The 72,089-nt window shown below is 33.3% G+C and overlaps 5 protein-coding genes and 2 pseudogenes across 5 annotated transcripts in view; 4 read left to right on the top strand and 3 right to left on the bottom strand.

The window, feature by feature from the left end:
• The first annotated feature begins 1,309 nt into the window (after positions 1–1,309).
• LOC146884386 (uncharacterized) lies at positions 1,310–5,190 on the top strand (annotated as a pseudogene).
• A 3,474-nt stretch (positions 5,191–8,664) lies between these two features.
• Positions 8,665–10,161, bottom strand: LOC146884385 (uncharacterized; annotated as a pseudogene).
• Positions 10,162–16,099: 5,938 nt separating this feature from the next.
• AFB5 (auxin F-box protein 5) lies at positions 16,100–19,385 on the top strand. Its single transcript, XM_028084255.2, has 3 exons — positions 16,100–17,067; positions 17,172–17,685; positions 17,792–19,385. Exons 1-3 carry the CDS (start codon positions 16,448–16,450, stop codon positions 18,551–18,553), a joined length of 1,896 nt encoding a protein of 631 aa, XP_027940056.1. The 5' UTR covers positions 16,100–16,447; the 3' UTR covers positions 18,554–19,385.
• Positions 19,386–35,277: 15,892 nt separating this feature from the next.
• Positions 35,278–39,760, top strand: MSFC1 (Mitochondrial substrate carrier family protein). Its single transcript, XM_028085636.2, has 2 exons — positions 35,278–35,972; positions 39,023–39,760. Exons 1-2 carry the CDS (start codon positions 35,562–35,564, stop codon positions 39,554–39,556), a joined length of 945 nt encoding a protein of 314 aa, XP_027941437.1. The 5' UTR covers positions 35,278–35,561; the 3' UTR covers positions 39,557–39,760.
• Positions 39,761–48,084: 8,324 nt separating this feature from the next.
• LOC114195464 (uncharacterized) lies at positions 48,085–50,457 on the bottom strand. Its single transcript, XM_028085945.2, has 6 exons — positions 50,110–50,457; positions 49,821–49,919; positions 49,519–49,560; positions 49,248–49,377; positions 48,735–48,836; positions 48,085–48,394 (listed from the first exon to the last, which is right to left on the bottom strand). The coding sequence occupies exons 1-6, from the start codon at positions 50,323–50,325 to the stop codon at positions 48,330–48,332; spliced, it is 654 nt and encodes a 217-aa protein (XP_027941746.2). The 5' UTR covers positions 50,326–50,457; the 3' UTR covers positions 48,085–48,329.
• Positions 50,458–62,302: 11,845 nt separating this feature from the next.
• On the top strand, positions 62,303–66,117 carry LOC114193222 (bet1-like protein At4g14600). The gene is made up of 4 exons (XM_028082941.2): positions 62,303–62,580; positions 62,655–62,772; positions 64,976–65,032; positions 65,733–66,117. Exons 1-4 carry the CDS (start codon positions 62,519–62,521, stop codon positions 65,892–65,894), a joined length of 399 nt encoding a protein of 132 aa, XP_027938742.1. The 5' UTR covers positions 62,303–62,518; the 3' UTR covers positions 65,895–66,117.
• Positions 66,118–69,681: 3,564 nt separating this feature from the next.
• The window catches only part of LOC114193242 (serine/threonine-protein kinase PEPKR2-like), a 3,621-nt gene continuing 1,213 nt past the window's right edge, over positions 69,682–72,089 (bottom strand). The window contains exons 3-4 of the mRNA XM_085665377.1: positions 70,805–71,101; positions 69,682–70,315 (exon numbers count right to left, since the gene is read on the bottom strand). Coding sequence (XP_085521503.1) covers positions 69,963–70,315; positions 70,805–71,101 — 650 coding nt within the window. The 3' untranslated portion in view covers positions 69,682–69,962. The remainder of the gene's footprint in view (positions 70,316–70,804; positions 71,102–72,089) is intronic.

The following is a 72,089-nucleotide window of genomic DNA, read 5'->3' as shown; positions in this document are numbered from 1 at the left end:
TTAAGAATGTATGTTTACATCCATTATATATTTTGTATACAATTTCCTTACTACATTAATGATTTTATTCGGTCATAATAGTTCTTAACTTGTATATTATTAGTAGCTTGTTATTTTTCGGTTATTCTTAGTGTAACTTTTTAGTAACTGATAATCTCAATCAATGATGCACGTGGCTTGTGTGTATTGTGTATATATACCATTACTCTCGTTCATAATAATAGGAAGCTTTTTTGGATCATTTCTATTATCACTAGTGCAAATTTGACATTTTACTTCGCCTTATAGGCCTTGGTTGCCGCTGAACCGAAGCCTACAAGGAGGCAGTGGCATTTTTGCAATTTTTGTCCAATTTTTGGCCCCGGTTGCAACAGAACCGAAGCATATAAGGCAGCGTCAGTATTCATATTTTCAAAAATGCCATCAGCAGCTGCCACCACCACCACGCTCCGCCTTCGTCGTCGCACAACATCCGTCATCAACCGTCGCGCATCGTCGATTAAATCTTTATCTTCCTTTTCTTTCTCATCCTTCTCTAGTATCTCAGTCCCTTCACCGCTAGAGGTTGTGTTAGAACCACACGAGGAGCGGTCTACAGGTTTTCTTGCATTCGTTTTGTTGGAATCGGGATTCTCGGAAACTGCTTGGTTCATCTCATCATTAGTAGCCTTTGATGCGGTATTTACTTTGGTATCACCCTTCTCCTCAGATTTCGATGAAGAAACACCTGGTGAATTCGAAACCGAGTGTTGAGCTTGCAGAACTTTCGATTGTTCGGGATCCAGTATCTGATCTTGCAGAGGAGGGTTTTCTGGCTTAACCTTTCCTTGTTGGATTTTGTGTTGTGTTTCGGTGGGAGCCATGGATGGAGGTGCAGTGGGTGGTCCAGGAGGACACGCAAAGGGTGTGTGAAGTGGAGTACACAGAGGAAGCAGTCCATGGGTAGCCCACCATGCAGTTGCGGTGGCGACGATGGCTGCTGTAATAACTATCACACTCGAAAGAGTGCACACGAGAGAATTTGCGGAAGGGACCCTATGGCTCCGATTCATTTAGAACCAAGGCATAAAAAGGACTCTATGGCCTCGGTTAACAACCGAGGCCAAAAGGTACCTCTTTTGGCCTTGCCCCAATAGGCTTCGGTTCTAAACCCGAGGCAAAATGAGGAAAATAATCGGGGCAAAAAGCCCTTACTGCACTGGTGTATCTTGCTTTTTGATTGTTTTGCTACCTTTGATTGGTATCTTGCTTGTTTTGTTATGGTATTAGAGCTCTTCATTAGAAGAGCTTTGTTGTATTTCTTTTTATCATGAGTGAAGAATTAGATCAAACACTTAGTTTGCACCATTATCTTTATCTTCATCCAAGTGAAAACCTAGTTGTTGCTCATGTTTCTCCTTTTCTTGACTCCACCAATTATCATTCATGGAGTCGTTCAATGTTTATAGCCTTAAGTGCAAAGAATAAGGTTGAATTCATCAATGGAGTTGTACAACTACCATCAATTTCAGATCCTCTATACAATGCTTGGCTTCGGTGCAATAATATGGTTGTCTCTTGGATCGTTCGTTCGGTTGTAGTTTCGATTCGTCATAACATCCTCTTGATGGACAAAACAGATGAGATATGGATCGATCTGCACTCTCTTTATTCTCAAAGAGACCTATTACGAATGTTAGATCTGCTTTATGAAGCTTCTTCAATGATACAAGGTGATTTATTCGTGACTGATTTCTTTACTACTTCAGATTTTGTGGGCTGGATTCAGACCAGATTGAGTTTGTACTTGTTCTATCAAGTGTTCATGTGACGTTTCATCCATTATTACTCATTGAAAGCTTGAGAACAAGGCCATGAGGTTGTTACAAGGCCTAAATGAACAATATAGTAATATTCGTTCACATGTCTTACTCATGGATTTGCTACCTTCTATGACCAAGATCTTTTCCTATGTCATCCAACAAGAATGTCAACTTCCTGGATCAATCTCTCATCCTACATCAAATTCATTGGTGAATGATGCTACCGTTAATTCTTGCACTTATTGTGGTTGTTCTGATCATAGTACGAATTTTTGCTATCATAAACGTGGTTTTCCTACAAATGGTGATGCCAAACATGGAAAATCTTCTACTTATAACCCTCGCAGATTTGCACTCATTGTGGACGTACGTGTCACACTATTAATGCATGTTATCTCAAACATGGTTTTCCTCCCGGATATAAATCTTTTAATGCCAAGCATACAGTGGTAAATAACATTGTCATTGAAAAGGGTGAAGTCACACAAAATGAGCAACAAAAAGTTGTTGAGAATTAGGATTTTTGCTTTTCACCTCAACAGTTTCAAGCCTTATTGATGGCTTTAAATCAACAACCAAACAATTGTTCTTCAACTTCTCCTTCTTGCGTAAACAAAATAAATTCCTTTTCTTCTTTTTTAGGTAACATTCACACACAATCCACCATTACTTGGATCTTAGATTTAGGTGTTATTGACCACGTCTCTCCCTCTTTAAATAAGTTTTCTTCTTTTCACATTATTAAGCCTATATATGTCTAATTAACCACTGGTCAACAAGTTTTTGCTATACACTTCGACAATGTACATGTTTTTGATTCTCTTTGTCTTAAACATGTCTCGTATATCCCTAACTTCATGCTCAATCTTATTTCCATTTTTAGACTTGTCTTGTCACTTAATTGTGATCTCATTTTTTTCTTCTTATTCTTGTTTCATTTAGGACATGAACACCAAGCAAAATATTCGTACAATTAATGTAAATGTTTGGCTCTACACCATTGATCTTCCTTCTGGTGCAAATTGTTTTGAACATTTTACCCTTGTTCAACCTTCTTGTAATAAAATACCCATAGACTTGTGGCATTTTCACTCAGGTCATCCTTTCCATCAATGTTTATAGATCACGAAATAAACTTATTCATGCTTGTATAGTGATTAGAATTTTTCTTTAATCCATGTCATCATGTTAAACAACGAAAGTTATCTTTTCCTTTAAGTAATTCTCATGTCAATCATTCTTTTGAATTTTTACATATGGTTATTTGGGGACCCTGTTCCACTATTTCCATACATGGTCATAAATATTTTCTAACCATAGTTGCCCGCTATACATCGATTGTTCTTATGATTTCGAAAGCTGAAACATGTTCTCATATAATTCACTTGGTCACTCAAGTAGAAGAACAATTTAATACCTCTCTTAAAATCATCTCCATTGATAATGGTGTTGAATTTTCAATGTATGATTATTTTTCTTCCAATGGCATCATTCATCAAATTACATGTATAGAAACTCCCCAACAAAATGGCATTGTCGAGCGTAAGCATCAACATCTTCTCAATGTAACCCGAGCATTACTTTTTCAATCTCATCTCCCATTAAATTTTTTGTGCTTTGCATTATAGCATGTTACATATCTTATTAATTGCATTCCAATACCTTTTTTGCATAATACACCACCTTTAGAAAAACTTTATCAACATACTTGTGACATCTCTAATTTTTGTGTGTTTGGATGCTTATGTTATACAAGTAGTATCATAGAATAATGCAAGAAATTTGATCCTCATGAACATCCCTTTGTGTTAGGATTTAAATCACATACCAAAGGCTATCTTCTTTACAATTTACATTCTCGTAAACTTACTATTTCATGAGATGTAATGTTTTATGAAGACCATTTTCTTTACATACATAGATCTTCCCTCATGCCTTATCCATCTTTTTTCCTACCTATTTCTACTTCTTTTCCATCTTTAGTAGACCCTTCTAATTTTACTCCACTCCCCATTCGTCCTTCTCACCTTGACAACACAAACAATAGTTATTTTGACCCTCCAATATCTCCACCCCTTGTTCCTAGACATTCTAGTTGTCCTCGCCAACCTCCCATTTACCTCAAGGATTATCATAGTACATTTACATTAACTAGCACCTCTTCTAGAGGTATTCGTCATCATATTGTTCTTTCTTATAAACATCTTTCTCCTTCTTTTCATCATTACATAATGTTTGTTTCTTCCATATCTGAACCTAAGTCATATGTTGAAGCTTCCAAGTTTGATTGTTGGCTTAAGGCTATGCACGCTGAAATCAATGCAACAAATAATACTTGGATTCTCACTGATTTACCTCCTCATAAAGTAGTAATCGATTTCCGCTGGATTTATAAGGTCAAGGATAATGTTGATGGTACTATAGAGCATTACAAAGTCCACACTAGTGCATAATTGCATTTTTACCTCGCCTTATAGGCCTCAGTTGGCGAGGAACCGAAGCATATAATTGCGCGGTGGCAATTTTACAATTACAGGCAACTTTTATGCCTCGGTTCACATAAAACCCGAAGCCAAAAGCGGTTATAGGCCTCGGTTCAAAAAAAACTTGTGCCAAAAGGGGTTTTAGGCCTCGGGTGTTAGGGAACCGGGGCCAAAAGGGGTTGCCAGAAATTTCAAAAATGCCATTGACGTTGGCACTTATAGGCTTCGGTTGGGTAAAAGCCGGTGCCAAAAGGGGTTTTAGGCCTCGGGTGTTAGGGAACTGGGGCCAAAAGGGGTTATATGCCTCGGTTCTAAATTGAACCGAGGCCATATAGTTTAATTAGGGCACAAAAACGCGAACCCCTCTACTTCTTCCTCGCGCACCGCTACAATTCGTTCCTCTGATTCCAAGAACTCAATCCAAGAAGGCACACCCATACCTCCATGAACTCTCTCGCAATGCTTCCAACGCTCTTTGAAGAGCAGGCTTCTTTCTCATGGTAGACCTTCTCCACCACTCCCCTTCCTTCTTCAAAGCGCCCCAAAACTCAACCATCTTCACCATCAGAGACTCCGCCATCAGAAACACCTCACACCCCTTTTGTTCTTCCAACCACTCCCTCTCCAAGAAAGGTGTTCACTGGAACCGCGTCGTTCACTTGCTTCGTGCAAAGGGCTACGCTTCGTTCTCCATCGCACTGCATTCTCTGCCTTTACTTCTCTGTCGCCTCACTCAGCCGCCGATTCAGCTCCACTTCGCACGCCTCCACAGCGCCGACAATGTTGCACCACCGTGGGATTCTTCGTTGAGAAAGATTTCCAACTGCAACGAAAAAGAAGGAACACACTCCCTCCGCATCGACGATCATCTGTTTAGGCTCTTCAGAGAGCTTTTGTGGCCGTAATCAACGTGATAAAGTCGTTGCCGATGTCGCAAAAAATTTAATTAAAAAAAATATTTTTACCCTATGGCTCCGGTTCATTTAGAACCGAGGCATAAAATGGACCCTATGGCTTCGAGTAACAACCGAGGCCAAAAGGGGTACCTTTTGGCCTCACCCCAATATGCCTCGGTTCCAGACCCGAGGCAAAATGAGAAAAATAACCGGGGCAAAAAGCCCTTACTGCACTAGTGCCACTTAATGGCTAAAGGGTATGAACAAATGGAAGGTCTTGATTTTCTTGATACTTTTTTCCCTGTAACAAAACTGACCACAATTTGTACCAAGTTGAGAATGCTTGATATCTATTCCTAAGAGGGGTTCTTAAACTATAGATTATTAGCAAATTTGTTATTTTTCTGTTAGTCTCAATGTAATATTTTAGTAGCTTATAGTCTCAATCACTTATACACGTGACTCGTGTTTACTGTGTATATACCATTACTCTCTGTTGTAAATAACTGACAATTCACGAACAAAAGGTACTTCTTGAGACGTGTAAATTCACTGCCCTTAAGGACTTATCCGCGGTGTGTTACGCAAGCCCCCCAGGATACAACATGAACTTCTCGGATCTCAAAACTAGCAAGCAAGTACTCTTGAAAGAGTATTTAACCTAGATAAAAGAAGAAAGAAATATGAGAGAGAAGAGAGCTTGAAGAATGAAGGAGAAGATTGAGAGATGGTGTGTCTTGGAGAGCACCAAAACCACCTATTTATAGGTGTGAATGAAGGAAAGGATGGGCTGAAAACATAAATTTTCACCAACGTTCAAATCCAAATTTGCGACGTGCTTTGGGATATTCATGAACCAGAATAATTGCATTAAACATGGAATCAAAACAGAAGCATGATATTGCACCAAAACAAAACTGCAGCAATAAAGAATTTAGGACTGGTAGCAACATTCACATCTTTTGAAATTTTTATAACACTTGCTTCACAACAATCCCCCACACATTGCAAAAGATAAGAAAGGAAAGACTGAAAGAAGAAAACCTGGGTCTCATAAGATGTAATGCATCGGAACTGGTATAGCAAGCTATATGAACAAGTCCTAGGCAGATAAACTTATCACACAATGTAGTTGGTATAGCAAGCTATATGAACCAAAGACACTTGATGTGTGTTAGTGGTTTATCGATCACAATACACCCCCACAATCCTTGCTGCTAACGCTGTGTTGCGCTTACTAGGCCATGCGCGTGCCCGATATTCATGAGTGCTCTAGAGATCATGCCAAGATCTCATACAAGCGGCCCCACTTGACACTCATATAGGTGATTTCATCAAGTGTATGCTGCAAATCATACACTACCCATAAGGGATATGAAAATCATTAAAACTTTGTTTAAACTAAAATTCTTACACTACATAGAATTTGAATTTACAAAGTTTAACCTCTCAAAAATGCAGCCTTTAGCACTTTCACGCACACCATAGGAATGGACATAATTGATTTAAAAAATCAATTTAGTGCTATCAGAACTAACAAGTGACTTGTTTTTACCCATATGAACCTTATTCATGGGATCTCCAATCACAAAGGTTGGGTTACCATCACTTGTTTGTTTGCAAGTGGCTTAAGTCCCATTCCCCTCGATGTTTCCAAAATCATATTTCTTCTCAGGGGTTTTGTTAGGGGATCTGCTAGATTCCGTTCTGACTTCACATAATCAATGGAAATAGTTCCACTCTTTAGCAGCTGCTTAACCAGATTATGTCTCAATTGTATATGTCTATTCTTTCCATTATAGTTTTGTTTTTAGCTATAGCTATTGCCGATTGGCAATCACAATGTATAGATACATATGGGGTTGGTTTCATTCATAAAGGAATGTTTGCTAAGAAGTTTTCAACCACTCGGCTCACTACCAGCCATTTCGAGAGCAACAAACTCAAATTCCATTGTTGATCTTGCAATAATTATTTGCCTGGCTGATCTCCATGTAATCGCACCACCCCCAAGTGTGAATACATAACCACTAGTGGATTTTGTCTCATCTGAATCAGAGATCCAGTTAGCATCATTGTACCCTTCTATTATAGCAAGAAATCCACTATATTCAATGGCATAATCCATTGAACCTCTTAAGTATCTCATAAGCCTTCCAAGTCCATCTATGTTGGGTTTCTGAGTAAAACCTTTCGCTACTAATCTTACCTTATATTTATCTATGGATCCATCAAGGTGATACTTTTTCTTAAAGATCCACTTACAACCAATGGGTTTTGCTCCTTTAAGCAAATCTACTAAGGTCCAAGTATTATTTTTCTCAATTGATTCAATTTAAGTCTTAATAGCTTTATCCCATTATTTTGCATCAAGAGCACTAGTAGCCTCTAAAAAACTTGTTGGATCATTTTCAACTAGATAAGTATAAAAGTCATCTCCAAAAGAAGTTTCTTTCCTTTGCCTTTTACTTCTTCTTAAACCCTCACTCATGGCATCACTGTAAGTATCTATAGGTTGTTCAGATGTATCACTAACCTTTAATGGAAATATATGTTCAAAAAACTCAACATTTTTTGTCTCCACAATAGTATTATGTCCGATCACATCACTTTTAAGAACAAAAAACCTATAGGCAGCACTATGTTCAACATAACCCAAGAACATACAATAAGAGGTTTTAGAGCCTATTTTCCTTTTCTTAGGATCGGGTAACATTACTTTAGCTAGGCACCCGCACACTCTCAGATATTTAAGATTAGGTTGATACCCTCTCCATAACTCATAGGGAGTTTTACCCATTTTCTTATGAGGTATCCTATTTTGTAAAAAACATGCAGTAAGAAGGGCTTCTCCCCAAAGGTTATCAGGTGCATTAGAACTAATAAGCATGGCATTCATCATTTCCTTAAGAGTTCTATTTTTCCTCTCAACTACTCCATTAGACTCAAGTGAATATGGTGGGGTTACTTCATGGATAATACATTCTTTTACACAAAAGTCATTAAATAAAACATATTCACCACCTCTATCTGATATAATCCTCTTAATTTTCTTATTCAATTGATTTTCTACTTCTGCTTTATAAGTTAAAAACACATCAAAGGCTTCATCCTTACGTTTAATTAAGTACACTTTGGTGTATCTAGAATAATCATCTATAAAGGTTACAAAATAATTTTTACCACCTCTAGACATGGTTTGTTTTAAATCAGCTAGATCAGTATGAATTAACCCTAACAATTCTCTTTGACGTTCTACAGAATAACATGTTTTCTTAGTTATTTTGGATTCTACACATACATCACATCTACCACTTTGTTTATCATGCATATTAATTAATCCTAGTCGTTGCAATTTCATAACATACGAGGAATTCACATGTCCTAATCTAGCATGCCACACATCATATGAGTCAACGATATAAGCAGAAGAACATGATTCATTTATAATTTCTGAAATATTGAGTACAAAAAGACCTTGATCACAATATCCCTTCCCCACAAAAACATTATTTTTTGTCATTACAATCTTGTCAGATTCGAATGACATTTTAGCCCCCACTTTTCCTAGTAATGCTACAGAGATTAGATTAACTCTGATAGAGGGTACATGTAGAAGATCACTCAAGGCCAGAGTCTTCCCAGATGTGAGTTTTAGAAGAACCTTTCCTTTTCCAAAGACTGGATTTGTCTTGGAATCACCAAGGTAAACATGTTCTTCTCCATCCCCTACACTAGTGTAGGAGGTAAAAACATTCCTATTTGCACAGATATGCCTGGTAGCACTAGAGTCTACCACTCACTTGCTCACATTGGTCGTCATATTTACTTGAGAAACAACCGCAACTATAGTATCTTCCCCTTGGGCTATATTTGCCCTAGGAGGATTGTCGTTTCTTGCTCTACGTCTGCACTGAGGTGCATGATGGCCTGACTTCCCACATACGAAGCAATTACCCTTTTTCTTAAAGACGGGGTTAGATCCATTGGGACGAGAATTTCAAAAGTTATTTTTTCTTTTGTGATCAGGTTTGTTCTCGTACCTTTTTGAAGTAGGTTTGTCTTCTACCACGTTTGCCTTTGCAGATAGTGCTTTGGCCCTTGCAGTAGCACTCTCTTTCCTATTGGTGTCTTCTATTATGATGTGTGTAATGAGCTCTTGAAGCGTCATTTGCTTATGTCTATGTTTCAACTGTTGTTTATAGTCAGTCTAGGATGACGACAATTTCTCTATCAAAAGTTCTGAAACAAACTCATCAAGCAGAAGTATGTTCTCTGCTTTGATATCTTCAAGTAACTTGTGATATTCGTTGATTTGAATTTTTATGTCTTTATCTTCGATCATCTCCCAACGGTAATAATTCCCTACGACAAACCTTTGTCGAACGACGTCCTTAGCAGTATATTTGAGAATCAACGAATCCCAAATTTCTTTCGCTTCCTTATATGAGCAATACACATCGAACAAATCATTAGACAAGGCGCTAAGTAAGGTGTGTCGGCATACCTTGTTTGCATAAGTCCAATCTTCAACTTGTTTGGCACTGGATTCGTCAGGTTTTGAAGTTGAGAGAGCCATAACTACTCCATACATGTCTAGAAGAGTAGACACACGTTCTTGCCAGCATTAGAAGTTCTGCCCAGAGAATACCTCAATTTTTGATACATCCGAAAATGGTTTCGCAAAGATGGTTGGAGTTCCGGAACTATTTTGATTCTCCAGCGTAGTAGAGTTGTTGTTGTTGTCAGCCATAAGTCCTTAAGATTGTTGTAAATAACTGACAATTCACGAACAAAAGGTACTTCCTGAGGTGTGTAAATTCACTGCCCTTAAGGACTTATCCGTGGTGTGTTGCGCAAGCCCCCCATGAACTTCTCGGATCTTTCGAGGATCTCAAAACTAGCAAGCAAGTACTCTTGAAAGAGTATTTAACCCAGATAAAAGAAGAAAGAAATATGAGAGAGAAGAGAGCTTGAAGAATGAAGGAGAAGATTGAGAGATGGTGTTTCTTGGAGAGCACCAAAACCACCTATTTATAGGTATGAATGAAGGAAATGATGGGCTGAAAACATAAATATTTTCACCAACGTTCAAATCCAAAATTGCAACGTGATTTGGGATATTCATGAACGAGAATAATTTCAATCAACATGGAATCAAAACAGAAGCATGATATTGCACCAAAACAAAACTGCAACAACAAAGAATTTATGATTGGTAACAACGTTCACATATGTCGAAATGTTTATAACGCTTGCTTCACAACACTCTCTCGTAATAATACGAAACTTTTGTTAATAATTTCTATTATCTTGTTTTCCGATTGTTTTGCTCCCTACAATCACTTCTTTGCTTGTTTTATTAATAATGACTATTGTAATATAAGATAATTTTGAATACGACAACAATTTAAACCCTAATATCGAAGAACAAGATCAAGTTATAATTATATTACGATCGACTACAGATTATTTGAACATATATATTTAATAGACTAGAATTAGTGAAAATGGAAAAAAGAGCAGTGTCATGCTCTATCCCATTCACATCGTTTCTTTGTCTACAGAGAAAGAAAAATTATTGAAGACGGAAAGATTAACAGCAAATAGACTGTTTTCTTTGGTTCATACTACTTTAGCTACTTCCGTTTCATGTTTTATGGAAGAATGAATGGTACTGTATATGTCAATAGCTTCTTTGAGAAAGTGAAGAAAAAACAACCTTGTTTTGATCGATGAATTTCACTAAGTGCCACGTACGTAAGATTGTATCCGAATCTGGAACCTTAAAATTGTGTTTCCATTCATAGAACACGTCAAAGGGTGTTGTCATTATCTATCAATTGTAATTAATAGTTTGAATAATGAATCATATAATCACGCTTGACAGATACTGCTAGCTTAATCAGAATATGATGCACGTCACCCAAGCCTAAAGATTTCATGAGTAGAACAACTGCAGATGATTACGTTATTGTTTTCTTAATTATTTCATAGCCTTCTGACCCTAGTCACAACTGATGTCGATATATATACATATCTATATATCTATATCTATTTATATATAGATAATTTATGTATATATGTATCTATTGAAGAATGAGCGGTGAGTCTATTAATTCGTGATTGTTACCAGACATGACAGCTTCTAACGTCTATATACTAATTAATATGAAATATCGTATTCGTATAATAAAACTATATGATAATTTGTCACTTTTATTACTTTATGTTTCTTCGTGTTTTACACTAGTAAAAGAAGTAGTATAAAAGTTAGATAGTATAAATAAAATGGGACTTGGTTCTATTTAACACCTTGAGAGGAAAATACAAAAAATATAAATATAATAAATGATATGATGTAATAAAAGTAAAACAAAGAATATATGTGAATAAATTACTTTATATACACATATATATTAATGAGTTTGGCATCTTTGGAGTTGTAGTTGTCTACTTTAGCAAAATGGTGATTGACTGACACGCACTTTGATGGATTAACTAGTAATGGAGTGGATAATGTCTTTAATGATCCCTAAATGTTAAGGATTATGGATGGTCATGCATTAAACCTATTCACTTTATATTAATAAATAAAGAATTATATATATAATATATAATGTTAGGTATAGTTGGAAGAGAGTTTTATTGTGACTTCATCCATGTAAAATTAGTCAATAACCCTTATTAAAGTGCTATTTATTTATAGGAAGATTTACAATAATTTATTTTAAATTCAAATCAATACAATTTAAACACATTAAAACTAATATTAAGACTTTATAGTTTACCATTTTATTACTGTTTAATATAAATAAATCAGAATCAATAAAAATAAAAATAATTATAATTATAATATATATAAAATCATACTACCAAATCATCACTTAATATAAACTTATAATAATAAAACAATTGATTGGATGTTAAGAGGTGGACTTTAAACCTAATTCAGCCTTATAAAACAATACACATCTTTCACACAGAGGTATATACATCTTATGTGTAAGACTAGACTTTATTGGGTGGTCTAATAACAAATGAAATAATAGACTCGACAAACAACAAAGTTCACTAAGATAAGCTCTAACTTATGGCTATCATATCATGTTAAGAAGTGAATACATTACATAAATTATCACTAGACAATGAGTGTTTGCAACTTAAGTTCAAAGTGCACATAGCACATGCTCAGAAGCAAATGTCAAAGACATTGTAGAGAGTATAGAAAACATTAAGTACACACAGTGCGAACTTGATATGCCATTCTTGTTGGTTTTAAGATGTTAAGATGTCCAATTCTTTCATTGTTAGGAGTTTTCATTGTTAAGATGTAATTGGTTTTTCTATTTTAAGCTAGAAAATTCTCATACACTAATCGCATGCAAGGAGGATACTCTATCAATCTCAAACACATTTATGGTCTTACTTTTCTCAATCTTGACATGAGTTCTTAGCGTACAAGTATGAAGACATGCAACTAACCATCACGACATAAAGAAGAAGAAAAATTACAACTCTTAAAAGAATGACACACTAAGAAAAAGAGAATGTAACAACTTTTTAACAAACCTGACACAAGAGAAACTTGAAACAAGACTCAATAGAAAATACTCAAACATGCAATAAAATTTAGCCAACATACACTAACCAAGATAATTATGATCCTACAATGGTGAAAGTAATTTGTCATATTCATCCATGCAACTTAAATGGTTCAACTCTAGAATCAAAATAAAATGTAAATTTGACAAATTTTCTTCTCCAAATAAATTCTATAGCTCTTGGTCAAGCCTTTTTCTGGCTTCAAAAGTGTTTAGAGGCTTATGCAAACAAATTTTAGGCACCAAAATGATTTTCAAAATGATTCTAGAATTGAGTTGATATTGCTATTGATTTGCTAGATGCTTATGAATACTTAACTCCTACGTTTAGTTTATATAATAATATATTTTTCTTAGAAATATAAATTGCATTATATAATAAAATTTACATAGTTATACACCTTAGGTTTTAGGATTACACCTTTTCAATTTTTTATATTTACCAATACCTTTAATTAACAAGTAGTTTTATCAACTTCAAACTTATAAATTATGAATTTATCAACTAGTTAGCTTATTAACCAATTTTGTCAATGATATCTTAAGACTTTAATAATTTATTATCAAACTATCATTAATATACAAAATTTATAATCTCAAAAATTGAATATGATTGTAGTGTATATTGCTATTAAATTATATATATTAATATAAACTTCACTACTAAAAATTCTTATATTATATGAGATTTTTTTTCAAATTTGTCAAAAAAGATTTGTAAGAAAATACCTTTTTCTACAAAATTATAAAATTCGTAAGTATTTCTTATAAAAATTATTGTGAAAAGTGTTTTATAGAAAATATTTTGCAAAAAAATTGGCAGCAATTTCCTACAAATTTTTTTCATAACAATTTATAATATTTCCTAAAAAAAATTTCAAAACAAAATTAACGCAATATATGAGTTTTTTCAGTAGTGCATATTGTAATAAAAAATAAAATTGACCGTAATGTAAAGTTTAATACCGAATTATCAACTAACATAACACATATTAATAAAAACAAACGTGATTATAATATAATATTGTGTTATTAAATTATCATTTAATATAAAAAAAACTAATACAAACCTGAAAGTAACAAATTGTGATTAAAAAACCGAAAGTAATATAATATTATGTTGTTATCATTTGGCTTGAATATGTGTTTAGTCAGTTAATTAACTTTCAATGAAAATAGAAATTAGTCCCTCACCAATGTAGAAAGAGATTTTACAGCGATTATTTTTGTCATTCTGTCCCAGTTTTAGAACTAAAGCATATTAGGATGAGGTCAAATGAGTCATGTTTTGGCCTCAGGTGTAAACGAAAGCATAAACCTCATATTCTACCTAAGCTTTTATGAGAATTAAAGCCATACAGTGCGATAAAAAATCTACCCTAGGTTCTTTTGCCACCTTCGAACCATCATGGAAGTCGTCGATCATCTTCGATTCATCGAAACCCACCACGCCACCTAGGAACCTCCACCATTCGCACCTTCACGCATCAACGAGTCCACTATCGTCTCACAACAGTCACCGAAGATAGAACTACCAACGTTCACCACAAATTTGCACCATGAACAGCAGCACTGCCACTTCGCGAGCCACCCAGGTTTCTCACGCACCTGCAACCATGAACCACCAACTCTCCAAAAAAGAAGCTTATCGGAGTAACCACATCGTTCAATAACAATAGTGAAACATCATGAGTTCATCCATTGACATCTTTCCCATTACGTTTTTTGCCATTTTTTCTCTTCCTTTGTTCAGCTTCAATCTCTCCACATATGACCCTGCATTCCTCACTATTGCTCCCAAATGACCATGGCGGCATGGAAGGAGGCTCGGCAGTGGCTAATAGCGCAAAGGAAGGTTGGACGATGACGGTTGTGACGAAGGTGCGAATCATAAAACTCATTTAGTGAAATAATATAGTGATCGATTACTGAACGCAATTTCAATGGCTATTTAGCAACCGATTTTGAAACCTGTGACTAACTGTTTTGCCACTAAAATGTGTGGCTATTTAGCCACCGTAAAAACTCATTCTGCTAATCTCCATTTTAATTCACTAATTATTTCACTTTGCTGTAAAAACTTTTGGCACCGTAAAAACTATTTCAGGATTTATAAAATTGATAGGTGACATTGTTTTATGCCTACATTTTTTAATTATATAACATTTTAATTAGTATGGGTTTATTAAGATATATTATGATAAAGACGAAGTGCCGAAAATGTAAAATTCGAGAAAGTCGAACATAATAGTTTTTCATTAAAGAAAATTAATCATATTATTTCTAAATATGCTATTAATAAATGTGTAATTTATTGTGCAAGACCAATGGATACCCATAAAGTTATTTGAAACATAGTTAATGCTATTGTATATGTGGCCAAATTAAACGTACATATTTCTTTTTCTTTAGCCATTTTCCTCTTAAATACTCACAACTTTATAGATTTAAATATTTTTTAATTCATTCTTACGTACGTTGGTACATACGATATGCTGCCTTGCTTTTTCGTTTGCTTTTTTCTCTCGGCTTTAATTACAAACCGTATTATTATTATTATTAATTATTATCGTCTCCGTTTAAAAAGCATTTTCCGAAACTATTTAAAGTTAAATCTTTTCGATAACTTTTTCGCTCCCAATATTTTATGATCTACTTCCATCAAATTATTGAGTGTATCATTTTTTTAATATGCGCAGCTTTCAGTAGTTTTCTACTTACACATTTAAACGATATAAAACGGAATAATTTTCTTCCAATCTGTCAATTCTAGATATTTTTTAACTGCATGAAAAGAAGTAATTTGTTGTTGTTGTTGACGAAGAAGAATGGGAAATATAATTAAAAAAAAAATGAAAGAAAGTGATGAGTAGTGCAGCACATATATAAACTTGACTAACGCAACGGAAATTGATGATAATCCTTGAAAGTGGTGGTCCAGTCAATTCTATTCTAAAAGTAGTTCCGCGGTCTATAATTATATAATGTGACTTGCTAAGACTCCGTTTCTTCAAAATCTGAGTTGGTGTAAAGCATTTTCAGCATATGCAATTATCATTTCTTTTTATTTATTTTTATTTTATTTTATTTTATCCCTCATCCATTTTGTATTCAAACCAAAATCATCACGAGAAAATTCATTTTTAGTTAAAAATTGCACAAAAGGTAAAAATAATTAGGACTGGATCTTGTTTTTTCCCCCATTTCATAAAGTTAACCAGAATGGGAGCTAAAAAACATTACCAAAGGGAAGCATGGAAAGATAAAAGAAGAAAAAAAAAGTAGAAAATAATGAAGGAGAAGAGAGAGAGAGAAAGGGCGTTTGGATATTTGTGATGAAAGAGAGAGGGCATGGAGAATCCCAATGCTAAAGCTCAGAGACACAGACAGCTGAGGTTACTGTTGTCACTCCCTGGCCCTGTTTTCTGACCAATTAAACTAAAAAATCCCCACTCTCACTCTCTCCCATATCATCTCACCTTCCACACTCTCTTCCTTCATTCTCTCCATTCCAATTCCAATTCCAATTCCAACTTTCCCTTCTCCCATTCCCACTCTAACCAATCAAACCCCACAAATCCAATACCCTATCAACCAATCAAAGATTCCATCTTTTGAATCCAAAGCCACAGTCCCAGATCATCATCCACCCACTTCCACAAATGAGAGAGAACCATCCATCCACAAACTCCGAGGACGACCACCGATCCTCCGTGCTGGATCTGGCGCGAGCGGAAATCACCGAATCCTCCACCTCCAAGACCCGAAACTACGGCGCCTTTCCGGATCCGGGTTCCGGGTCGGGTCCATCGGAGCCGCAGGCTCCCTTCCCGGACCAGGTGCTGGAGAACGTGCTGGAGAACGTCCTCCACTTCCTCTCCTCGCGCCGCGACCGCAACGCTGCCTCATTGGTGTGCCGCTCCTGGTACCGCGCGGAGGCCCTCACCCGATCCGAGCTCTTCATCGGGAACTGCTACTCGCTCTCCCCCGCCCGCGCCACCACGCGTTTCACGCGCGTCAAGTCCGTCACCGTGAAGGGTAAGCCGCGCTTCGCGGACTTCGATCTGATGCCGCACGATTGGGGGGCCCACTTCACGCCTTGGGCCGCTGCCCTGGCCCAGGCCTACCCCTGGCTGGAGAAGCTCCATCTGAAACGCATGACCGTCACCGACGACGACCTCGACCTCATCGCCGACTCCTTCTCGGGCTTCCGCGAACTCGTCCTCGTCTGCTGCGAGGGCTTCAGCACTCATGGTCTGGCCTCCGTCGCTGCCAAGTGCAGGTACAGATCTCGATCAAGTTTTGTATACCCCATGAACTCGATTCATTTTACTTGATTCCTTATTTTGAGCATTGGTGTGTTGTGTGGTGTGGTGTTGATATTAGACTGCTGAGGGTGCTTGAGCTGGTCGAATCTGTTGTGGACTCTGAGGACGAGGAGGAGATTGCGGATTGGATTTCATGTTTCCCCGAGAACCAAACCAACATGGAGTCTCTTGTGTTTGATTGCGTTGAGTGTCCTATTAATTTCGAGGCTTTGGAGAGTTTGGTGGCTAGGTCGCCTCGTTTGAAGAAGCTTCGGTTGAACCGATATGTTTCCATGGCTCAGCTGCATCGTTTGTTGCTTCGAGCCCCGCAGCTTACTCACCTTGGAACAGGCTCCTTCAGTGCTGCTGAGCCCGGGGTGGTCGGCGAGCTGGAACCGGATTACACGGCAGCGTTTGAGGCCTGCAGATCCTTGGTTTGCCTCTCTGGATTCAGGGAGATTTGGGCGGATTACCTTCCCGCGATTTATCCGGTCTGCGCCAATCTGACCTCGTTGAATTTGAGCTATGCCGATGTTAACGCGCAGCAGCTGAAGGCAGTTATTCGCCACTGTCATAAGCTACAGATATTCTGGGTATGTGTTGTGTTGTGGCATTGTGAGTTTTGTTGTGACTGCATTGTTAGTGATTTGAATCTGAATTTAGATTTGGGCTTATGGTTGTTCTGGTGTTGTTTTCCAGGTACTTGATTCGATATGTGATGAAGGACTTCAGGCAGTAGCTGCTACTTGCAAGGACTTGCGGGAGCTTCGGGTTTTTCCTGTGGATGCAAGGGAGGATACTGAAGGGCCTGTCTCTGAGGTTGGGTTAGAAGCGATTTCGCAGGGTTGTAGGAAGTTGGAATCGATTTTGTATTTCTGCCAGAGGATGACTAATGCGGCTGTGGTGGCTATGTCAAAGAACTGCCCAGATCTTGTGGTGTTTCGTCTGTGTATTATTGGGCGGTACAGGCCGGATCCTGTGACTCAGGAACCCATGGATGAGGGTTTTGGTGCTATTGTTATGAATTGCAAGAAGCTCACTAGGCTAGCTGTGTCTGGTTTGTTGACTGATCGTGCTTTTGAGTACATTGGGAGGTATGGGAAATTGGTTAGGACACTGTCGGTTGCCTTTGCTGGGGACACCGACATGGGCCTTAAGTATGTGCTTGAAGGATGTCCTAATTTGCAAAAGCTTGAAATCAGGGATAGTCCTTTTGGGGATGGAGCTCTGCGATCTGGTTTGCATCATTACTACAACATGAGATTCCTCTGGATGTCGAGCTGCAAATTGACACGCCAAGCTTGTCAAGAGATTGCACAAGCATTGCCCAACCTGGTTTTGGAAGTGATCAGCAACAGTGTTGTGGAGAATGCAGGTGATGATATTGAGATATTGTACATGTATCGGTCACTTGATGGACCGCGGGATGATGCTCCAGGATTTGTTAACATTCTGCATTAGATTTTGCATTTTAATTCAAGAAGATTTTAACTCTTTCCAGTGGTGGCTGGTCGATGATACATGATTGAGCAGGGGATTTTAAATAAATCTGCCGGAAGATTTCTCTGATATCCATGGCAAACGAAGTTAAGCTTACAATTCCTGTTCGTGGTGTGGGCTGCAGCGATTGCAGACCCCAAAGCTGCTATTGGGGAGGGGGTTGGGAAAAATTCTCCATTTGCCCTTGTTCATGTTAGAGGACTGAGGTTTGGAAGAGGGAATAGAATAATAGGAAGGGGTAGGTGGAGGATGATTCAGAAAGAAGACCTGCAGAATTCAATGTTGTCGTATCGTCACAGTTTAAGTTTATGTAATTTTTTTTCCTTTATATTCATTTATCATAACGAAAAACTGCCCAAGGAGGGGGAAGTAGAGATTGCTGAAGCTGCTATGAGGATTGGTTAATAAGCATTATTTCATTTCCTTGGTCTAATAGATGGTACATTGAGAGCAAATTCAGAAGGATCAAATCAGAGGTTTTGGAGAGGTGATGTTCTCTAACTTATCCATCATATCTTACCAGTAGGGAAGCAAAAAACGTATTCACTTTGTAAGGAACTTAGTCTGTATGTGATTCGAATGATAGTTAGTTGAAGCTTTGGCTGGCCAGAATCCAAACTCCAGACTGTGATATAAACCTATCTCTATCTCCCTAAAATGTTTTTTTTTTCTTTTTTAATTTTATGTTCACGGATGTGTTGCTGTAGCACCTGACTGTTGAATTTATTGTTGTTGTTAGCAATTGTGAGATGGTTAATAAATGCCAGAATATGCATGGACCATCTTGTGTCTATATCTTTCGTTTTCTGAATGTGGAATGATCGACAGTGAGACCTATTAATTGTGTGGAAAGTGTTATTCAAGTACACGTTGCAGGACCCCCTTTCTTCTCGTGGGGTTCCATTTACACGCCGTGAGGATCCATATCTTATCAGAAAAAAAGAACGGAGGGAGGGATTGTTTGATGGTCCTGAACTTTTCCATCAGAACAGTGAGAAGCTCTTTCCATCACTTAGTTGCCTTGCCATGCCTATTACTTTGTGTAGAGAGAGTGAAGTATAATTTATTAGGTACAGTCTGAATAATAATTTGGTTGTGGTTGTAATATAGATATTATATTAGGGTGATATAAAATTATATGGGTTGAACAGGGTGTGTGTGAGGGGGACCAATAATTTGATGACTGGTCTCCCCTCCTGCGTTTGCGTTATAAAGCGGCCAAGTCCACTAACGGACTATCTCTTCTCTCTCTCATTATTAGGTAAGAAATCCATCTCCCTCTCTTGTTGGTATTCAATCTGGCATGAGGCAGAATGGTAAAAGTGAACATAACATCAAAGTGGGATCTGACTATGCAACTAAGTGATGGGAAGCAAAGCTTTGGCTCTCTTTTTTGTCTATCCATTTGCTACTGCAGCTAGTGGAGTGAACGCAATGGTCTCTCCTTGCCACTGGCCCCCTTACAATTGGCTATTTTCCCTTCTCTTTCCATGTCCCTGACTCAGATTGCCTTGGTGGGAGGATAAGAGCCTTGTGCAGGGAACACTGAACCAACCCAAACACTCCCTTCTCATAACATGGCTTTGGCTTTGGCTTTGGCTTATCCATATTATTGCCCATGGTGGGAATAGCCCCTGAGATGGTCATTACCATACAATAGCTGTCTTTGCCTTTTAACCATATCCTTTTTCTGTTTGCCTTTCGTTCTTCTTTACGAGTACCCATCACTGTCCCCTGAGAGAAAAGAAAAACAAAATAAGAGAAAACAAATTGATAATGACCTTCCACGAGTAGATTGATTCCCCTCCACTGTCATACTAGTTTCAATTATAGCCGTCCGATACGTTTGAATGACCACTGTGATGGTCTTATCTTACCTACTGGCCACCCCTCAGATCAAGTCCATCCATCGCTTTTTAAAATAATTTTTCATCAAATTGCATGGTCGTCAATAAACAAGTATCAACAACACACATCCCGAACCCGATCAGGTTGTCACATGCATTATACTGTTTACTAAGCACACATACGCTCTGATAATAACTTACAATAATTATATTGAGTTGCAGTTCTAAAAAGTTGGTTCTTTGGGCTGGTTGGTGAAGACCCATCTAGGGTCTGGCCCACCCACCTGATCTTTTGGTTGTGTGGGCCACGTGTACGGTTTTGGGGTTCAGATACATGGTGCACATTAAGATATTCGATAATCATGCATTTATCAATAATGATATCGAGGTTGATAAAAATAATGGTGGAGAGCCAGAATGCAGAATCTAACATACAAAACAACAAACAAGGAAGCCAACAACTAGTTGGCAGTGGCAGTGGGTGGTGTTGGTGCCTTGGTGGGGGAAGGAAGGAAAAATTAGTAAGGTCGGTGAAACCTAGTCTACTATAAAGGGTTTTTGGTTTTTACAACTTTTGTCTGTTAAGCACATTTCGTAGCTGATCTAAGCACGAGGTCAACCACTAAAGAATGCTGTCCTCAGTGTGCCACACCACTGGATTAAGCTACTTCACTATGCAATTATCTTATCTCAAATTAAATAATCACTCACGCATTCTTTTCTTTCCGAGCACTATTTCCAGGATTGATCTTCACTTATTCCCAAGTTAACCCGTTTCACATATTTTTTATGTGTATTGGACCATGTCAGAATGGCAACTTCACAAAGTTAGATGAATTTTCATGTGCAATGCAAGCACAGAGCTTTCTAAGCACAATAATATTTTCCGATTCTTTTGATAAGAAATGAATACAATCTCTTCAACAGATAACAGATCCTGTAGTCTGTTCACCGAGAAATCATGTCTGTTTTCATGGTCCATCTCGATCCGGTAGATTTAGCACTTAAGAAAATACAAACACGTACTAAATTGGAACATGGTCCCACACAAAGTTGTAATTGAATACCTTCTCAATTACTGTTTTCTTCCTCTCCTACTTTGATCTCTCTAAGTAGATGGATAGTTGTAGAATACACATTGTGTACACATCAGCGGAGAGTATCAGGATTTGTTGGGTGAGTACCCATTATGTGGGTGTGCCTCACTGTCTTTGTTGTCTGCAGGATGAGATTGACAGTGATGTAAGACACGTATAACCCAAGAATAATCGTGGTATCTTGTTTGCATCTGCTGTCAGAGATGGTCTTGTTCTTGTAGCAAATGGAGCATTGGGATTTCTGTGATATATGTTTGGGTCCATTCAAGGATCTGATCATGAGCAAGTTAATCTCCAGTTCATGGAATGTGCTCTCAAATCACAACCAGTTGAAATCAAATCATCAATTGAAACCCCCCCTACTTGCTTTAACATTTTACAAGACTTGATTTTTCCCTTTGAAGTTTACACCACCATATAAAAACTGTCCAATTGCAGAGTGAACACGTCATTAGAACTTAGGAGGGTCTGTGTTAGATTTAGAGTATCATTTTTGCTTTTAGCTGAAATCCATGGTGTGTAACAATGCACGAATGATCCTGCCATCACAAATATGTGGACCATTGAAGGGATGAGACATGCACTAGAATATTAAATGGCTCTTGTCCATAAATCACCCATAATACACTAGTCAAGTCATATTGTCGGAATCTCTTTAGATAAGTTGCTCAATTTAGCCCCTCAAAAGTTTAATCATATTACAGATAGCCATTGAAGAAAAAGTTTTCAAAAGAGAGAAAGTAGCATCATCCCCTACCTCAGTATCTTTGTCTATTCCTAAACATGATTTGAAAACTTTGGGAGATGAGCGTTTGTGCAATGCGCAACAATACTTTTTGGTTTTTACAAATATCTATCTTTTCCATTTCCTGTGAACTCTCATCCATTTCCCCCACATTACATATATAGTACATGCACACACAAAAAGTAAACACATCCTTAGCATTAACACTGCCATTAGGGCTCCTTATTTTGATGAATGTGGAGGGACCACTTCCTTGTACAAAATTGACACATGGGTCATCCATAATAGATGGTTTATCTCAGTCTTTGCCTCCATCTTGACATCATTTTTCTGTCATATTCTTCTTCAAGTGGAACTCTGAACTTGTAATGCCCCAATGCTTCTAAATCAATGAACTCATTAATCGTATCAAACAGCTTCGACCACTCGTGGGATATCTAAAACTAGTTTCATGAACTATTAGAACTACAATTCTCATTCAACTTTAAAAGTGGCATACACTTTCTTTGGTTTCACTATTTGAAAACAGGCAAAAACAAAACATTTCAACCGAGGAAACTTCTACTTTGGTCTTGACATAGTTAGCACCATTCATTTTAGTTTTAGTATATCAGTTTCTAAACATCAGTTTAATTTTGTGAAGTTTTTATTTCAGACTTCAACTTTAAAAGCATGATTCAATTTAAACTTTTTGTTATATTATATAAAAAGAATAGTTTTTCACAACAAATTTGCAAACTAAAATTACTTTCAAAACTTTCTCTGTTAGTATCCATTAGAATTATCTGTTGAAGTTAACTCTGTCCCATCTCAACTACTTGGTATATCTTCCAAAAGTCACATGGAACTATGATACCCTATGCATTTGGAACTCATTCTAAATCAACAAATAGGTGAAGCCCAAGCCTAACTTTCAAAAAAGAAAGTGGTGTCGTCAGGTCAGGGGTCACTTCAGCTCTTGAATCAAATTGGCCTCTCTGATAAAGCAGCTACCATTTATGACTGTCACGTATCAGCTTCAACATGGTCAAGAAGGAGGAGATGAAACCTCAAAAGAAATGAAATTTGCTGGTTTCTCAATGCATGGTGGAGCCCAATTTGGTCATGATGGATCTTAACCTAACTAATACTCCAAATTAATACCAACAAAACTCCACACAATAACCATACAAACTTTTCAAGCATACATAGACCCTCCCCCAGCTAAGAAAATCAAATGGGCCTCATTTTGATTAAGAACTGCATCTTCATCATCCTTAATCATTTCATATTTCCATCATCATATTTCAACTGCACTACAAATCTATGCATATGCAAGAGATACATAGGACACATCAGATGCAAACAAAAACCATGATGCACACATCCTCCCTCAGTTTCCAGATGCACAAATTCAGCAACAAAAGCAAACAACACTCTTAATTGGTAAAATGATCAAATCAATACAAGAATTGTATTAACAGTTATTACAAAAACATGTCTACTTCAAATAAACGTCCCCTTTTGAAGAATAATCAAACCTTGTTTTGCTTTAAACCATTAGTCAAAGAATCTTAAAATATCTCTCTTGCTTTAGAATGCTACATTTTCAAGGGAAATTTACAATAATAACATGTGGCTCTCATTATACATAGACAGTAATATCAGTATACTGGTATGGCACAGAGAATGTGTAGGATATGTGTGGCTGAACTTGGTCAACAACCTAAGGTAGATGTTGAATATGGCAACAAATGCATGCAAAGAGAGTAAAACTAGGGTTTGGTTTCATTACAACTAATGATATAAAATAAAACTGTTTATTGACTAATTTTTGTGACATTGAGTAGCCGCCAGAACTATACCAGCAGGATTAACACACATTTCATTATCTCTTGTTCAGTGATAACACTTGAACAATGCCAATCAATTAGGCATTAATCACTATCATAGAAACATGCACATCACTCTAACGGGGAGAAACTGAAAGAGGAAAGGTTCCTTTGTTCATTCACATCATTATTACTATCGTTTACATTACATGACACCCCTTTGAGATAATGAACCAAAATGTTTGTGTACTTGCCACTTCCGAAGTGAATAGATTTCAGGTTGACTAATTGAAGCTATGATGATTCATTCCTGATATCAAATGATTCATTGATTTCTGAGAATTGCACATTCACGGTGTCTTCACTTACAGCTGCACTTCTCCATTCCTTGAGGATCTCAAATTCCTCATTTTCAATACGTAGAATGTAGAAAGATTTGAAAAATAGTATGTTGAATACATATGTTTATTGATTTTATCGATAACTGTTTTTCATTGAAAAATCTTATAATACTATTGTTCGTACAGTGTTCTTTCCATTTTTCTTCATCACAAAGATCTAATATAAGACTTTAGTTAAGGTTGACAATGTATTTCTGAACATGACTCTTTTCTTGTAAAAAGTACTTGTAAGAAAAAAAAAAAGTGGGAAAATACAAGAAAACAAGCAGAAGAGTATCAAAGGAAGGGATTTGTTTCTATCTAAATTTATTTATTTTAAATATCAATCACTAATTGTTCAAAAATAATTTTTTTTACAATTCATTTCTACACATATTAAATTATAAGAACAAAAATAATTTAGAAAAGATAATAGAACAACTAAAAAGTCTTTAGTTCGATATTTTAAAAAATATATATATAATTTTTATTATTTTTTAATTTTTGAAAGTTGATTAACAAAAGCAAAACTAAAAAATAATGCATAGTATTTAAAATAAATAAATGATTAACTCGTTTTTTTTATTAATTTAACCTGATTTAATATAAAACTATTTAAAAAAGAAAAGGATTAAATTAATTAAGCTGAAATGGTAACGAAGGTTCGTATTATTTATTTAGTGTTGTTGTTGGAGAGCATAACAACTTGATCTTCGCAAACATGTATTTTAAATGAGTCCTTTTATGAAATGGGTATTGACTTTTTTGAACCAAATGAACTTAGTATTTTATGATAAAGTGGTGAAAAAAGTTATTTGTTGTGGAAATTGGAAAGTTGAAATATTAATTAAAGTGTCAAATGCATGTTTATTTGCACACAAACGAGGAATTACTCTCTTTTCTTTTCTTTTCCCTCACGCTACGTATCAATAGCTAACCTATTTCAGCACTTTTGACTTCAACATAAGATAAGTATGAACTATCATTAATCATTGAAGATGTTTCATTAGTTAAAAGTTTTGAATTTATGACAAAAGTTAAATAATATTTAATTAAATGAGATTTTGTCTAATTTAATTTTACAAAACCAATGTTTACTATAAAGTTTAAATTTATTTATACTATCATTTTATTTTATCTTTTTAAACATTAATAAGAAAAAAAAATATATGAACTAAATTTATATGAAATTTTACCAAATCATCAATGACATGATGCAAAATTTATAAATGCTATTTGTGACATCCCATTTAGATAAAATAAATTTATTAAATAAACATCACATAAATATCATATAAAAGTGCACACGACATTAAATATATAGGTACTAACTATTACAGGTAATATACTTGGAAGGGAAGTAAGGCACAAAACAATTGTCAATAACACAACAATTAAGTTAATAATTTCCCATAAGGGTTGCTCATAGAGCACAGAATTACAAAACAATAATTGTTCTTCAAAAGGAGCTCAATAATGAGCCAACACCAACTCATGGCCATCTAAACCATAACATTCTCATCATGCTGATGACCGTTAGGGGTTTTCACATCTATTCACACTAAATAAATTTGGTGATCATTGCAAAAAAGAAAAGCCAAACAGAGAAACAAACACCAAACAAAAGGGTAAGCTAGAGTAAAATATTTTTTATTATGGTATTGAGCAAGTAAATATTTAAATCATGTTATAAACATACAAAGCAGTAGACACCCAAATCATATGATGGCAAATAATTGCAAGGCCTCTCTAACTCAATTATTCGGATCATACTCTTGATATAGAATTCTAAAGAAAGTATGCACCTGTGCTGGTTTCTAAACTTTGCAAAGTCTAGACACAAGGGGTTATCACCTAACCACACACAAGGTTAGTCCTCTAATGTCTTAGGTCCAATATGTCTCGAAGACTAGGACCTCTTGCCACTCTCACCACATATATCATTCTACTTTATGTGAGTGTGAATGATTATTAGAGTTCAAAATACCTTCCTTTATCTAGACATCTCCTATATCAAGGTATACACTAACCACACCATCATCAAGAGTTTCCCATAAAACTCTTTTACCAACAAATTTCGCATGTCATCTCAAGCATTCAATTCTCATGCCAATGCACCAACAACCTACCGATTCATAAATCATTTCATACTCAATATAGCAAAATCTCTTTCTCATTTAATCTCATACAACGTTCATGGCATCATACTTCATGCTTTTACAGTGAAACACTCTATTATGCAAGCAAGCAACCACATAAGAGAACAAAACGAAACTAGAACATGAATCATGTCCCTGTCTCGCTTAGGTTGGAAGTCCTAGCTCAAGTGAGAGAGGTTCTCTCGCTAAGGCGAGCCCTTTTCGCCTAGGCAAGAGCTCGAGCAGTGAACAATGACTTCTGCGATTTCTCGCTTAGGCGAGACCTCCTCACTTGAGCGAGATTACTCATCGCTCAAAACGAAAGCTCGTCGCCTGAGCGACAGTTCGAGCAGAAACCAGGGCGAGCTTCTACTATTCTCGCCTAAGCGAGACATGCTCGTTTGGGCGAGAATATTAGTTCTCACCACTATTCACACATGCAACAAACGGACATTTGAAGCCAAACAATGTCTTAACACCTTCTAGGCAACCACAAAACTAAACAAGCCACATAAACATGAAACAAAACCAAAGCAAGCAGAATATATAAGAAAAAAAAACATGCAGACTCTAGCTTCCCTTACTTGGAAAAGAGGACTACGGGGAGAAAGAACCCTAACAGAAGTTCACCACAGCACCATGGCAGCTTAAGAAGTTGTAACATAACCAAGAGTACACGAAAAGAAGACTATTAGAATGACCCCAAGCTGGACCAACACTACCAAACATAAAAGGAAGGGAAAGCACAAAGTTCAAGTATTTAACTTACGTGGAAGGAACTTTCTACTAGCTCTAAGGAAAGCTCGTTATGCCCTAGTAGAGCTACTGCTCAGGAAATGGAGAAGGGAGGGGAACTGTTTTTAGAAATGAGGCACAAGTGAGAGTTAGGAGCTCGACAAAGGTCTTGGGGTCCCTAAAAAGTTGACTTGGACCCTAAAAAGGCTAGGCCGAAACTCTTTTTTAGAAAAGAAAAAAAGAACCTTACACTACTTACTAGCACTGCTTGAAAATAACTTATTGCTTGGGTTTTTTCTGTAGAACATTATCCATATGAAAGGAAATGCATGTGAATATTTGTGTAAAATTATTACAGTTTTATTTTGCAAAAGATTATTTACTACAACGTCCTGCGAATAAAAACCTATAAGAAAGTTGTAGGAATTTTAAATTATTTCCTGCATATTATCTGAAGATATAAATTATTAAAAAAAGGTTTAATAATATTTTAACAAGTCATAAGATAATATAAAAAATATTTTTTTACGGGATTTTTTTCATAAATTATTTTTTGTAAGAGAATAATATAAAATAATTTTTATTTTAATATTTTAAAATGATCAATAAATTACTGTAATAAAATATTATTTTATTACATGTTAATTATAAAAATCCCGTTAAACATTTTTTAATGTTAAAAATGCACATCAGAATAGGCCTTCCATCATAGAAAAACTAATTAAAATAAAATAGGATCAATACTTTCTTTATTAGATTATCTATATTTAATCTTATCATTTTAAGAAAAAAAATCAATTTACTTCTAATTTTATTTAAAAATTGTCAATATAGTCTATGATAATAAATTTGTATTAACCACGTTTAAGCAATAGTAGGTGATAAGCTAACTTAACATGACACGACACGTTAAGGAACATAAAAAAAATCAATAGTAAATAAAACAATAAATTTATTCATTTTAGTTTGAAACACCCTGTTTCACTTTGAAACGATAAAAAAAATATAAAAGCATTTATTTAAAAATAGTTTTTGTTTCTTATGTTTTAGGATATTTGTTACGGATCCTGTTTATTCCAAACATTAATCTGAGTAGTATAAACACGTAGTGGTATTATTTTAAGAAGATACTCTTAGAATAGCGAGGACCCAGGAGCCAGCTCATCTTAACAGAAGCAAATTTCTATTTTAATTAAAAAATAAAAAACATTATGGGCTTATCCATCTTTGCTCATTTCGGGTCTTTCTTCTTACACTTCCAAAAATTTCTTCTGTACTTCCAAGAAATCACGTAAATCACACTTCAAAATTATTTTCGGATTACGATTTCTGGTAAAAGATATTTTCGGAAGTCGATATCTACTTATAATTTTAGACTTCCATATGTAATATATATATATATATATATATATATATATATATATATATTTTTTTTTTCTTTTGTTTTTTAATTTAAAGTTTTATTATTTTAAAGAAATTAAATATTAAATAAAATTAAATACAAACAGAATAAAAAATTTTATTTTTCGTTTTTTTATTTAAAGTTTAATAATATTTTAGTTTTATTTATTTTTATACTTATACTTATTTTTCAATATATTAAATAAAAATAAAATAATACATATAGATATTAATATTTTATTTTATTTTTCATATATATGTTAAGAAATATAAAAACATAAAAAATAAATTAAATAATGTTAAAAAATTATTTTTCATCAAAAAATAATTTTTTTGGGAATGTGATATTCGTGACTTTACTTAAATGGTCAAAGGATATTTTTAAAATTTAAAATCATTTTGAGGGTGTAGAATAACTTTTGGAGGAGCATGAAGAAAGACCCCTTATTTTTAAGTGTGAAAGGTTTTGTATGTAGTGTGGGCCTTTTTAATCTGTCTGAATGGGCTGTTTTTCCTGCACCTCTACAATTGTTTCCTGTACCTCCATATACTCCAAAACTCCATTTTAACCTTCTTTTCATTTTGAATTCCATAATATATATATATATATATATATATATATATATATATATATATATATATATATTCTAGAAACGTATCGTAATGTATAATTTGAAATTTAAAATTATATTCTAAATTATATATTTTGGTATATAAATATAATTTAAATATAATATTTGAAATATTATATTTTAAAATATGTAATCTGGAATTTAAATTTTATATTTTGAAATTTTATATTTTAGAATGCAAAATAAAAATACATTTCGAATTATGTAATCCAAAAATATATATTTGTTTTATGTTTTAGAATATATGGTTTGAAAGAGAAAATAAAAAATGTATTTCAGATTATATTATATGATCCTGAATGCATATTTACAAAGAAAATGGTTTTGTAGTGAAAGAATGGAGAGTTGCACATGAAGGATGGAGGAAGAAGAAATGGGCAAAAATACATTTTCACCTTGGCTATGGAGGTGCAGGTAGAAAATGTAGAGGTGCAGGAAAAAGATAAGCGTCCCTCTACATGTTATTTAAAACAAAAATAATATTGATGGAGATATAGATTTTTCTATGATAGCAGGACATGTATGTTATTATATGTTTTGTTGTAATTTCTAATTATTTTCGTTACTCCTAGAAGGAGATTTATGTATATATGAAATACATTTTTCAATATTATAAACTATATCCGTTAAAATCTAAATATTTAATATTTGAAAATCTAAAAATACTAAATAATCCTTGTAATTTTACTTTTTTCGGTTTATATTTTTTTTATTCATTGATATATTTTCTTGGTCTTAAGTGAAATCTGTAATTTGGGATTGGCTATTCATCACCAAAGGTTGACATGATGTGAGTGGTAGTTGTAATTGTTCGAGATCATTCTACTCGATTTCATGTGCCTTTAAGGCGCTTCAAATAGTGGGACATGCCACAAGGAATTTTATCACGTGGCCTGCTAGATTAACAAAGTCGACTATAATAAAGCTTGTTTTTCATATATGGTTTAATTAGGTGAGCATCTTTTGTGATATATTAGAATAAGTTAAATTAGCACAATAATTTCAATTAAATTTAGGATGATTATAACAAATCCAAAGCAATTAGTCATGGAAAACCTCAATTGTCTTTTCTTTAACAATCAAGTGTAGTGGTAGTCACAATAGAGAAATAAATTGTCCAATTAGATATTGTTGAGGATCACATACACATATTATTAGATATTGTTTAGGATCACAAACATATATATATATATATATATATATATATATATATATACGAATAATTTCAAGATGAAAGATCTACTTTCACAATGGCTGTACTACATAATATTTTTGATTGATGAATTAAGTTTATAAATTACACGAGTATTTACAAAAATAGAACAAGTAAATGGGTCAGGCCCAATAAACTCTTTAGCCTCCACGTACTCAACAATATCCCACTTGGAGGCTGATCAGATCAACTGCACTCCAAAGTAAGTCTAGTAAACCTCAAAATTGTAACACCTCCAAACCAGTGTGATGCCTTCTTAACAATTAACCATGAAGGTCAGTTCAAGCTATGCAAAGCTCCAACTTCTTAGTAGTAACCACCTTGGTTAACATATATGCAAGATTCTTTGACGCAATGATCTTCTCCAAGAACTAAGTACCACCACTGATTAACCCTCTAATGAAGTGGTATCTCAATTAGATGTGCTTTGTCTTTGCATGGAACATAAGATTTATAGCAAGATGAATCACACTCTGACTATCACAATAGAGAGCATTGTCACACTACTTCTTGCCTAATTGAGTTACGTCATCCATTATCACACTCCATTATCAGTCAACAACAAGCAATTTGCTGAAAGAGAGAATGTGTGAGAGGCGTAATAACTTTGTGGGATCTCCTCACTTCAACTACTAGGGTGACAGGAGTGGTCTCCTCCACTGTCATGTCTTTTGGACTCCCACTTTTTCCTGCAAGATCGTCTTCTGTAATGTCCTCTAACACTGTTTTTTCCTTCTCTATTGGCTTTTCTTTTTAGTTTCAGTATTTCCATCAAATTTGTCCTTGCACATTGCATTTTCATTGAATGTAACGTCTTTGCTTCTAATGACCTTTCTATTTTGATCATCCCAAAAGTGATATCCCATATCATCTGCTCCATAGCCAATGAAAATTCACTTTCTTGCTTTCAGATCAAGCTTGTCTTTGTCAACATCTCTAACACGAACATAAGAAACACAACCAAATACTTTCAAGTGAGAAAGACTTACATCCTTGCCTTGCCATTCCTCCTCCGAAATCTTAAATCCTAAGGGAATTGAGGGTCGTCTATTAGTGAGGTATGTTGTTGTGCTCACTGTTTTTGCCCATAATGCCTTTGGTAGCCCTGCATGAACTCTCATACATAGTGTTTTAGGAATAGTTTTAAGCATTCTAATTCCATTTTCAGCATAATTATCAACAAATTCAAAACTACTATATTCACCACCATTATTAGACTTTAAAAATTTAATTTTTAACCCTATTTCATTCTCAACAACAACTTTCCACTTCTTAAAGGTATTAAATACTTTTGATTTTTGCTTCAAAAAATAAACTCATACATTTCTAATGGAATCATCAACGAAGGTGACATAGTATTGTTATCCTCTTAATGATGAGATTGATGTTGGCACATACACATACACATTTGTATGAACAAGCTTCAACTTCTCATGCTTGGGCATCTTCCTTGTCTTGGCAAAAGTAACTATTTTCCACTTCTCAAACATACATGGCTCACAAAAACCAACTTCTACCTCTTTAAATTCTGGAATCTTCCCTTTTGATACCAATACCTTTCTCACTCATGTGACCAAGTCTTTGGTGCCACAAAGAGACCAACATCATCACTAATTGAATTTACTTCTTTTGCAAGTAATTCTACCATGTAGAGGGTTCCTTTCTTCTAGCTATGACAAACAACTAGATTTCTCTTCACCACCTTCCATTGGCTGTCTGCAAATATGACTCGATATCCTTGAACATCCAACATGCCCACAAAGATTAACATTCTTTTGAGTCCTGGAACATATCTGACATCCTTCAATGTTCAAATTATACCAATAGAAATTCTAAGTACTTAAACTTCTTAAAACTTTGTGTTTTGTAAAATGAATTCTCACCTTCATTTATAGAAGCCACTTTCAAAATTAGGTTAAGAATATTAAAAGTCAAGTCACAACTACCATTGATAATCGATTATCATAAGTGATAATCGATTATCATGGAGGCTTTTCTCGAAAATCATTTTTACTGAGATAATTCATTATCACTTAAGATAATCGATTATTCTAGTGAGTTTTGCAAAAATTAAAACTCTCTTAGTGCTCTACTGTTTGGATTATGCCTTTTGACTCTTGACCTACTAATTTAACTATTTTAAATAAGATATACAAACTACCAAACTTTCAAACACTAAACTCTTAAGTCTTCAATGTACTCTTGAATCCAAACATTCTTTAAGCTTTAAGTCTTCAACATTTCTCAATGAATCATCATTATGTATTCCACATTTCTACATAAGTCATCATTATCAAATCTCTTTATTGAATCAAGATATTTATCTTCTTCTTTTGTCAACAAGGTCTTCTATCTATAGCTACGAAGAAGATACAATTAATTGCAAATAACGTAATTTATTTGTCTTGCTACAATTAAAACATTTTAATTATTTTCAATTCGGTGTCCAAGTCAATTTGGAAACTATGAGTGTTGATATTAAGTAATGAAACACATGCACACAATCATATTTGCGAACATTACCAACTCATGGAGTGATAGGGAAAAACAACAACAAAACCGATTTACTAGATAATGCAACGAATATAATTTCCCCTAATTTGCAATAATCTATGAGGAGCAACTATCAAAGAACAACAATAATAAATTCACACAATCCCAAATAAAGACATCAAGATTTTTAACTTGAAACCCCCTCAAAGTACGGGTAAAAACCACAAGTCATCTAGAGAAAAAAAAATAGCTCCATTATGATCAATAAGAGTACAAATGAGTCTTAACCAATTGCACAAATTAGTGCTAACATCAACCAAATAGAAAAACAACAAAGGTTTCAAATAGAGAATAACAAAGAGAAGAAAAACCTTTAAAATCACTACTGTAGTGCAAAATTAATTTCTATCAACTCAAACCTCATATTGACGATCCGACCACTCAAAATGAAGAACAATGTGTTTGAACCTACTGTAACATTTTCAGCACTATCCAACGGTGAACAAATTCGTAGTGCCGATTTTACGATGACAGCTCAGTGAAAAATATGAACAAATTTTTCTCTCTACCTTTCTCAATATGCTAAGGTTTTTAGTGGATTTTCACTCTATTGTTCTGTTTCTCTTTTTATTTTCCAACCCCCTCTTTACTAGGTTAAGTGAGACATAAACTTATCAAGTTTTGAACCTTTTCTTCACATAGGAAGAGAGACAAATAGTCAACATGGAGAGAGGTAATAAAAAATTTTACTCAAACATCTTACTTATTTAATTGTGAAATTCATTTTATATTGATAAAGTTAAATTTATTTTTGTAAATGTTCAACTATTCATCTCATTGAAGGATAAAGATATAAAAGACATTAAGTGAATTTGTTTTAAGCGTTCATGATAAGTTATAGAATTCTTAAGTTTATGTAAAAACATAAGAAATTAAATAAACATCCTTTTGGAAATCTAACGTTTTAAAAAACATGCCATAAACTCCATTCTATTTTATGTACATTTAGGATCCAATTATCTTTTTATGGTAGTCGATAAATCATGATTTTTTTTCTTATTATAAGGAAGAAACAAAAATATTTAAATAAACTACATTAACACTTTTGTTTTCCTTTAAACACAAAATTATTATTCTCTTAAAATTAGACTTAGATGTAAAGCTGTAACTATAATAATTTAATTACTGTCATTCTTATGGTAATGAAATATTTATTCTTAAAATAAATGATAAACTAAACACTTCTCAGTCCTTTATTGTTAGTTTCCAGTAAATATCTTGTTTTATTAACTAAGAACTTTGAATCATCCGACAAGTTTAGAAAATGACAATGCATTAAACTATTAAAATGAACAATTTAGATTTTTTAAATTTGACTATTAGATAGGTTTAATTTAATTTTCATACAGTACTAATTTAATGTACTTCAAGGTCAATTTAGTATAGTTTAATTACTTTTGTCCACTAATTTTGGGGCCATGTAGTTTTCAAAATGATTGGAATCATACCAAGAGTACATTGTCGGCACGAGATGCGATTAAATACCAGGTCATTATCGATGAGTTTAAGTTTTGTTACGTATTTTTGTGTGCTCCTTTTATTTTATTAAAATAGTGGCACTACCCTACCTCTTCTTACCTTGTATTGGGAGATAAAAAGTATTAAATTATTTTAAAACAACAAAATGATTTAATATCATATGAAACTATGTAAAAAAATCATGTTTTTTACTGTAATATTATTATTAGTTCAATATTATATATGTATTAAAACTTTTTTTATGTTTTTCTAATATTATTAACCTTTTAACATAATTTTAGTTAATTATATGATATATTATATATTATACTTTACATAAAAAAGAAAAGTTGTTGGACCTAAACAGAGGCCCAAAGTCCAACAGAGACCCAAAACACCAATTGATTGATTTTTGTAATTGTTTTCATTTTCAATACTCTGAATATTTATTGAAAAATATATTTTATATTGTATTATATTCAAAATAAAAATTTATATTTTAGATGTTTAGAAGCATCTCCAAATTAAATAATCTAAAATTAAAAATAAAAAGGCTAAACTAAGAGACATTTGAAATTTAAAATGTTTTGAGATGAAGGTTAAAATTAAGGAGGTGGAGGAATAAATTGGCACATTAAAAGAGAGTAAAAAAGAAGCTAAATCCCTAATAAGACTCTACATTGTAAGTTGTGCCGGCCTTAAGATTGGTCAAGGGAAATGAAATAGGAGCAGCGAGATGGCAAGGTGTGTAGGAGAATCAATAACACATAAGGGAGTCATGGGAGAACGCAACTTCAACACGGAAAACACACAGAAACTTTTACGAAACAACCATTGAACCAAGAAATTGTTCTGGGTGCATAAATCGTGACCTAGAAACAAACAAATCCAGTGTGGTTTTGGATTCTGGTGATGCAAAATAGAGCTCGCTGAAGGTTGTAGTTAAATCTCCGTCAATCATGAAAAAAGATGACGCCCAAAATAATAGCAACTTGCATCAGAAGAAATCAATCCCACCCTACATGAAGGCTATATCTGGTTCACTTGGAGGGATTGTGGAGGCTTCTTGCCTGCAACCCATTGATGTGATTAAGACCAGATTGCAGCTTGATAGGTCTGGGAATTACAAGGGAATATTGCACTGTGGTACCACAATTTCACAAACAGAAGGTGTGCGGGCTCTGTGGAAAGGATTGACACCTTTTGCTACACATTTGACCTTGAAGTATGCACTTCGAATGGGTTCAAATGCCGTTCTTCAATCCGCGTTTAAGGACCCCGAGACTGGTAAGCTCAGTGGTTATGGGCGGTTCCTTTCTGGTTTTGGTGCTGGAGTGCTTGAGGCTATTATTATTGTCACACCATTTGAGGTCAGAGCCTTTTATTTTGTTTAATATGCAATCAGTAATTACTCGAGTTCCTGTAAACTGTTAGTATATTACATTTGAGCTAAACTTAATAGTCAAGGGTAAAAAATGAGGAAAAATGCATGCCATGACCCTGTTTTCTTCCGAAGTAATTTGGTGTCATTCTTTGCATTCAATAAGGAATAATGCTTTGTTGTTGAATTTAAAATTAACAATTTATGTCATCAACGTTGGCCATCAATCTAAACTTGTCTGCTTATTAGTTCACTGGAAATTCTTGGTTTGGATTTTTCCTTACTAGTTGTACTGATTATATAAATTTATAATATTTATTTCTTTTATCTCTTATATTTATAGTGGTAAGGTATGCTTAATTATTAATGGTTTGATTGAAATCTATGTTGCTGAATTTGTTGACTCAATGTTATTCCTGTTAGGTAAGCATTCTGATCATTCGAAGTTTTTAATTTTATGCTGATTTATTCTTTATTTTATTCAATTTGATATTCAATCATTTGTCATTGCTTATTATATAGAACTGAAAGCACGAGCACCTAATCATGATGGTGCATTTGGAAGAGTTTATTACAACTTATTTGGACTTATTTTATAACATGACATATTCCCTGTGTTGAGTGTTTGAGTTAGTTTATAAAAATAGCACATGATATGTTCATAACTTTTCAGTTTATTTCAATAAACTTTTTGAAGATATCTTATGAAACAACTAATAACTTGTATAAAAACAGTTTAATCCCATTTCCTCTTTGATTGTAGAAACAACTTATACATAGTTGCTACACTGGCAAGTGTTAAAAGCATACCGTAATACACCTAGGTGAGATCTCTGATAGGAATGATAATATTATCTGATTTGGAGGGTAGAGAAGACCTCCAAAGCAAGGAATAGAAGAAAGGAAATTGGATTGAATTCTCACTGCATAATAGGTTATATAAAAGATGAACACTTTTTAACAAATCCCGTGATACCAAAGATCCTCCCTTCTAACAGCATCATAATAAAGCTCGTCTAGAATCATCTGAGTCATTAATTATTATTTCATTTATGATAAACAAAACGAGCCTACTGCTTATGTTGGATCTCTTGGGCCTCTCATTCACCATTTGTTGGCCTCTCTCATGCTGCTGCTACCGGACTCTCCTGTGGTTTCTCATCGTGCCTGCTGCTCCTATCAATCTCTCATTTATCTGTAGTTAGTTAGCTGTCCCTATCTGACAGTTGTGCTTTCTGTTAGGTTAGTTAGAGTTTAGTCATTGTACTTGGGTCTTTAAAAAGAGCATCTCTCGATAAAGACATAAGGCTTGATGATTTCTCCACCTTTAACGGGGGAGCAGATTGCCTAATGTTGTGGAACCAACTTTACTCTGCCATTTGTTTTTATCATGTGATTATTACAATGTTCTTGATTTTAATACGTGTGGCACTAACTTTATTTTATTTTATTTCATTTTTTTGCTCTTTTCTTGCTTGATTTTCAAGCTTCTGTTTTTTCCTTCACCCATTTGAGTTTGATTCAATCCTTCCCCATCTACCGCTCCAATTCTTCTGCTTCCAATCAAGCATTAAAAGGCTCGGTGATCTTGCTTACTGCAGTTCAACAAGATTCTCTGTTGTGGTATTGTATGCATCCTGAAAGTCAAAACGACCTTTGTTTTGTAGCAAGCATTTGCTGATCTTGTCTTGTTCAAGTGTCAAGGTGTTTGGGGAAGAATGGTCACAGTTAATCGGCACAGACTAGCCAAATAATCTGTACTAAAATATTTAACATCCCAAGTTGTTCCACATGTGTTGTTGTTGTCTGTGTCTGGATCTTCTCGATTGAGAGGAAAATGTGTTTCATACTGTTGCCAAAAGCGTAAGAAAAGTCCGTACTCTATTGTGCCATTTCATCATGTTAACTGAGTTATAATCTTGTTCTTCTTCCTCACTTAATTTACTCTGGATCTCACCAAAATAGGTTATGGGGAAAAAACCAAGTCTCACTCAACTAGAGATAGCATCAAAGTACAGTTTATAAGAGGAGAACGCTGACCTTACAAGAAGTTTCCATATTTTAGGATTGAGTTAAACCTAAACCAAGTTTACCTGCTCTTTTATCGATGTACAAAGTCCAATAGTACGGGTTGTATCGGGAAACCCAAGTCCCACACTGATTCAAGACAGTGCCAAAATACAGATGGGGTAACAGTCCTTACCTTTTTTAGGATTGAAACTCGATCATATCTCTGCCACACTCTAGGAGAGATAGAATCGTATAAAAATTTAGACAGCTAACATTTCTTTATTACAGCAAGATCATGAAAACATTAATGAGTATGAACATATAAGATTTTCTGGTTTGTGGATTCCTATCATTTACCTATGTAGTTAACAGACTTTTGAGTTATGAAGCATTTTATTGGTCAATCAAATGAAAAAATGGTCACTTTTGTTTCTGTATACCAGATCAGAAAGAAAAATTTCCCTTGAATGGGGTCAGAACTAGAAGGAAACTAAGTTAATTATGTTAGATTTTTCTAGTGCATGGTAAGTTTTCAATTAATGAAATTTAAACTGGTAGGAAAAGATCACAGTTCAGTAAGCAATCCTCACCTTACAAGAGTTGATTCAATTGGTAAGATCAATAGCACTGAGGACAAGGTCTTGGATTTGATTACAGTTAGTGAACTCTCGTTGGCAGATCATTCATTCGTAAGCATCATTTTAATAACATAACCTGACCTTGCATTAAGGCAACCCCTCTCAAAACCTTTATGCATAAAAATTAAATAAAATAAAATATTCTAATTACTTAAACTAGTCTTGTCAGATTATATTTTTACTGCCAAATTTATCTTTATGTTTATCTAGTTCAGAGGCTGCTTACTTTCTAGTTTCCTAAATTGATTGCAACAGTGGATGATTCTTTTTTGTTAAGTATTAGCCTAATAGTATGACTTTTCAGCATATAACGTACCTATAATAGCAAACATCTGCAAATAGTTTGGTTTTGTCATGGAGAGGTTCATGTTTGTATCATGTCTCATTGCAGGTTGTGAAGATAAGATTGCAGCAGCAGAAAGGTCTAAGCCCAGAGCTTTTGAAATACAAAGGCCCTGTTCACTGTGCTGGAATGATTATCAGAGAAGAAGGATTTCGGGGTCTTTGGGCAGGTGTTGCTCCTACTGTGATGCGTAATGGGACAAATCAATCTGCCATGTTTACTGCCAAAAATGCTTTTGATGTGCTTTTGTGGAAGAAGCATGAAGGGGATGGGAAAGTCCTCCAACCATGGCAATCTATGATTTCTGGATTCCTTGCAGGCACAGCAGGTCCTATCTGTACTGGTCCATTTGATGTGGTGAAAACAAGGTTGATGGCTCAGAGCAGAGAAGGGGGTGAACTGAAATACAAGGGTATGGTGCATGCCATTAGAACAATATATGCCGAAGAAGGACTTCTTGCCTTATGGAAAGGTCTGCTGCCTCGACTCATGAGGATCCCACCTGGACAGGCCATTATGTGGGCTGTGGCTGATCAAATAATTGGTTTGTATGAGAGGAGATATCTTCATGCATCAATCTAACTTTTTCCATTGCATTATTTTTTCTTGCTCCAGACATTAGCTCCATTGCAACGCTACAAAAATCTTCTTTTAAACCTCCATTTGATTTTATTCCTTTGAATTTGTTGAGTGGGCCATCATCGGTGTCCACACTTGCATTTAATATTTCACAGTACATTATTGCATCTGTCTTGATCAGTAAAGAACTATTCTGAGTCTTTTCAATATCGGAGAACAACATGTCAGCAAACTCATGGATGGTGTTTTTATTATGTTAGGCGTTCTAAGAAAATTCCAAGTGTTATTTTCTGGGAAGCAAATATACGAAATATGAATAGGAACAAAATGGATTTGCACCATTTTAGTGCAATTTTTTAGGAAAAATACTACAATGGGCAGATTTGAAAATAAAAATTACTAAAGTGGGTAAGTCGTGCCAAGAGACACGATATCATTGTGAAGAAATTGTACCACAGTGGCGCAACTTTAATTAAAAACATTTTTAAAGTTGAAGTTGTGTGAACATTACACAACTTTAGTTTATTACACAACTTTAGTTTAGGACATTTTGAGTTGAAATTATATCATTTTCATACAACTTCTCTTAAAACTAAATTAAAGTCATGTCATTCTAGCACAATTTTAATTTAAAATGCAGTGAACTAAAGTTGTTACTTTAGTATGATTTTAGCTTAAAAATGTTGTGCAGTAAAATTGTGTCACCTTGACACAATTTTTTCAAAATGAAATTGTGTCATGATGACAACTTATCCATATCCATATTTTTTTTTTCAAATTTACCGTTTTTGGTATTTTTTCTAAAAACTTAGACTAGAATGGTGCTTTTTCCAACAAAATGCATGTGTTTGATAAAATCGGATGCTAGATGGATGTGGGTAGCTAAAGTTATTAAGTTAGCATATCATGGGTTTGATAAAATTATATGTTAAAGTAGTTAAAAAAAGTTAAATGGTAAAAGTAGTCACGTTAGTTTTAAAATGTTGTAATTTTTATTTATAAATTAACTGTTTTAATTTTCTTGTTTGTCTTCTCTCTTCTACCTTTCCTAATTTTTTGCTCTCCACAACTCTTCACTAGCATAATAGGTACATATTTGATCTTTTGGACACACATTTAGTCTTTTGTCTCCAACTCTTTTTTCATACACTCCTATAATTTTCAATATCTCCATTTTAGTCTCGCAAAATCTTTAATAAAATTATGTTGCAATTTTCTTCTTTCTCCTTATGCACCGAACGCCACTCACATAGAGAAGGGCAAACCAGAGACTGTCATCTTCTTCTCCTCCTCATGCATGTGAAGTACTAGATTATGGTGACGCTTAACCATCAACAATGTCAATGATAGAGTCTATGTTGCAGCCACCACCGCAATCAGCTTATTGGCCATCCCTTTTTGCCTCTAAACCCTCGTCAGAAAGAGTGTCTTCGATTTTGCCCTTGAGCCACCGAGATCCACCGTGCATGCATTCCAGATCCATCGTGCCATAGAGAGGAGATTGGATATGGGTATGTATCTTTGATCTTTTGAGCACACATTTAGTCTTTTGTCTTCAACTCTTTCTTCTTGCACCTATTTTTTCTTCCCACATTCATATAATTTTCAATATCCCCATTTTAGTCCCGTAAAATCTTTAATTACATTATGTTGCACCTCTCTTCTTTCTCCTTCCACACCGAATGCCACTTACACAAAGAAGGGAAAAACCAAAGGCTCTCGTATTTAGAAATGGCAAATAAACCCGTCCTCGTGGGTGTTGTCCGAACCCGTCCCCGTTTTGACGGGGAATCCCCGCATTGACTGGGTATGGGTATGAGTATGGGAAATCCCCGACTTTTTCAATTGGGTATGGGGATGTGTATGAGGATGTACATATCCCCACCATAATACCCTCCCCGTCCCCATTTAAATTATTACAATATTCATAATTAATTAAGTAACCATATATATATATATATATATATATATATATATATATATATATATATATATATATACTTTCTATTTTTTATTTCTTCTAATTATTTTGTTTGTCATGAAACTCATTCGCATCTCCAATATATTTTTCATCTTATCATAACCTTTATGTAATTATGTTAAAATGATGTATGTTAATTAAAAAAATTTTATGTCTCACATTTGAATATTTCTATTATTTTTTAATATTTTTATTTATTATATATTTTCCTTTTTACATGAGAATGTTTATACTCTCGATTTAAGGTAATATAAATTTTTTTTTTACTTATTATTATTAATTTTTGTTTAATTTGAAGAATTTTTTTGTTTCGTTAAATAATTTCCGTTATTTTTCAACCATTGAGTATATATGTTGATATTTGAAAAGTTTTCTTAGATCTCTAAGGTTTTTCATTTTATCATACCGTTAATTATATATTTGATTTCCTTTGAGCTATTTCTTTCAATAGTCTCCAAATTATTTATAAGACACACATTTGTTAATTTTTTAATATTTTTATTTATTGTTTATTTTCATCATATAGAATAATATTTCGATATATTCTATCTAATTATTTTTTATTTTCTAAACTCATTATTAATCATACTATAATTTTTTCACTTTAATTGTATAAATAACTTTTTTTCTTACAATATAAAAATTTAATGTAATTTCTATGAACATTTTTTTGTCACTATCTAACATATATTGGAGTTCAAAAGATACAAAATCTATGTCAAAATTTTATTATTATGTTTATTATTTCTTCTTTGTGTCATTTTGATAAAGTGATGTATTATAACTTTTATTAGTGTATAAAAAAGAGATTTATTAGAATTTAAAAAAATTGAAGTAAACAAACATTTAAAATATATTTTAATTTGAATATTTGTTTTCCTTTTATATATTTTTTAAAATATTTTTTAATTTTATCAACTAATAAGTTTCATTAATGTTTGTAGTTTGCAAATTTAATAAATGTTTTGGTTCTCATGAAATTTTATTTGATATTCTAATCTAAAATGTAAATAATTATAATTTATTTCAAAGTATTTGATATGGAAGAAACAATCATCTTCCTAATATTAAATATTTGATAATATTATGTTTTCTTTGTTGTAATTTTTTTCTTTTATAAAAATTAATATTTAAGTAATTAGAACACGGGTACGGGTATGGGTATGAGATTATACCCGTTACCCGGTAGGAATGGGGATGGGACAAAAGTTTGATACCCGTTGGGTTTGGGTATGGGGATGGGGATGAATTTTTTTTGCAGGAATGGGTATGGGATAGCGAAACTCGTCCCCGCCCCACCCCGTTGTCATCCCTACTCATATTGTTCTCATCCTCATACACGTGAAGCACCATATTATGATGACGCCTAACTATTAATGGTGTCGACGATGGAGACTCCATCGTAGCCACCCCACGCCTGCCTCAACCCCTTCTTAGCCATCAATGACATTGACTATAGGAAACATTTTCATCTTTTTCTAAAAAAGATTCTTTTAGAATTATCATGACATTAGTAGCTCATTATGAACTTGAGTTGCACCAAATGGATGTTAAAACTATCTTTTTGAATAGGAATTTAGAAGAGGATGTTTATTTGGACCAACCAGTGAGGTTCACTAAAGAAGGAAAGGAACACATGGTGTGTAAACTTAAGAGATCAATATATGGACATAAGAAAGTTTGTCGACAATGGTATCTTAAGTTGAATGATACTTTTGTGTGCTTTTGATTTATGGACATAAGAAAGTTTGTCGACACTATTGATCGATGTATATATCTGAATGTCAATGGGAGTAAGTTTATATTTATCATTATGTACGTTGATGATATCTTGCTTGTGACTGATGATCTTGGTCTATTAAGTGAGACTAAGAGATATCTCTCTAATAACTTTGAAATGAAAGATATGGGTAGGGCATACTATGTGATAGGAATAAAAATATTTCGTGATAGATCACAAGGGCTATTAGGTTTGTCTTAGAAAGCATATATTAATAAAGTTTTAGAGAGATTCAGAATGGATAAATGTTCAGCATCTCCTGTTCCAATATAGAAAGGAGATAAGTTTAGTCTCATGCAATGTCCAAATAATGATTTGGAATGGAAACAAATGGAAGATATCCCTTATGCATCTGTTGTTGGGAGTTTAGTGTATGCTCAAACATGTACGAGGCCAGATATTAGCTTTGCAGTTGGTATGCTTGGTAGATACCAAAGTAATCCAAGGCTTGAGCATTGGAAAACTACAAAGAAAGTTTTAAGATATCTACAAGGAACAAAGAGTCACATGCTTACTTAAAGAAAATCTGATCACCTTGAGGTGATAGGTTATACAGATTCAGACTTTGTCGCTTGTACCGATACAAGAAAGTCTACATTTGGTTGTGTGTATTTTTTAGCTAGAGGATGGAAAAGTGCGAAGTAGTCTGTTATTGTTGCATCCACCATGGAAGCTGAATTTGTGGCATGCTTTGAGGCCATAGTGCAGGCTAATTGGTTATGGAACTTTATTTCAAGACTTGGAGTAGTCAACAATATTTCCAAGTCGCTGAAAACTTATTGTTATAGTTCCGCAACAATCTTTTTTTCTAAGAACGAGAAGTGTTCCAATTGTGTTAAGCATATAGAGTTGAAATACTTTGTCATTAAAGAAGAAGTTTAGAAACGTAGAGTGTCGATAGAACATATTAGCACAAATCTTATGATTGTTGACCTTTTGACAAAAGGGTTACAACCCAAATTACATGTTGGCCATGTAAAGAATATGGACATTATGTTTACTAGTGAATGTTAAATGTTAATGTTATTAATGTTTATGTGACACTCTAATTTCTTATAAGTTTATGAAATTTCTACTTTCTTCTTATGTTTATGCATGCAAATTATTGTTATTGAAAAATGACGTTATGTTTGAACTTGTTATAGACTTCTTGTTGTGAAGTCATATTAAAGAGAAATGGATAATGTAGTAGTACATGGAAGGGACCATGTCAACTAAATGATGAGTGACCGTCATGACTCTTACTATTTTTGTAACTTTAATTATGAATAATGATGGAATCAATTTATGTAAGGTTCTTTAATGGACAATATGTTTATGTATTAAATCACATAATGTTATGACATCATATGAGTCAAGTGAGAGAATGTTAGAATTAATTGACAAATTAATTTTATTATGTGACTCATTTGAAATATTATGATGGTCCAATTTTTATTTAATAAAATAGAAGGACGCATTGATTATTATGGGAAGTGATAATAAAATAAAATAAAGATAAATTAAAAATCAACTTGATGGACATTGGTTTATAAAAAGAGGTTTAAGCTTCTATCTTTGGCCATAAGATTATTTCACAGTAAGCCATCAAGAACGTGTGAGAGGAGAAAGAAAAGTAAAGAGATAGATTGATAAACGATTGTTAGAGAACAAACAAATTAAACAACGCATTCTCATAGGATCTCTTATGGATTAAGGTTAGTGCTCTATTATGCTTTATTGTGTGAAAATCTTATATCTTAAAGATCCTAAAATAGTTTTCTATAATGAATATGATCATATGAAAACTATAAATTTATTTTACATGTCTATCCGGACAAGGGAAGCTAGTTTAATTATATAAGTCTATTGTTGGTAATTTTTTATGTGTATGTTGGTATGTTTAATTGAATTGATGTTATTGTTTGTTCTTATTGAATTAAGATTGGGTATTTGTTTAACTTATTTGCTAAAGCAAGATTGTCTAATTTGTTCTGTATAAGGTATATTTTGAATTAAACTATGGTATGTTGAACTAAGGAAGTGAAAAAATATCCTAGATAAGCAAATTGGGTAACCTGTTATAGTTAGTTAGGATTTGAGCACTGATATGGTGTTGGGTGGTACCATAAAACTGTTAGGCACTAAGTGGAAAACTTGAAGTTAGAGAGCTCTAGTGGTCTATGGTGTAAAGTGCTAGTTAGGGACCGCTAGGGACCATTTATAAGACCCGTGAAATTTAAATAAGTAAATAAATAATTATTTAATAAATACGGGTAGTGGAGCCTTTATGGCATTTAATGAGGATCGTTATGATATAGAATAGTACTAGCTCAAATGGTTGAGGGTACTTACTTATCTCAGAGGACTTGCGTTTGAGTCCTAACTATGCCATTTAGATAGCATGTTTCACTGGTTAAAGTATGAGGAAATGGTTTGGCAAGGTTTTAAAGATGGGTTGAGTTCAACTAGTGTATTCATGAATGTTTATGTGTGATAAATTACAATCTAGACATGTGTTTATGAATGATAATTGTAATTGTTCCAAGCTATGGGGTGATGTATGTTTGGGTATGTTGGAGGTTCATTAGAACATGTGCAAAAGTGTCAAAAACCAGTAGCATTGTGCTACTGGTATGGCGCCTGACGACGCGTGGCGAGCTGCTAGGCGATAGTGGTAGAGAATAGAGGCAGTGGCCATCGGAACCGCTTGACGCCTGGCGACAGGGGAGGCTCCACTAGGCGGTGAGTGCTGGCAGAGAGAAGTAAGGCGCCTGGCGCTTGGCGGGTTGCAGTCTCTGCCAGGCGGTCTGGAGCTGCATTTCGCCTGGCGGCTAAGGAGTAGCGCCAAGCGATAATACATTGGCAACGATCTTGGTTGTGCCTGGGAAGGGCGTGATCTACAAGGCTTTGGGCGATATCTCAAAGGTCAGTTGTTGGAGTGTTTATGGAGTTGTGACTTAGAACGTATTCCTGGAGTTGTGGCTCGACATGGAGGGTAAACATGAGCATTCTTTGAGTTGTGGCTCGGTATAGCGATTGTTCCCGCATGTGTTCTACGAGTGGTGGCTTGTAGGTTGGCAGCAACGATATCTTGAGATTATCAACCAAAGACGTAAAACATGAATTACATGTTGGCGGCGATGTGGGATGAAACCAAAGGATGGAGTTCCTTGATGTGTGTGTTTTGTTATATAAATTATGTATATTTATATTCATTTTAAGCTCACCATATATGTGTGTGTTTGACGATGATCGTGTACGCAGTACACAGGAGCAGATGATGTTGCAGGTGGTTTTGGTGGAGCATAAAGCCGGAGCGTGGGCTAGTTGGGAAACTGTGTGGCAATGTTTTATCATTTGATGAGTTTTAAGGATTTTATTGTAATCATTAGAAATATAGAACTTGGCTTTATAATGAGACTGATTTTTGATAATGTATTGAATTTTGTAAGAATTGGATTTGAGTTGGTTTTATTAGTGTAATAAAGTTTTAAATTTCCCGCGTTTTTGGGAAATGATATTTCAATAAATGAAGTTTATTTATTATTTCTTTGTTATATTATTTAAATTCGTAATATCCGGACGGGATGTTACACCATTATCACAAAAAGCTCTAGGGGTTTAGGACGTTGGGCACTCCATGATAGCGTTGGGTGTTGGATGCATGATGTTGGGTCCCATCTAGAATTAAATTTTAGTGAGCTCCTAGGCTTAGGGCATTGGGTGTCAAGTGTATTTCATTGCGTGCCATGTGAGGGCATTGGGCATTGATCGATTTCCACTAGCTGCAAGCTTAAACTTAAGTTTTAGTGGTCCTTTGGGTTACCTTCGTTGGACGAAAATGGATTAATGCTAGGCGCAAATATCTGTATTTATTTGAATTAATATGTTTTAGATTTTAAATTTATGTATATATGATTAGTTGTTGAGAATGGAAATGTGATGCATGAATTGTGTGGATGATGAGAGTATAGTGAGTCTAGCGAGGAGTGCTATATTGAGTTTGAGTTTAGAGTATATTGAATTGTGATTTGATGAGATTATCTTAACTCTACTAGTATCCAACTCACATAGAGAAAGATATCTAGTCGTGAGAGTCGAAGGATGTTCCTTCAAACTAGTGCTTCGATATGAAATAAGATCAAATGATATAGATGTAAGGAATTTACCCTGGTATACTTCTCGAGACATTGGTCCTGACTTATTTCTTTGTGAGAGCGAGCTCCTTGGGGGATGTAAGATGATATGACAGGTGCAAAATCTTTGGGTCTACTCAATACACGTTTTTCCAAAGTATAATCAAATATCTTAAGTTGTAAGAGCTATGAGGTTTGAGCCTTGGGTTGTTTGGTAGATTGTTTTAGCCAAGTTGGATTGAGTTGTTGGGCTATTAATTTTGAGTTATGTATTATTAGGTCATGTTGGGTTGATATATATAATTTTAATTAAACAAGCATACCATGATTTTTTTTAGAAGAGAGTAGTTGTTACTTAAATATATAATGTTTGTATTATATAGATCTACATAGTTTATAAAAAATTAAATATATATTGAAAATTTAACTTGAATTCTCTCATGATTGGAAATAGATCTTATTTATATGTGGTTATGTTTTTTATCAAATATGGCTAATTAAAACATTACATACTTTTTATGGTTTTTTTTCTTAAATTAATTATACTTTATTTGATTCAGCATTTTTAATTATCATTACACTTTTAACTATCCGGACCACAACCTTTAACTATATCGATGGTAAACAAAGAAAAATAATAACATATATCAAGTTATAGGAAAAAAATAATAAATTTTATGATAATTTTTTTTTTATTTTAGCAACCAAGAATAATAAATACCAACTACATAAACCAAAATATCGAAGATATGGGAAGATCAGAGTGAAGGTATGACAATTGGCTTAGAGCCTGAAATATGACCCTTTATAAACCAGTAACAAAATTGAATAAGAGTGCGAGTACTAATGCTAGCTATTATTACTTTGAAGCAATGGCTCGTTGTCTAAACTCATGTCTTATATTGAGACTTCTTTCTTAATCCTTTCGATGAAATCCATCACGGTCGTCATGCTCTTATCATCTGAGAAAGAAAATAGAAAACTATTTATATCAATAACTCGTACACAACACTTTTTGTGAGCAAATGAATAAAATATGAAATATACTTTAGTTTCTCCAAAATCTGGCCAAAAATAACTTTAATCCTTGTATATTAAAATAATGATTTTAATCTTTGTATTTCTGAAATGTCATGAGCTTCATCCTTAATCTTATATTTTATCTTGATCTTACTACGAACCTAATCCACCACGTTTTAAAAAATATACAACTTAAACCACACTATTACCTAACTAAGAACCTATCTGAGCACAAGCATGAATAGAAATAGATAAAAGAGATAAATATATCGATGATCATACCTAATCTTGGTATTGTGTGTCCTTTTGGGTGGTGAATCACCACGGGTTCAACACAGGATTCTAATAGTTCCATTCCATATTTTTTCAAAAAATCTATTTCACCTGCAGTAAGCATCGAAAAGTTTTAGAAAATTCCTAACAAAAATGAATTATAAAACCTTTCCTTTTGCAATGATTCGGACTACAGTAAGTAATTTTCATCTGCATAACTTTTATAATAGCTCTGATAAATCCTCTTTCTGATATTTGTTTTCGAAAATTTAGTTTTACATTCAATGGAGGACATGGAATGATTGAAAGCACATAATTGACGCCAAAGTCAAAGGCTAGAAAGCAACCCAATATTTGCACACACAATCAACCATGTTTAAATTGTGAACCTTGAATGACATATAGTTTATTAATTTAATGAAATTGAATGGATGATAATTGTTGAGTCAAGAAAGAGGGCTAGCCAGAATATTCTTTTCCAAAAAACAATGCCAAAAATAAAAAAGGTGGCAACGTGGGTACCTAGAAAATGAAGAGAGGGACAGCTAATGGGAGGAGAATATGCTTTGTCCACCACCAAAGGTGACCTAAACTTTGCCCCTCCTATAATAACAATGAATTTCACCTTCGGAACCTTCGTCAGTGCCACACCCTGCAAACAAATAAATTTAATATCTTCTTCAAACTTTTATGAAATATTAAAGAAACATAAAGGTATCTTCTACTGCTTCTATACAATTCATTAAATATTTTTTGTTTTCATTGCATCAGTGAGGAACAGTTTTAAAGGTACCTTCTCCTGAAGACCCGGCAGCGCAGCTGATAATATCGCTCCCTGTTTGGTCAAAATCAAACACCGAGTCATATTCAAATCCTTCACCATCATAAATTCTCAAACCATATAAAGACGCACTAACTATGCATAATCATTCAATTTTTTTATTTTGAGAACAAAAAAGTCTCATGTATTGATGTATCCACAAATTCCAGAGAAATACAACACAAGCTACAACTAATTACTGGGTAGATTCAGATTCACTTCATGTTTTAACTTATTTCCCCAAATTAAAGGAATAAAAATGATCAGAAGATTACTTGTGAGAAACCTAGAAGTCCATCAATAGGTCCGTGCTTGATCATGCAGTCCTCAATGTACTTAAGGCACTCATCAAAGTTTGTGTACTCTGTAAATTCCTGTTTCGCCATAGAAGTTTAGATGGTTGCTAACAAATCTATGATATTAATTCTCTTTCAGAATTGAAATTGCATATCAAAACTCAAAACTCGCTAGTTTTCATTACAAATCTCAAAGCCCCTTGGAAAAAGAATACCAAATTAGTAGAGAAAATAAGTTGAAAGAAAAATTGAATGGAGGAAAGGGAACCTTGTTGAACTGGAACCACTCGTAGTAAGGAGGATCGAAAATGCCTTCGACATCGGATTTTCCTTCGCAAGGAAAAGGAGCATCCACAAAAACAAGATCAAGGTTGTCAAGAACGGATTGTGGCCACTTATGTAACTGCGTTTTCAGTATTTCTCCGCTTGTTCGAAACCCATGAAGGCACAAAAATCTTGGTTTTCTCACGCCATCGCTTCCCATTTTTTTTTTTTTTTCTGTTCACCAACCCTAACGGAATAACGGAATTCAAGGATTGAACGGAGTTAATTTGAAGGGTTGGTTGGGCGCAGGAGAATGAATATGTTCGAATGTATATGTTGTTTGTGGTGGCGGAGACACCTATTTATAGGAGTCAGAGACTCTGTTTTTATTTTTTACTTTTTTCCTTTTTTGCGTGTTTCTTCAATTGAATTCAACGTCGTGTGGACCTCCTCCACTGTTTGGCTATTACTAAGAATGTTCTTCCAGGTAGATACTAGTTAGCACCAAGGTGCAAAATAAGTTTTTCTTTTTCTTTTTTTAGTTTTGTGTATTTCAAATTAATTTTATTGACACTCATACATATTAAAAGCTTAAGATTAAAATTTCAAAGGATATGTAATAGAAAAGATATTTTGTATACATAAAATCAGGAATTATTAATCACTTTACTAAAATATAAAAGAAATGAGTGTTATTAAAAGATGTAAAAAAAATTAATGTCTAGTGTAAAATTAATGATGACACGAATGTAGTTTAATATAATCTAAAAAAATTAAATGTTCTTTCTCCTCATTTTTGTTCAGTTATTAAAAAACTTATGTAAAGGTACGATCGATGTTTAATGTTTGTATTATTAAAGGTGAAATCATTCCAGAGGTCCTCATTTATTTTTGTAGAAAAATCTCAAGTAAGTTCTTCATTTTTATTTCACTCAATTGAGTTTCTATTTTGAAAAATTCGTTGTAATTACGTCCTTTCCGTTAGTAATACAGTAACTGTATTAACTATGTGCCACGTGTCACGTGGTTTTTTTAATTTTTTTAATTCTAATTTTTTTTATAATTTTATTTTAAAAAACATTAAAATTGTCACGTGTCAATCTGACATTAGGCCACCTGGTAGAAACAGTGTGATGTGGCAAGGGCAGTGTTATGTGTCACTATTGAATATGAAAAGTCTCAATAATTTATAGACAAATGTTAGATTTGGTTTAAAAATAACAAATTTATAAATTGAATTGTAAAATTTTAAATAAATATATTTATTTTAAATTGTTTTAAAATTTTACATTTGAATTTATAAAGTTTTTATTTTTAAAGCAACGGTAACATTTATCTATAAATTATAAATATTTAAATATTTAAAACAATTTAAATAAATATTAGTGCAAAATATGTATTTAAATAAACTTAATTTTGTTAAAATATCAATTATAATAAAAATACCATTGTAAAATTTATATAAAAATTAAATTTGATATAGAGATGAAATTGAATCAGTTTGAAAAAAATTAGTATCAAATTGAGACAAAATAACAAATACAATGACTACATTGAGACTTTTTACATTCAATAATGACACGTGGTACTGTCGCTGTCACATCACACCGTCTCTGCCACGTGGCACAATGTTAGATTGACACGTGGCAACTTTAATTTTTTCTAAATTATAAAAAAAAATTTAAAAATTAAAAAAAATCAAAAAATAAAATAAAAAACACGTGCTGACACGTGGTACATAGTTAACATCGTTAATGTACACAAAAAGGACATGATTACAATGGGACTCAATTAAGTCAAATAAAAATGGGTGACTTACTTGAGTTTTCGCTACAAAAATGAGATCCTTGAAATGATTTAACCTTATGTAAAAATGTATATTTATCTCTTATTCTCATATCTAACTGAAATAAATTTTGTATTTAATGTCTCTATATTAAGTAATGGATACATATTGTATCCATCCAAATATTAATTATTTTTTATAAAAAAATCAATAATAAATAAAACAATAGTATCACAAATTTAATGTTAAAATTACATTATTTTCTCTCTCAACGATAAATAAATTATAATTACATTAATTTTAAAATAGTTTACTACTTAAAAGTGTTTTAGTCACTTAAGATGAAGATGTAAATGAAAATAAGAAAATGATAAATTTACATTCAAAATAAACATAAAAAGTATATGCAATTCGGTTTAAATATAGAAAATTGAACTAAATTTTTGCAGATAATTTAGATTGATTTTAAGTTTTTATTGTATTATTTTTTATTACATTTATATATTTTGACATAAATACTGTTGTCCTCTTCCGAAAATATATTATTTTGCTTCAACATTTTTTCTTCTAAGACTCAAAATTTAAAGTTGACACCATAAAAGAAAATTTGTTTATGAATAGCAATTAACCTAAGTACGTAGATTAAATTTTCCTTTCATATACTAATATTTTAATATATATGAATAAAATATTTAATAATGCAATAAATAGTTTATTTTAGTTTCCATGGACAACTGAGTCTCAAAATTACAAATCAAATCAAACTCTATGGTTCTAGAAAAAAAATCATATTAAGTCAAAAAAATAAACATCAATTTTAATTGTTTATAGTTACTTTGAATTAGTTCTCTTCCGAACACCACGCATCTTTATTCCGGACAATATTATCTATAACAAGCAAATCTTTCCATCAACTCCGGAATGAAAATATTATTTATTGTTTTTCAGGTTTGTTAATTATTTTGTAATTAATTTTTTATCTTAATTTTGTTTTTGTATTTGTCCTTACACTCTCCGACCTTATTTGATGTCTCTGTCGTTGAAATCAAAGGGTTAAAGAAATTAATGAGAAGAGCTTAAACCTTTTTAACAAGATGAGAGGAATGAAAAATGAAGTAATGGGTGATGTGATGCTGACCTATATTAAAATAAAAAGAAAAATTATTGTTTCCTAATCTTCTGGTGTGTGACATGTTATCAAGCGTGAATCTTATTGCTGTCTTTTCTTTTAATCAGAGCAACTCATTTTCACATTAAATAAATGGACTTGAGTTCACTATTCTATATTATCAAACCATTTACATTCAATTTTGTTTTCTTGAAAGAAATTATAAAGAACTAAATGTTTTTATCTTCTTTTATTTTTATTTAAATTTTATTATAATTATTTAAATTTAAATTTTATTATAATTATTTAAAAACTTCATTACTTTATTATATTATTTTTAATTGAAAATAAACGGATCTTTTTGAACAAATTAATTAACTGAATAATCAATAATCTATACTAACATATTCCTTGTAAAATAGCTTTAATTACTTATTTAGGCAAATGTATAATAATAATAATAATAATAATAATAATTATTATTATTATTATTATTATTATTATTATTATTATATAACACTAAATGTCTCTCCTTGAGCATCATCTTATGTGATTCATCACAAATGGTTGGTACATGTAATTTAAGATATTTTCAATATTCTATGAGTAGGAGGTAATTTGATTGTGTAATAAATTGCAATAACATTAATAGTTAAATTTGTTGGTTTAGGGTTTGGAAAATTAGATTGGATTTAATAGAGATGTAGAATTTTTTAAACTAAATTAATAAACCAATATTGAAATTTCAATTGAGAGTTTGAATTAAATTGGTGCATACGAGAATTTTAAATGTATAAAGATTACTTTAATTTATTTCTATTAAAACTAAATTGATAATTAATCTCATATAAACAATTATATTAAATTATATATTTACTTTTTCTAAATATTAAATCATCTCATGTGTCAGAGGTAGAGCTGTCAAAACGGGTAATCCGATTCGACCTGACTCGACCCACCACGGGTTGATGATTTAGTGAGCCAACCCAATCCGGCTTACTTCTTAGCGAGCCAAAAAAAAATCGAATCCGGCCCGACCCACCACGGATTGACGAGTTAAACGGGTTGGCGTACAGATTCACTTAAGTAAAAAAAAATACAATTTTTTTTATTTTATTTTAAGTCAAAAATAAATTCTAATTCTAATTAAAATCTAAATAAACTTTAATACAATCCAAATACAAACCAAAAAAAAAATACAAATTATTTATGTGTTGGTTAAAAAAAACTTAACATGATCCAAATGTAAAGCCCAACTTAATAAAAAAACACTCGTGTAACCCTTTTATCTGTGGGTTGGCTCACTAACCCGGCTCACCACGGGTTCAACCCGGATGAGCCGGGTCAAAAATCAACCCGTATTGAAATTTGTAAAAAAAAATTCAACCCAACCCGAACCCGTGGTGAGCCGGGTTGGCTCGCGGGTTCCAACCCATTTTGACAACTCTAGTCAGAGGTTGAAGATGTGCATGTTAGAGAAGATATCTTAGTGGAGATGCAGTCAGTCAGTATAGAGGACTGTCAAACCAAACAGCTTAGAGGAAAATCTATCAGTCTAGGTTATCTAAGATAGAAGGACAGGTGACTCTACGTGGGAGCTAGAGGAGGATATGAAGAAGTAACATTTGCATTTGTTCTCTAGTACGTCTCAATTTTCGAGGTCAAAAATTTTATTGTTAGGGAGAATGTAAAACCCATTTCTTTTTATTTTAAAATATTTGTACTCAGTTAAATTAAAGGGCAAAGCTAGTCCACTTGTCCTTTTTCCAGAAATCCTTTCAGTTCCCCACATTATTTTTTTTTCTCTCAACTATCTCCACTATTCACAATCATTGTTCTTCTCCCTCTCTAACTCAGTTGCAACCATTTTGTGAAACGGAGGCTGAAAATCGGTTCTATGCGCGTACTCCACTGATCAAACCGAACATTTCCTTCCTCCATGTAAGTTGACCTCCAAACCTCCGTCTTTTCTTCTTTTCCAATTCAATAGTGTTGGTTATGTCTTGGGGTCTTCCTTAGAGCCTCATTTTCGTCTACTTGTGCTTGTTTTTCAGCTCTTTAGGCTATTGTAGGGTCGTGGTTTTCATTCCACCAAGGGCCTTCTTTCCCTCATAGGAAGCTAGGGTTTTAAAGCTTTTTAAGTGTCTTGCATGTTTTTGGTCATGAATCGTGCTTAAAATGTTGGTTTGATGTTTGTGATTGTGTGAAAATGCACCGTATGTTGTTTTGGCTTGGATTCCTGATGTTGCATGCGCGAGTAGGTGAGAAATTCTCACCTAGGCGAGAAGCCTTTAGCCTAAGCGAGAATAGCAGAAAACTCTCATTTGCTTATGCACGAGTTGTCACTCAAGCTAGAAGTCTCGCCCAAGCGAGAGCAGGCTGGCCTAATCGACAAAGTCTAGCTTAAGCGAGAACTCGCAGATGTTCATTGTCCTTGTTGTTCGAGTTCTCGATCAGGCAAGAGGATTCTAGCTTGTGCGAGAGGACCCTGTCTCTTGAGCGAGACCTTCTAACCTAAGCGAGAATGGTGCAAGTTTGTTTTAATTTTGCTATTGAATATATGGTTGTCTAAATTGCATGATGTACGTGACTATGCATGTATTTCATGATATTTTAAAACTGTATTTGATACGGTTAGCATGGGATGATATTACTCTAAGATAAAATGTTTAGTATGTGAGAGTTTCATGAAGAAATTCCTTTGGTGATAAAGTAGTGTATGTAATGACTTAAGGATTTAAGTAAGGTTAAATTCTGACACTCTAATGGATTAGTCAGACTTACATAGAGTAGACTTGTTCATGTGGTGAGAGTAGTGTGAGGTCCTAGTCTTTGACAAAATAATGGCCTTAGATGATCATGGTCTAACTTTGTGTGTGGTAAGGTGAAACCCATTAAGAATGGCTCTATAGAGCAATAAAGGCCATCATAAGTGCAAGTTTCCAGTGAATATGATTTCATTACATGTATCCGGATAATCGAGTTAGAGGGTCTTCTATTGTTTGGTATCACATGTTGCTTGTGCTCAATAACTTTATTTATCTGTAAAAAATTATTTTTACTAGCTTACCCTTTTCCTGTTTGTGCTCTGTTTTCTTGTGGTGTTTTCTTTTTGCAATGATCACCAATTTTGGTGTGAGCAGATAAGGGAGCCCGTGACGATTGTCAAGATGGTGGAGATGTTGTTATTTAGATTATGCATATTAGCTATTTCCCATTTGTGTACCTTTTGAGGATTTATTTTATGACTTTCTTTGCTTTGTTGAGCAAATCTCTTCTTAAAATTGCTTTTTGTTTTAAGACTTGTGTATGACATTGTTCTGTGCCCATGATGCTTTTGTTCTAGTATATTTTGGATAACTGTAATAGTTAATTCTAATATATTTTTTGTTGTTTGTTCTATATTATATTATAATATGTGATGTTTTATTTATTGGAAATTTTCTATTAAATGGGATGTGTCATTTTATGGTATCAGAGATGTGAAAGTGATGTCTAACATGTTTTAAATAAAATGGGAAACAAGGCTTTTTGTAGATTTTTGTACAACCTACAAGAGGAAGTATATAGCATATGGAAGGTGAGTTTTGTTTAGCAGATACAAAATGTCAGTCAGGCGCAAAAATATCGTTCAAGCTTTTGGAACAAAGGGGGAGAAATTGTCTTAAGGGGGTAGTAGTCAGTCCAATCTACATTGTTGAACATCATATCACATAGCATAGAGGCACGCTTTTCCTTTAGTTAAGGTGTTGGAAAGGTAAGTCAAGCAAGTCTAGGTAGTTGTTATATGAGAATCATGAGAGTTTGTCCTTATCTTCCACTTGATGAGTAAATGTTTTAGGATGAAAATTTTTGTTGTTGGAGAAAATGTAAAACTCATTTCTTTTAAAAGCTAGAATCCAATTGCCTTTGTTTTAAACAAAAACATAAGACATCTCTTTCTATCTACACCAACCTCGCTCTCTCTTCCATTCCATCTTGATTCTTGCTATTTACTCATTTGGTTCTCATCTTCTCTTAAAATCAGAGGCCATATTTGAACTTGTAGCGAAGTCCTCTTCAAATTTGTCTGAACAATTTCTTTCGTGTAATTTAAAAATCTAACCTTTGTCTCCTTCTTCTATTTGGGGGGTGTTTATCTTTGCTTGAGTTTTGATTAGAGGCTCGTGATTCTCTATACTTCCTTTATTTTGGTTCCTTTAGGTTGATTGGGGTTTTGTAGCTTGAAAATCATCTTCGGTTCAATTTTGGTCTACGTTTTAGGTAAGGGAAGCTAGGTTCTCCTTTTAAATTTTGAAATAAATTGTTTATCTTGGTATTTGATTGCATCTTGATGTGTTTGATTGATGAGTGTACTGAATCAGAGTGGTTGTTTTGGTTTGAGATTTTTGGTTTTTTGCATGCTGAAATCAGTGCACTAGTAGAAAATATGTATATTAGATCGGTTCTGAAGCACATGTTAGATCGGTTCTACAATCGATCTAATATGCACTGATGTAATATGTTAGAGATATATTAGATCGGTTCTGCAACAACCGGTCTAATATCCAAATAAAAACATTTTCGAAACATCAGCGGTGTTCATCAACATTGGTTTCCAAATCTTCACCATCCTTGCCTTTGATCTTGGATCCCAAATACACTTTAGATTCGTCAAGAAAAGATATGCAAAGAATAATAGTGGCATCATTGGAAAGAAGACTCTACAGATCTGACGAGAAAGAAACAAAAAAAAACATAAAAACTCAAATCAAGAACGAAAGAGATAGAATGGTTTTTGGTTGTGGTTCTGCGGAAGGAGTGAAGCTAGATCTAATGCCTGGACTGAAGGTGTGCAGCACGGGATTGAGTGGTGCTGCAACACATGGCGCGGCGGCAGACCAATGAAGGAGGTCAAGTGGAGCTTCAACAATGGAAGAAGAAGAGATGAAAACTACAGTTGGACGCGACGATGGCGACGAAAAGCTTTGTATCCAAAACCCTAATGACGAGCGGCGACCATGGTGGCGAAAATGAGAATGAGAGTGCCTGGGAGAGAAAAAGAGACGTTGAGGTGTAAAGGAAGAACACGAAAAAAGGGTTTTCGTGTAATGAAATTGGTTGTTTATTTAACCGATTTAATAGTTATATATTATATTGGTTCTCCTTGCAACCGATCTAATATGTAAATATTAGATCTAATATGTAAATATTAGATCGGTTAAATAAATAACTGATCTAATATACATCCTTTTATTTACAAAATTGCCACTGCGTTTTGTTTTAGATCGGTTCCCTTACAATCGATTTAATATTTTGTTCTAATATGTCTATTTTGCACTAGTGGTGAAAGATAGATTGAAATTTAGTTTGAGAGAGGTGATGTTGATTAAGGCGTTGGGATTGAACTTGGCTTCTTAACTCAATTACATTGCCCTTAATTATCTATAAATTGTGTGCTTTATTTTAGTGTTCCTGGAAGTACGTTTTACTTGTAGATTTAACATCATGTGAAAGGAAAAACCTAAGGGTGAGAACAAGACTCTTTAAACCAACTAAAGTCATATATTCATGTTTGGTATATGCCAAGCATTACGAGACTTGATTGGATCTAAACACCAACCAGATGTCTCACCAAAACAACCAATATAAATCAAGTAACTAACACATAAAACAAGAACACAAAAAATATCTAATCAAGTGTGGTACGAAGAGAGTTTAGAAGTTACATTTCAATCCCAAGTAGGAAGGAATTAGTTGCTCATGATGATGTATACAATGAGAATACGAAGTATCCTTCCTCCTTCCATAGCTTTACAAAGATATATAATAAGATTTAAAGCTAAATAGAGAGTTTCTCTCTCTAAAATTGATTTACAAAATCAACATATGAATCACATGGACATGCCTTGTATTTATAGAAAATCAAGTGTTGTTATAGCTTCCATTCTTGAAGATTAGCCATGGAGGTTTCCTTCATGAGTGGGTTTTCTTCCAAGCTTAGGCAACCACCTCGATGATGAGCAATGGAGGTTTCCCTGCCATGGAGGTTTTCCTTTGATGCTCAGCTTCAAATCTAGAGCTTGAGGTTTTCTTGCAGTGAAGGTTTCTTAAAGTGTGGCTCAGCGCCAATATCACTGCTCAGCCACAAGCTTCAATTTTAACTTTTCTCAGTTCATCTTTCTGGCTGAGCTGCAACAAATGTATTAAATTCCACTTTTTATAATTTCTAATCACCACATTTCGTATTTATATGCAATTAAGACAATTTTGATGAGTTTTACATTGATTTAATGCAAGATAAGTGTATAAATAATGTGAAATTTTTACATTGGACGCCAACCTTCATGGCTTTTCTCTTTCTTTGTGTTTCATGATTTCTTTGCTTTCTAATCTCTGATTTAGGTTGTCTAATATATTAATGATCTATTTCTACTGAATTTGGTGTGAATGATGGTAATGTAAGGAATTCTAGGAAAAGAAGTCTGCTTATTATAATTAGTAGTGTGTGCATTGATGGAAGGAGTTAGTGCTGAAGGTTTATCTTGATACTTTAATACCTAATCAAGACTCATGTAGAGTACAATGAGTTGTGTGGTGAGAGGGGCAGAAGGTCTTATCATTAAGAACGGCCCCACGGTTCTTATGACAGTTAAAGGGACTAAAATTGTGTGTATAAGCTTAGGTAGAGCAACTCAAGTCGAGCAATATTCTTTTATTACCACAAGTGCAAAAATCACCCAGAATCATACATCAATCCCTAGAGTATCCTTTTGTGTGATGGGTTATTTGATACTGTTTAGTTTGGTGTATTTGCCATATTGTTTTGTAATTCTATTTTAGTTTGGTGTATCCTTTTGTATGTGTGTGTATGTGTGTGTTGGTATGTGCTTTCTTTTATAAATTAGCTTACCCTCGTGTTTGTCTTGTTGTTTTATGTTGTTTGTCTTCTTTCTCTTACAATGATCACCTTGTTGGGTGTGAGTAGAGATAGTATACATGCATGGTTATCAAACTCGCGAGTTAACTCGTTAAGTCATCTGAGTTTATGTTTCCACTCACCTTGAACTAGTTGACTCAGAAGAAAACTCATCTTTGGAGCAAACTCGGTAGACTCACTGTGAACTTTGTTGAACTCGCGAGTTTGCAGTCGAGTTGGCGAGTCAATATGCTTTCTTCTTTAAACCTGAAACGTCATGTTTCTACTCGTGAGTCTCGTGTTCATGGTTGCAAGTTGCTTGTTGTCGTTGTTGTCTTTGGTGGTTGCCTTAATAGTCTCTTTCGTGGGTGGTCGTATGCTCGCCATTGTCATTCACTTCTTCCATTTCCTTTCTTTACTGGAGTTCTAAATTTAGGGACGACGGTAGAAATTGAGACATTATGTAACTCTTCTATTTCTTTCTACTATGCAATGAAGTTGTTTAGTGAGTTTTAGGGTTTTCTTATTTTATTGTGCAATGAAGTTGTTTAATGAGCTTTAGGGTTTTCTTATTTTATTCTTACCATTTGGCCTCCACTCAAGTCCCAAAAACTTTTATTTTTTATAAAACTCAATATATCATATAATTAAAGTTAATATAATAGAATAGTAATATAAAAAAACTATAAAATATAACTATATACAATATGATAAAATAATAATAATAATATTTTAGTAAAAATATATAAAAAATTATTTATAATATCATATAATATTAAATTTTTATATTATTTTTAATATTTTTTTAATAAACTCTTACGAGTTTACGATTCGAGTTTGTGATTCGAGTTTATGAAACTCCCACAAGTTTACGTAAACTCTCAAGTTTGACATCCTTTGATACATACAGGTTTAGAATTTACTTTAAGAGATGAGAAGTCAGCTAAACAAGATGTTAGAACTTATTACATCTTTTGTGGTAAGAAGTTTTATCTTAGAATAAAGGTATAGTATTTGAAAGGTTAAATCATTTCAGAGATCCCCATAAATCTCAAGTAGGTCTCCTCCTTTTTATTTGACTCAATTGAGTCTTTATTTTGGAAAATTCGTTACAATTAGGTCATTTCTGTTAGTAGTACACTAACAGTGTTAACTATGCCACGTGTTAATACGTGTATTTTTTTATAATTTAAAAAAATTTAAAAATTTCACGTGTCAATTTGATATTGTACCACATGGTAGAGACTGTGTGATGTAACAGTGGCAGTGCCATATGTCACTATTGGATGTGAAAAGTCTCAATGTAATCCCTCTATTTTTTATTTTGTCTCAATTTGGTCACAATTTTTGTAAAACAGAATCAATTTCATTCCTATATCGAATTTAATTTTTATATAAATTTTACAATGGTATTTTTATTATAATTGATTAACAAAATTAAGTTTATTTAAATGCATATTTTGCATTGAATTTTATTTAAATTTTCTTTTAAATATTTATATATTTATAATTTATAGATAAATGTTAGAGTTGCTTTAAAAATTTTAAAACTTTATAAATTCAAATATAAAATTTTAAAACAATTTTATGACAATTTAAATAAACATATTTATTTAAAATTTTACAATTCAATTTATAAAGTTGTTATTTTAACAAATACAGGGATTGTAGATATTGTATTGAGACTTTTCACATCCAATAGTGACACGTGGAACTGTCACTATCACATCACATTATTTCTGTCACATGATACAATGTCAGATTGATACGTGACAATTTATTTTTTTTTTAATTAAAAAAAATTAAAAAAAATCACTTGTTTATACGTAATACATAACTAACACGGTTGTACTACTAACAGACAATACCTAATTGTAATAAATTTTTCAAAATAAAAACTCAATTACGTCAAACAAAAAAAAAAGAAAAAACATACTTAAAAGTTTCTTACAAAAATAGAACTCAATTAAGTCACAAAAAAAAAGAAAGAGACATACTTAAAAGTTCCTTACAAAAATGAAAATTTCTAAAATGATTTAAATTTAGGATTTAGGAATGATTTAGCCTATTTCGAAATATATAAAATTATATTATACTTTTATACGTTGAAAGACTATTTTAATATACTTTATATTATAAATTATCTGTTTCAAATTTTCATCTATGAAATGTTTTATTTTAATTGCTTTTGACTATTAAAATAAGATGTTAGAGATATCTCCAAATTTGTTTTTTATCTCTTCATACACGATCGAATTAATTTAGATAAGGAAAGATGAAGATTTTTCTAATTTGAATCGATTTGTTTTAAAAGAAAAATTACTTTTAAAAATTACCTCAAAACAAAAATACCATCATATTTTTTCTTAAAGATGTTAAAATAAAAACATGGGTGGAAATGGGATACTCTGGAAGAGAGGGATGAACCCAGTTGTCTGGCACAATCCTTATTTCTTTCCTTCTTCCTTCCATTTTCTTGTCCACCAAGATTTCTCCCTCATTAATTCTTCAACACCTTAACTCCATCCACCTAATTTTTTTGTCTGCGCAACTCATTCCCCTTTAAACATTCAAATAATCAAAACCCACCAACCCAATTGGCTTTCTTTTGATTTCCCACAATGGCCGCCAATTCCCACAGAGTGGGTTCTTCCTACGGCGGCGCCGCCTCTTACAGATCAAGGTATGTGTGTATTTTGTGTGTGTCTTCGAATTCATCATATCTGTGCAGTTAATTGTATGTGATGGATATTGCAGAGATGGGCTTAGCACTCGACCGGTTGGTGCCTCTGAGGAGATCCAATTGCGAATTGATCCCTTGGACTTGGACGAGGAAATCACCGGTCTTCATCGCCAAGTTAGAAGGTTGAAACATGTATGTACCTCCCCCCATTTTCTTTTTTTTATTTCTTATTCTATTTATTCACTCTGCGCTTGTTATTTCTTTGTTTTTGTTGGGCATGTGTGAAATTTCGAAAGATGTCACCTTTTCTTTTCTTTTTCTTTTTTTTTTCTATCAATTGAGCACTTTAGAAATTCGTTTAGACCTGATCAATCAGAATCAGGGAGTGGATTGGATTGGACTGGACTGGACGCATTTGAAGAAATGGAGTTTGATAAGACTCAAGCCCGGTTCATTGTTTTTTAGGAAAATTTAACTCTTTGCTATTTAAACAAGTAGATGTTGATTGAAGACTTGAAGGTGTTGCATGCTATGATGGATGAAAACTTAGTAGAGGGCAAGTTTTAAAAAATGGTCCGCTGCTGCAATTTTAACTTTAATGTTCAAGGTTTGAGGTATTTGGGGTGGTTACAATTGCAGCTGCATCGGTCCTGATAAAATTGAATATTTGACCACCACTGCAGTTTAAAACCTTGGTAGAGAGCACCTGGACTGGTTATGTTTAATAGCCAAGATTTGAGGTTAAATAAGAAGAGCAAAATTTTGAGTTGGGGACAACCTTTTTTCAGCATAAATTAACCCAACAATGAGCTACAGCTAATAGGGATTTCTCTTATTCTATGATTCTGTTTTTTGTCAACTTGTAGGTAAGTAATCCCCTATTCGCCAAATTGTGGTTCTTGTATCATGGGGGTCGCCATTTTACTAGTTTTCCTTGCTCTTTAGTCGTGTATCAGCTCCATACCTTCTATTTTTTTATTCTCTAAAGGGGAAAATTACCTTTTTAAAAAAATCATTCTCTGTGCTACTTTAATTTTTCTGAATTCCATGATAATGATAATCGGTTTGTGAACTATGTTATGATATGCAACTGTGGCTGTGATCACAACCTTGCCACAGTCTTTGAAATATCAAAAAATTACAAACTAATGCAGCTGATGTGGGGGAAACCAAAATAATTATGATGTAATTGCGGTCATAGACCATTTTTTATAGCCTTAGTTGTGAAAACAACCTGGACTTGTTAGATAGCCACTACATAGCGCTTTTTGCAGTATTCCTTTGTCTGCGGTGCCACTCTGTTTGTCTATTGCTGCTTTTGTAGGTGTTGTGGTGGTGGCACGCATCCTGTATCCTCTTGTCATCTTCAGCAAGTCTCTGGCCAATTGAATATTTTAGTTAATATTGTGTCAATTTTATGCATTTTATCTTATTTACATACAACATAAATTTTTATACATGTATAAGTATATCATATATTCTGACCCCTAATGCAACTTTTGCTAGTTGTCCATAATGTTATCCTCCAAGTAATGTAACCAGTGGCAAATCTTCACTAATAATTTTGGAGGCAACAAAATAATATTTTCAAACTAAGTTTAGGTTTAATGTTTAATGTTTAATGTCCGTGCAAAGCCTCTAGAGTCATTCTCCACACATTGCAAGGTAGCATGGACGGGCTTCGTTTTCTCCCACAAGCATAATGCACCACTCTCACCTTGCCCGTGAGTCAAAGATACACGAAAAAAATATACCCTTCTTAATCACTCACAACATTGTCCCAAGTCTTTGGTCTTGATGGAAGAAGCGTTGGAAGTTGTGGATCTGGTGGCGGGGTTGGGGGACCGGAAACTACCCTGTCCCTATTAAGATCCGCCCTTGAAAATAACATATTATTCGTTTTCCACCATCTTCTGCAGTCATTGTCAATTAAACAAGCGGTGGCTTTAGATTACACCTTAAGACATGAATCGTGGAATGGGAAATAAAAATTTCTACATTTTCTAGGTACTTAATTCTTGATACAATGTGCATCTTCTTGGCCCCCAATAGGAATTGTCCATGAAGAGAGCCATGTAAATATGCTTGTGGTGTGTATTCTTCCTGGATTTTTCTCCCCATTCCACATAACAATATTTACTAGAATATTTTACAATTGATGCATGCATGCTGGTTCCAATGATAAAACATTATGTTCAGTTTCCAATTACAAGTTATACGGTGTTTTATCATTGCAGATTGACTCGTTGATTACTTCAATCATATCCTGCTAGTTATTCCTTTTATGGAGCTAGTTGGATGAAACTATATCATGTTTCAAAACTGTCTTCTATATTTTTTTGTTTTCCGTTTCTTCTTCCTTTGTTCTTATCCTTCTTCCATATTTCTGATGCAGGTTGCTGAGGAGATAGGAACGGAAGTGAAGTATCAGAAAAATTTTCTTGAAGAATTGGTACACAATTTCTTTGATAATTTTCACTTCTCTTAATTTGTTTCTACTAGTGTCTGACGTGTGGGTTGCAAAGGGCATGTTTTGGTTCTGAGGTGACACTTATATATATATATATATATATATATATATATATATATATATATATATATATATATATATATATATATATATATATATATAAATATATATATATATATATATTTATAATTTAAAAGTTAATCTGTCCATATTCTTCATTCCCTACAAAACAAATGTGAAAATAAAAATAAAAATAAAGCCATCAATATTAAAGAGAATAAGGCAATTCATTGCATTTCAAAATCAGAATTCAAAAGAAAAATGAATACAATTCACCAAATTAATGTTGCCGGCATCAGGCAAAATGAATTATTTATTAAAATTGTCTTTAGATTTTAAAAGCTTAATGCTAACTGAGAGAAAACGTTCTTCAATCAGGAAACTATGGTCAGCTTGTTGTAATGGTAAGAACTTTAGAAGTTAAAGGAAAGGAAAACTGTGTCCTCATGCTTCCATCCATATTTTTCTGAACCTGTACTGTCTTTAACAGGGTTCACAGGAAAATCTTCTGGCTTGCTTTTGTTGCTTGTTGATTCATAGTAATTAGTGTCTTTATCTTCTCTTTAACAGGAAAATCTCCAACATTCTTGTTAATATTTTAGCTTTATCTTTTCCAATGCAGCAAATGACAATGATAAAGGCTCAAGCGGGAGTGAAGAACAACTTGAGAAGATTGAACAAGAGCATCATCCAAAGTGGTTCAAACCATATCATTCATGTCATTCTTTTCGCGTTAGTCTGTTTCTTTGTTGTGTACCTTTGGTCCAAAATGTTCAGAAAGTGATTTTCGGACCAGCTTCCTGGTTGAAAAATCCAGCTAAAACACATGATTACGTATTCTAGTGCAGAGAAAAAGCTCCATAACCCTTTGGAGTTTTCTATTGAAATGTATCTGACTTTGAGATGAGTTTCTTGGATATATGACGTAGTTAAAGCAGTTGTTGTATTTAAAAAATGATGAATGATTTAAGTTCTTAATAGTTTGCGTTGTTATTTTTCTCTATAAATGCTGTGTGATAAATTAAGAACCTACGGAGGTTGCAACCATGATTTATGTTTGATAGAATCATAGTTCTGTGTGAAACTGATTATAACTGGAAAGTCCCAAATTACTGGTTTGTTAATGAAATTAAAATCTGTGAGAAGCGAAAGCGGGATCAGTTTTTATGGAATGAGACGGTAAATTGTTTTGTAACTCTTACTTCATTAATTAATTTTTATCTTTTAAATTATAAAATTTTTTATTAGAATTTTATAATCCAGCAATTGTAATGTCCTATTTTGTAGGAATCTATTCAATCAATTTCTTGTAACACGATGTCTAATATATATTACTATTTAAAAGAATGTTTAGCTTGAACAAATATCATCAATTAACTTTTCCATTCTTTCAAGTTGTTTTTCTATCTAATTTTATTATGTTTGTTTTTATTTTATTACTTTTATTAAAAAAAAAATAGACCTTTCGTGTTTATGGTTTTGTCATACTTCTCAAATCAAATCACTTGGACTTTCTTTCTCTAAAAAAAACTACGTTTTTCTTCTCTCCCAATTTTTCTTCTACCCTACTTTCATATCTTTTGATTAAATAAGTTAAATAAATATTCGAGAATCCTTACTCAAGGAAGTGAATTAAAAGGGATTACATTATGGAATCGAGGAAAAGATGTTGTTGATGTCTTTCATTTGAAAACCTACCATTTGAAGGAAGAAGAAAAACGACAAGTAAGGAGTAAAAGATGAGAAGGTATAAATGATTTTTATATTATGAGAAGAGAAGGATGTTAATATCACGTGGGTAAAATCATGGATAAAACAATTGGCTCGTAAGGTTAACTGAAAATTAATTATATTTAAATTGTTATAAAGTCTAAAAGAGTTGTTAATATTTAATGTTTTTTTTTTAAATCTCGTGTAAGATATTTGAGGAATTAAATGTCACTTCAAGGCATAATCATTGGAGATAATTAATTGAAGGTAGAAAAGTAACATTTCATAAAAATGAGAAGTCTTGTGAAATTGATAAACAAGACAATGTTAAATTTTCTAACTATTCAAAATAACATTCTCTTTAGGAACAATTGTTATCCATGATGGGTCTAGGAGGAGGTGCGGTGGTAGAATTTGATTTCATCATTTACTTTTTGAAATGGTATTATTGTGAGGATTGTTAATTTGATTTAAGACTCTATGCTCTATTTCTACAAGATAATTTTTATGTTTAAAAGAAGTGTCCATTTAAAGTAATCGTAAGGAAAAAATATCAAGATAAAATGGAATAAAATCCATCAAAGAATAGAAGGGTGCAATCCTCATTTGGAAATGTAAAAAAGAAAAAAAATTATTGATTGAAAACTTGAAAAGAAGGTAGGCTATATGTTAAATGAGTTATTTTAATTGAAAAGAAAAATGTTGAAAAACAAGAAAATCAACGAAAGTTTGTGAAGTATCATTGAACTCTTATTAAAACAATTGAACTTTTAATAAAGATAATGTAAATATAATGTAAAATAATTCTAAAAATTATTTGAAATTTAAGCGAATCTAAGTCTCATATTATGTAAAAATGAAAATGTTGAACATCTTATAAATTGAAGGCCTATAAACCTATCGTCTTAAAGCTTTGAATTGAAATTGGTGTCAATCATTTATACGAGCTGAATTTATTTTTCATTGACATTGTATATTCTCTTGTAAATCTCTTTAGAAAAAACTATCAACTACAATGAGAACAAAACAATATAACAAAAAAATCCCAAATTTGAGGATTCCTTATGCTGAAAGTCTTCATAACAAGTTTTTTAGATAAACGTGTCTCATTGTAATATAATAATGTAGAAATGATAAATTTAATAATTTTATAAAAAAAAATTATATGAAAAGATTTAATGTCATTTTTAAATAAAGACAAAAATATAAAAATATTTTTTATAATGTCAAAATATTATAAAGTTTAGTAAAATGAGTTTCTTTATATCCTTATCTACAACTTTATACATCAATTAGTCAAAACAATCCTTAGAAATCTACCTTTATATATATATATATATATATATATATATATATATATATATATATATATATATATATATATATATATATATATATATATATATATATATATATATATAATCCTAAAAGTTAATGAATACTCAGAATTTCTTTTTCTCTAAAATTTAACACTTATGTTGAATTTTATGTATAGTATTTCTTCATGCATAAATTGAAAAGTTTTAGGGTTTGTTAGTTTAGATAAAAAAACATAATTAATATTTATTTTATTTTAATAAATGAAAAATGTTTAATCAAATTTTCATAAAAAATAGAATGTGTATTCATTTCATGGAAGAAGTTATTAAAGAATATTACGATGTAATCAAATTATCGAAATTTGGTTATATGCATGGTTAATATATGAATATTTATATTAAAAAATATATCTCAGATTATCTTTAAATATGTATATTTTTTGTCCAATAATTTTTTAATATATTAGTTAAAGTATAAGTGGAAATATAAGTATGGGGAGAAAAGAAGTAATTGAAAAATATCATTTTCTTAACATATTCTCTATTGTTTATTGAAACTTCTTAGAAATTACAAATTGAACGAGTACCTCTTCCATTTCTAATTTTCAATAAAATTTTGCCAGTAAAAGATGATAAAGAGTGGTAAATAATGTTGGTAACATTCCCCTAATATTGATTAAACTTACATCCCATATTAATTCAAATTTGACAATGATCAAGATTTCAACTAATTCAAATGTATGGGAATCATGTTCCACAAACCTTTTATGTTCAACCAGCTTTCTCAAAGATTGAAAAAAATAACTTCAATAAATCTCACCTCTAAATATGTATGACTACTTCTGTTTGAGTATACAAATTTTATAAAATTAAAAGCTTAATAAATTATTAAATTTTAATATAAGTTCCTAAAAAGTAGTAAATATAAAGCTTAAATCAAAATCTTTAATTTATTTATTAAGTAAACAATTAAAATATATTAAATATTCAAAATAAAAATCAATCATAAAAAACTTGAATCTTATTTAAGTCAAGAAAACACAACCCTAAATTATTGTCCTTATGAATTAAATGTGTCCTTTTCTTTTGACATCGAGGGGAACAACATTTCACTGCTTTTCCCGTTTTCCCCTAGTCCTTTCCCTCTTTCCCTCTTTCTCAGTATTGCTTATGGGACCTCTTTAATGCATCCCGTCAAACCAAATGGAGAGAAAAACAGAACCCAGCCAAATATGGAGTAATAACTCCACCTCCCCACAATGTCCTAACTGTCCATTTTTAATGGTCCCTTTTGCATCAGTGTTTAAGTTTTACTGCATGTTTTCATCATCAGAAGAGTGCGGTTATCAAGTCATGCTAGAGATTTTTCCTGAGATATTACCAAATTACTTCAATGAAATTCTATCCTGTTAGAATTTTAATTCTTTAAAATGAAGGCTACACCTTTAAAGTACCAAGTAAAATTTATTGGAAGTTTTCACTAAGTGAATTAATAACATATTGCATCCGAATGAAACCCCTTCTTCTCCTGCAACAGTAAAATCATGCAACCACACATTAACATTATATGTAATAGTTCTGTACAACTGGTGTTACTCAAGTAGGTTATATGGACAAAGGAACAAAAGAAGATTAATGTAATTAGATTTTTCAGCAAAAATAAAAGGCAGAGAAACTGGTACCCAGCGGTCAACCTTATATGGGATGTTAGCATGAAATCCACTTTTGCCAACTGTAGAATTTGTTGGGCTAAGTTTATTATAAGCCGCAGCTAAAGCAGTCGATAATGTGGTGCATGCGGTCGGTGTCATTCTGTCAGTAGGTCAGAATGCTTTACAGAGATTAGTCTTCAAGTTAGATGAACCTTGTGGATCAATTGGACCAGTAGGACCCCACAGCTTGGTCCTCTTAGCTTCGGATATCGTCACATGTGAAACCGCAGTGGTAAGGGCATCAATCCACTCACAGTCATCATCATATTCTGAATTGCAACTTTCAGAGGATGAAAACGAGCTTGAACCATTTAGGAAACAATTATCCATCCTGTTTCCTCCAAATCCAGATTCAGGTGCAGTAACAAACTTGTGGAAAGTAACAGCATTTTCGGGTTTCAATTTTGATTTAACGGGCAGCGTGTTCAATGTTTGCGCCGTATAGAACAATATCCATGGATGACCTGAAAATGAACCACCCGGTGTTAATTTAACATGCACACGACGAGTGCGAAAGACTGAATACAGTCCGTAAAAGTACAGCTTTAATTTTTTGTTTTTAAAAGTAAAGCAATTGGGGAAAAGAGACGTTATCCACATAAAACAGCAGCATGTAATAAAAACGACAAAATTATGTAAAACTAGTAGGTTCTCACTGTTATTCCAAACAAGAAAAAAAAAGAAAAACTGACCCACACACAAGCATTTACAAAATGTATATCTCAAGGGATCAGCTCAGCTTGTCAAAACAAGGTAAACCACTCTCATTAGTAAGAATCTACAAGAGAAATAAACTTAGTTTCAATAAAACCAGGAAATACTATCTATGTTAATTATTTCAAGACTAAACAAAAAAAAAAAATCAAATTGAATAAAATCTTTGGTATGTTCATAGTCGAGGGAAAAAAGATAAAGCAGGCAAGCTCTCAATAATATATCTATCATAAACTTACTCAGTACTTCTTCTGCTGTTATCCTTGCTGAAACATCCCTAGTCAACATTCTCCCAACAAGATCTCGAGCAGGTTTAGATATCGATTCCCACACCCCCGTTTGGAAATGTAGTTTGAAATTTTTTATTTCCTCAAAAACTGCCTCCTGTGAATCGCCTTTAAATGGAAGAAAACCAACCAACAAAGCATGCAGGAGCACCCCAGAACTCCATATATCCACCTTCTCAGAATAGCTACCCAACAACACTTCTGGTGCGACATATGCAGGGCTCCCAGCCACACCTTTCAAATTCTGACCTGCAATATAAATTTTCAGACAATTAGGCAAGGTATCAATGACGTTGTGTGTTTGAACACAAGTCCAATAAACGCTGTATAAGTTACAAATCATGACATATTTCCCCACCCAAACTAAAATTACTATAAATAACTTATATTTTTCACGTCCGTGGATTTGATACTCCAAATGTCAAACTAAATATGTACTTTATCATTAGTGTTCGACTCTACAACGTCTTGCATTTGATTTTAGTGTCGCAACAGAAACAACACTTTGTGGGGATGATTTCTCTCCAGCGATATTTTCACTACTTATATAAATTTTGTAAATAAAATATTGAAACATAAAGTGAAAATTTTACACAGTCAATGGTGACATCATCACACTTAAGAATATCATCTTTTTAACATGAGAGGATCCATTCCAAAATTCAATTACTCTTGTAACTAACAATACCAGTCAAACGAACACCATCAGCAACTGTTTCAGTTAAAAGCTCATTAGAATTTCTTCACACTTTCATCACATAGTCAAAAACACTTGCATACCCGCCTAGAAATTTTACCAGCAGACTAACCAGGGTAGAATTTTCCTCTATCAAACAAGTTTAAGACAACATTTACTATTTTCAATCTATTTCAACAAGGACCGTCAATTAAACGGGAGACTTTAAATTGCGGTCACAGCCACAGCTACTGTTTTTATCACAAATCCTATATAGCAGAAAATAGTTGAAAATGCTACTGCGATTGCAGTTGCAAAGACATTGTAAAAATCTTGAAACAGAGATATCACATGAACTAGTGGAGATGATCAAAATATGTAAACAAAGAAGACAATCCTCACCTCAATTATAGTTGACCACAACATTCAATTACTACAATGTCAAGAATCACCATGAAATCCCTAACTAAGACTGCAACAATAATTGCAGCGGTCGATGCTTGCAATTTCCAAACAAGTTAAGGATTGAATAGAAATTGCAATCTGCAACAACCACATCTG

This window comes from Vigna unguiculata, chromosome 8 (genome assembly GCF_037176805.1).
Source record: "Vigna unguiculata cultivar grain cowpea cultivar isolate G323 ecotype 2 chromosome 8, ASM3717680v1, whole genome shotgun sequence".
NCBI classification, from domain to species: domain Eukaryota; kingdom Viridiplantae; phylum Streptophyta; class Magnoliopsida; order Fabales; family Fabaceae; genus Vigna; species Vigna unguiculata.
Note: the sequence above shows the minus strand (reverse complement) of the source record. Positions and strands in the feature narration are given on the sequence as shown.

Coding starts and splice junctions, on each gene's coding strand:
- MSFC1 (XM_028085636.2), top strand. CDS start 35,562: ATGAAAAAAGATGACGCCCAAAATAATAGCAACTTGCATCAGAAGAAA. Junction 35,973..39,022: donor TTATTGTCACACCATTTGAG/GTCAGAGCCTTT, acceptor GTCTCATTGCAG/GTTGTGAAGATAAGATTGCA.
- AFB5 (XM_028084255.2), top strand. CDS start 16,448: ATGAGAGAGAACCATCCATCCACAAACTCCGAGGACGACCACCGATCC. Junction 17,068..17,171: donor TCCGTCGCTGCCAAGTGCAG/GTACAGATCTCG, acceptor TGTTGATATTAG/ACTGCTGAGGGTGCTTGAGC. Junction 17,686..17,791: donor ATAAGCTACAGATATTCTGG/GTATGTGTTGTG, acceptor GTTGTTTTCCAG/GTACTTGATTCGATATGTGA.
- LOC114195464 (XM_028085945.2), bottom strand. CDS start 50,325: ATGGGAAGCGATGGCGTGAGAAAACCAAGATTTTTGTGCCTTCATGGG. Junction 49,561..49,820: donor GACTTCTAGGTTTCTCACAA/GTAATCTTCTGA, acceptor TTGACCAAACAG/GGAGCGATATTATCAGCTGC. Junction 48,837..49,247: donor TCCCTCTCTTCATTTTCTAG/GTACCCACGTTG, acceptor TGCTTACTGCAG/GTGAAATAGATTTTTTGAAA.
- LOC114193222 (XM_028082941.2), top strand. CDS start 62,519: ATGGCCGCCAATTCCCACAGAGTGGGTTCTTCCTACGGCGGCGCCGCC. Junction 62,773..64,975: donor AAGTTAGAAGGTTGAAACAT/GTATGTACCTCC, acceptor TTTCTGATGCAG/GTTGCTGAGGAGATAGGAAC. Junction 65,033..65,732: donor AAAATTTTCTTGAAGAATTG/GTACACAATTTC, acceptor TTTCCAATGCAG/CAAATGACAATGATAAAGGC.